Below are 63,222 nucleotides of genomic sequence, written 5' to 3' on the forward strand. Positions count from 1 at the left end.
AGGAAAATAAGCAGCAATTTGTATAGGCCAGCATTATAGGAAATGCCTCTTAGTCTCCGTCATCGTCTTTTTCTTCTTCTACAAAATACACCATCAAATTCTATCAGCCAATACAATACAATTGATATTTAATGACACCAAGGACTCAATCTATAAAAAGGTTCGTGGATGTGTTAATACCTAAAGTATGCATGTGCACATATCAAGATGCATCCACCAACACTGGTTGATACATCTCCATATGTACCAATACGATAAACGTTCGATATGCTCCATAAAAAACCCCTTTTGATTCAGAAACTTAATATAAAAGGAAAACTCATTAACAAGAGTCTACTATCTTCACTTAATCATGGTTTTTTTTCTTTCACGCTCTTGGGTTAAAAAATGAATCAAGGACTGCTACAATACCATCCTTTCCAAGTTTCCATCATCCATTTCTCTTCATGGTTATATGATGATTATATATTGCTTATCTATGTACGTATTTCTTTTTCTTTTTTTGTACCTTGACTATTTTCATGTGTATCTGCAGTGTTGGATATGCATCACCAATAGGGTACTCCTCTTAAAATCACCAAAGATATGATACATGACAGTTGATACTTTAAACCTTGAATTTAATATTACAAATATGTCCTGGAAAGACTGTTTAGTACCTCAGATGCAGTGGCAGTCCGATGGAAAATTCTTGCAATCCCACACTGAATAAGCGGTGACCTTCCTAAGGTTGTTAAAACTGAAGAAATCAAAGACATGACTTTACATCTTGCATGAATCTTTCTCACAAACTCCACCAAACTCTGTACAGCTCCACACAGTCCAATTGAATCTGCAATTTCAGAACCAGCATTCAAACACAACATAATGAGCTTCTATCACACAAAGGATGGGTTACCTGCTAATCAAATGAAAGATATAGTAAGAGTGTGATCATTAACTATAGCAAACAGCCAGTCTCAGACCCATCAGAATTACTCTTCAACACCCTAAGGACCGTTAACTGAATAATTTAACAGCAGACCTACGGGGAAAACACAAAGAAAAACAATTCGACTAAATGAAGGGAATTCATGAACATTGACAAGGGGGAAGTCAAAAACCACCACTATAACACATTAACCATGTAGCCTACACAAGTGGCCCACCCGTTTGACTCAATCCCTTCTGAATATGTAAGGGCGCACAATAAGCTGAAACCCACTTTGGATCGTTGAACTGGTCTTTGGGCCCAATTATTTCTGACCATCTGTGTTTCCTTTGAAAACTCATCAACTGCTTTCATTTTTCTTTTCTTCTATGTCTTTTTATCTTCTTCTTTCAGTGGGGGGTGGGGGATTGGTTAAGTTAACGAGGATTATCACTCACCAGCGATGAAATGCTAGTAACCAATCTATTTCCTAAAACCAAGATAAAATCTCCATTCAGTCTCCATCTGTATAATAATGTACTTTAACATCTTTGAGCATGAAATAGTAGGCTTTCTAATAGAACTTGACATCCTTTCCCCTTACTTGCTATGAAACAAACTCCATAATTGCAAACTTCGCAGCCAATAATAAAGTTCAAGAAGCACAAAAGACACAGACTCGCCAAATAAAGGAGCACAAAGACAAGAGATGAAAGAAAATACACACAATCACCCTCTGCTCTCAATGGAATTTCATATCGGGTGGGAACATCTGAGTAAGAAGATACCAACGAAGGACAACACCTAGTCCTTTTATGACGTCAGTCAGTTGTACATTAAAAAAAAACAGAGCCCTAAGGAAATCAATACATTCTTTCTATGGATTTTTTTCCTATGTAATGCAAAACGGAGACAACCATTCAAAGAGAAGGCAACAATAAGAATAAATAAATACCTCTGATTCAAGATTACTATGCAAGAAACAGGCAAAGCAAAAATAAAAGGCTTTATTACACACGGGGAAAGTACAGATATGGGGTGGATAGGTTTCTTCTACCTGATTACTCAATACATTAAACCACAATACATCCAATCCCCATCCCCATATCAGAAATCAATTTACACCTCACCAACCATAACTTTTCCAAGTTCTTGGCCTTCGCTATAGCCAGATCAAGCCAGACCAAAGAGCTCAATTGATAACCAAATTAGACAGTGCAACATGAGTGAAGCACTCAGATCTTTATAAATCAATAGGATGCATAGTCGATTTACAAACAAAAGAGAGAACGATGAGTGAATTGATGGTAATTGGAGGACGTAAAGTAAGACGAAATATGCGAAACGGAAGGATAACAATCAAGGATTGTGGTGAGCAACTCAGCTTCAAAGTCTTCCTACGTCGAGCCTCGGAAACATAAAAAGATTTGCAAACCAAAGAAAATTATTTCCTGTCAAGACTCGTCAAGGAAGTCGAGGATAGAGAAGACTTTAGTGAGAGGATCAAAAGGATTGAAGTCGAGACATCCCAAATCTTATTGACGATTATTGAAGTTCTGATTTGTTTGCAGAGATTGCTATTGTTATTAGCGAGTTCATCAGAACAGCAACAGATTTGAGGGCTTTGGTAGAAAAGACGAAAGAAGATAAACGATGGGAGCGAATTGGCTGGGGAGAGGGAGCGTCCAACGGTTTTATTGAATGAAGTGTAACGGTCAGATTTTTAAAACTTCAAAATTGAATGAAGAATAACGATCATTTTTTCCGAAAAAGAAAATCAAATCAAGCTCGACCTTTCGACTTCCAGACATGCACTCCTCCATCAACTAGTCTCCATACATGCACTCCTCCATCATTTGACATGCATTTGTTTTCACACATCATTGTATAACCACCATGTATCATAAATCAAACAATTAGGCCTCCTATTCAACAAAAAAAAGACGTAATGCAACGTTAAGAGAAGTACCGATCAAGGTGTCAAAACCGTGCAATCTTCAGCTTGGTGTCAACATGATTATGTTCATTGTGCAATACCATGTAAATGTATGTGCATCATATATCAAATAATCAATTGAAGCACAACAGAAGTAGATCTACATATAGACAAAGATGCAATGCAATAAAAATGTTTTATCAATGTTTTCTCTTAAGCACAGTCACAACTCAAACCATCACCTAGCATTACAACCAACATTAAAGGATAGAAACATATATTCGAAGATTTTATGCTTATTTAAGCACCACTAAAAAGAGAAAACCTTTCATTTAGAGTGGTTATATAATTTTACCCTTATAGGATACTTATCAACTAGGTTAGGAAGGGGAGGGAAACAAAAAGAACCACACTCATCCTTTATAGTATATACCAATCTTTTCTTCTTTCATTTGGAAGTGGGCTGAAGTACCAAATTACTAAAGTACATAGAATAGCAATAACATTGAGCAATTTAAGAACATTATGTGTGAACATCAAACATAATTATTTGAAAATCAAAATTTACTTAGAACATTCTGGTGAAATTAACAAGGTGATTATCATATATACCAACCATTCATTCTCAGCCTAAGGGGAAATAACAACCATTCTATATGCTTTACCCGGGACGATCTGCTTGAAGTTGCAATAGTTATCTCGTATGGACATAGAATCCTCCAACTAACAATAAACAAATCAGCCAATGTTTTGAGAATTTCGAGGGCGATTAAAGCGATCACATAAACTCAAATTCTTGAAAGAGATATAAGACATTCCATACGGTAATATGATAAAATAACTACCGAGACTTTGATTGAGACACGATAGTCATCAAATCTAGAGTTGCCACTATGATTACGGCTTCAGGTATCGAGAATGGTAGACAAATCGGACTTTTAAGGATCCAAACCAGACTATGAGACAAAAGCAGTTAGTAACAGATCTAAATAATAGCAATATAATACCAATCGGCACTCGAGCCGAAACAGAAGACCGGATACATAGATTTCAAATATTAGACTAATGGGACACTCAAGGAATCAATGTGAAAATCAAATTGTGAACAAAGGAATAGATTTAGGGTTAGAAATCGAATTGAAAACCATGTTAAAAATTTGAATTTTATTTTCCAAAAATCTTACTAGAAAATTCCTTGAAATTGATGTCAAGTTGAAGAGTATCCGTGTCTCAAATTCTTGTACCCATTTGGAGATTGACCCATTATGACATTATTGTTGCAACTTTGAATGGGACTTTTCCCAAGGATTATGATGGTAGAGTAGGGCTTGGACTCATCAAGCCTATTTTGGGGGTGCAGAGGCAAAACCAAGGCGTACAATACAAAATGACCTCTTCTAGGAGTATTAACATACTCATGTGGCTTGTTGTATAAGAAAGTGAAACAAGAGGTTTGGGGGTTTTTTGAGTTGGACTTTTCTGGGTAAATGTTCTTTCATGACCATTGGTCTCCTTGAGAGATATTTGATGCCCCTTTCTTCCCAACTTCAGCATCACTCGGGAGATACCACATCCTAATTGTGTATAAACTACATTAAATCTGCAATTGAACTTCTCTCTGTTTCACTTTTCATTCATTTGTGTTTCTTTGGTGTTTGTGTACACATTTCCAAATACTGATTTGAAAACAAATCTTGAAGATGATAAACAGAAGTTAAAGCTGTAGTTTCAGAATATGATACTCAATCAGAAGTACAATATGATAAGAAAAGAAAATGAAGGAATGCAAATAAATACTCAATCAGAAGTACAATATGATAAGAAAATAAAATGAAGAAATGCAAATAAAATACTAATCTAAACCTGTGCAGAATCAACAAAGAATAAGAACCAGGAATAAGGAGATGAAGTGGGCAGTAAGTAGAATGAACCCTAGACTAGGGCTAAACAACTCCTGGATGAGATCTCCCAGTAAAAACAAACCAAAAATCATCTTAAAAGTTAATAGAGAAGTCAACATTCTCAGATGAAGGTCAAACTATTTGTCAATTACAAACAAGTACTAGGAATACCCATTAGAAGATAGTAATGAGTTTACTGTCTGATTTAATGTAATCAATCAAAATCAGGAACTCAAATTAAAGTCAAGTTCTTGAGCTCTTAGGAGGTCAAATCAATTCCCTAGAGATATAATTCAAATAATTTGGAAAACTTAGTTCTGTGATTATAGTCTGAAAACAGGGATTTTTAATGTAACTCCAGAAATAAAACTATGAATGGGGAGATGCCCTAGTCGAAGGATCCTCTTGACTAGTTCCCTTAAATGCTTCAAACATCACCCCTACCAATGAAGAACACTGGCGTATCCCTAGATTCACAGGGATCAACTATCGACCAGTACACGAGGACCTTGAATGACCAACCAAGTTCAAGTAGGTCAATAGAGTATGGGGACCACTTAGGAAACAAAGTTGAAGAAACAGCAATACTTTTGCGCCCACAGCTCTTTGCAGCAACAACAGAAAAACCTTTTATTCTGTTTCAACACCGAAGTTAGATGGTTACATGCATCAAAATATAAAGATCAAAATCTCAAATCATACCACAGGGCCCGAAAGTGTATTGAACTCGAACTCTAACATAGACTAAAACAAGACCAAATGTTAAATGACAACAATAACCCCTAATAACTATATATGTCCATTGAAGTCAGTCCAACGACTCCAACCTTGCAAATGCATCACCAATAAACAGAAGCAACATTTCTTAAATTGTTCACAAAAGTACACCTTCAGTTTTAACTTGAGGCTGAAGAAGAAAGACGTACAAGCAATACTTATTGAAGATGGTTCAACATATCTGTAAAGCAGTTAAATTCTACTAGAAATACATACCAAATGATGCACATATCAAATATGTATTTGGATAGGTTCATCATCATCCACAGAAGTCGGACAGACATAATTCAGCAACATATATATAAAAGAATTAAAAAATAACCTACCTATCCAACAAGTATCAAATTAAGATGAAAAATAAGTGTACTCCACTAAGAAAGAGATCAGTTATGACTGAATTAACCTTATTTCTTGAAAGGATGGCAAGTGAATGCAGACAATCCAAAGCAGCCAGGACTTGTACCACAGCATGAAAATCAGGATAATATTCTACGAAGCCCATTAAGAAACTATCACATTCAGCCGGACAAGCACACGCAAGTACCTTTTTGGCGAGTGATAAACTGATCTAAAGCTGTCAAAACTTTAGGAGGGTGATAAAAAAAAAACTGTCTTTTTGGTACTATTGACCTCAATCCAACTTAATGGAACCTTTACATTGTAAGGCAACTGCAGCCAAAGCTGAATCAGGTTAAGTGGTTAACCTCCAACTAAACAACAAAAAGATGAATAAATTATCCAGAAATTTTAAGTTTACTACATAACCAGTACTCACTGAACCCATGAGCCTTGCAAATTTACATGAAGAGCCCGAAATGAGCGAGATTAAACAATGCCATCAACGAGGTAGTAATTTTAGGCATAAAAGAAAATATTATCCAAAACACGTTAAAGATGAAAAAGGTAGAATGTATATAACTAACAAACAAAAAGGCAGAAAAAGAACAAACATCAACTAAATCCTTTATCCAATCTGAAATTTGAGGCTAATCTCCCTAGCATATTGGTCCAATTACCCTACTACCAAGAAAATCCCCAAGTACCATTTCAAAATAAGACCTTGCAAAAAGAAAACAGTTTCAGGATTTTATAGATATTATCTAGGACCATTCACAACAGAGTGGAGTGTCCCCATTATGAAGTGAGTTGAGTCGTAGATTTATTCAGGTTTGTATCTTTCCTTATTATCTTGTAATTACGTGTAAGGTTATAATCTGAGGATCACCCCAGCCCTGAGACCGACATAGGCCAATTTTCAACCATATCACAGTCAAAAGTTTTCCGTGAGGCCCATTTTTGGCTTTTGAACCCAAACCATGCATTGGTTTCACAAACACTCAAAATAGTACTTGCATATTTTACATGAGTCTGATACTATGAATTATTGGGCAAATTACATATAAACCCCCTGATTTTGAATCAATTACATCCACTACCCTGGGAAAAAATCAATTACAAATGCCCCCTACTGTTAAGTATTGTGGTTAAATGATGATGTCATCGGTTAGCAAATATATTAAATGTCCATTTATCCTTCTTTCTTTTGGTGCCCTTTAAAGGGAAAATGACATATAGACCCCCTGGATTTTGAATCAATTACATCTACTACCCATGGAAGAAAACCAATTACAAATGCCCCTTGCTGTTAAGTGTTAGGGTTAAATGATGATGTATTACACTAAACTAAAGGAAGTGGTATAAGAACCCCTAGAACATAGTAAACTGAGAAAACTGTAACTTGATTTTCAATAATAAAATACCTTTCCATAAAATAAAAAAATAAAAAATGTTCCTATTTGCTATTTATGAACTTTTTCAATTTTTAGAAGAAAGAAGGGTAAAATGGGTATTTAATGTATTTGTTAACCGATGGCATCATCATTTAACCCCAACACTTAATAGTAGGGGGCATTTGTATTTGATTTTTTTCTGGGGTAGTAGATGTAATTGATTTGAAATCCAGGGGTCTTTATGTGATTTGCCCTATATTATTCTTGGAAATGGTACCAAACCAGAATTGACATATCTTATATATGAAAATATCAATTAAATGTTATTCCATTTACTAAAGATATTATTCATAAATAAGAAAATACATTTAAATCCAATAAAAACAATTAGATGGAAATATACAGAACAGCAAAGTACGTACTGAAATAAAGCCAAGGCAAGCAGAGTAGAATTGAGTGGTTAAAATAAAGTCTATGTACTGATTAAAATAAACCTTCTCAGCAAATCTGAATACAAAACCTGCACCACTCTCCCACTGCAGTCCTCTTCTTCAATGTAGAGTTTCTGAAGTTGTTTTCCAGCATCTAAAGTAGCATGCATGACTGAAACAAACTGTCGCATTTTGGCACAAGTAACGTTTGTGAACCTTCCTGCAAAATGTAGAAATCACACTTGTCATCAACTGCTCCCCATCTCGGGCAATATTTTCACTCTCCCCAAGTCCAATCCTCTTCTGATAATTTAACTCCCTCACAAGTATGCAACCTCATGACCACCCCATCTACTCTTGCTATAACCTGACCTATTTCTCTTTGGTCTGCAGCTAGAAATGCCTCCTCCAATCATATCTCACCCCTTGGTGAATCGTGATCTGGTTTTGAGTTTGGAATGATGTGAAAGATGGGTGTTTGGTTGTTGAAAAGATCAGGTAAGAAACAAGACATGTACATAAGACATAGGAAAGCATGGAGTAGATTTAATGAGAGATCAGATAAGTATAATAAATAGGCACACACTTCTCAAAACTTCTCTATCTGAAAAAGACACCAAAGAACTAGGAAAGCAAGGAGTAGAACTAATGAGAGATTAGATAAATGCATGGTAGATTTTTGGGTACATGCACACTTAATTTTTTAGGGACGTGTAAAAACCAACTAATTGTAGGCACAATGTAAGTAGAGGTTAAAAAAGAAATAAACAAAGAAAACTTAATTGCTAAATAAAAATGGATGATAAGTAAAAGAAAATCAGAATATATCACGACCAACAAACATTAGTCAACAAAACAATTTCTTAAAAAAATTAAAGAAGGGCCAAAGGAAAGGAAAACTGAATAGTAGGAGAATATTTCCTTCCCTACGTGTGACCCTGACAAAAAAAGATGCTATTAATGTCCATAGTAGAAATCTCTCATTCTAGGTTTGAACAGAATATAGAATCAACTTACATAATGATAATCAACAGATTCAAAACAGAATACACTGAGCAAAAAGCTAAAAGGGAACAATTCTCTTTTTTCCAAAATCTAGAAGAGTGTCTAAAGCACGACAGCCAAGTATCCAATCATGAACTCAAATTTGTAGAAAAAGGGATAACAGGAAAATGGTTACATCCCTTCTGTGTGACACTAGCTAAAAAAGATGCTATTAATGTCCATAGCAGAAATCTCTCATTCTATGTTTGAACAGGATATAGAATCAACTTGCATAACAATAATCAGAAGATTCAAAACAGAATACACCAAGCAAAAAGTTAAAAGGGAATCTCTTTTTTTAAATCTAGAACAATGTCTAAATCACAACAGCCACCAATGAACTCAAATTTGTAGTAAAACCAAACAATAAGTATCTAGGGATCCAATAACCAACTGAAGAGGAAACAAATTCAATAGTTTTAAAAATTTAATATCTAACATCGCAAAGAATCCAAACCCTTCAACATATTAAATATAAAGAGTTCCCCTTCCCTCCTCCCCCCCCCCCCCCCCCCACCCCCCAAAAAAAAAACCAACATCAACAACTATACATAACCGTCAACCAGGTGTCATAAGAGAATCTCTACACTCATCACAATGTGCACACCATGATTCATATACGAAAAATTAGGTCTCAAAATGTCTCATATCCGACGAAGAATATTTTCTTGCACAAAACATAATGTTGCTGACAAGTGATAAGTTCATGTCAGAAAATTACACCAATAAAATTTGACTAAAACATAAAATATAGCCAAGAGAGCATATAACCAAAGAGAGAGATATCCTTTGACTAAAACCTTTAACAGGAAACCCATCTTAAACAAATTAAAACCCAGATGACAGCAGACAAATAAGGGTACCATCAAATTATATTCAGAAAATATAACACTCATGAAATTTAAAGGAATCTAAAATAGAGCCCACTAAGAGAGCATAAAACCAGAAAGAGACCGATATCCTTCAACCAAGTTCTTTAACCATGAACCAACATGAAAAAATCGAAACCTTAGTGACAAGTGACAACATATATATAAGGAATGACAAATCGTATTAAAAAATATAACACTTAAAATTCAACGGAATCTGAATATAGTCTTCTTAGAAAACAGAGAGAGAGAGAGAGAGAGAGTTTGGGAGAAATCCTCTTACCAACACCTTCAACTGGAAAACACCTCTGAACAAATTGAGACCCTGATGAAAAAGCACAGATTAAGGCAACATCAAATTATATTTAAAATTATAACTCTTATATTCAAAAGAATCAATGATAATATACTGTGAAAGCAAAAAACCAAAGAACAAGTAATATTTTATAACTAAGACTTCTAAATAAAAAACCAAAGAACAAGTAATATTTTATAACTAAGACTTCTAATAAAAAAAAATCTATTTTGAACACATCCAAACCTTAGCAGGAATTGACAAAAAAGGCAACATCAATTATATTAATTAAATTATCTGAAAACATAGTCGACTTAGAAAGGGGGGGGGGAAATCAGAGAGAGAGATAGAGTTTTACCCGCTAACAACTGAGAATAAATAAATGAATTTTCAATTTTATCTTGTCTACAACAAGAGATAATTGTGTCAACTTCGTAACATCAATTTTATACCCACTAAACAAGTGAGAATAAATAAAAATGCAACTGCTACAACAGACAAGTTTAACAATGATTCAAACCAAATACACCCCACAGAATTTCAAGGAAACCACCATTCTTCAATTTCTATGACAACTTACAATGCATCTTGTATGTGTTCCATGATCCCAGACCCAACCTTAAAGCTGAAAAAGACTTTACTAACCGTGGTAAACCTACTCTTTTATATCTCAAAACCATAACTCGTCTTACCCTTCCAATATCATCTTATTTTTACACTCATTGGAGTGTAGACTGAACTAACCAAACATTAGGTCTAATATCAGAAAAAGGAATATATTAATGAATAGGAGCACCAGCAAAACAAAATCATAGGATGGGTAAGAAGAACCACCTTGTATAAAAAGCAATGTATCCACTCAAAACCATGCAGCATACATCCACTCAAAACCATGTTCTAGGATAAAAAGCCATCACGAAGAGGAATAAGAAGCAACTTCAATATACACACTGATTCAAAGAGCACCAAACCTGATCAAAATAAAAAGAATAAAAGATAAGAAAAACAGCTCAAAACTAGTTTAATGATCATCACTCTGTATCAGTGCATCAGAGAATGCAACCCAAGCACAGAAATCATGCATCATTTCATAACAGATCATGAACAGAAGAGTGTACATCCCTATATCTCTAAGAAAGGGATGTACATCCCTATATCTCTAAGAAAGGGATGTACATCCCACCCATGAAATCTTAATCAAAGCATCACCATTTTTCCCGGTCAATGGAAAGGGAAAGACAGTAAATGGTTCAACACCAACTTTAACATCCCTATATCGCTAAGTAAACGTAATTCAACTCCAAAATCAATTTAAAAAATGAGGAACAAAGAGAAGTTTGATGTCTTCAATACCTCAACTAGTCTCCATACCATGCACTCCTCAATCCTCTGACATGCATGTGTTTCAAGGATGTGGTTCTATGCACATCATCATTGTATAACCTCCGTGTATCATAAATCAAATAATTAGGCCTCCTGTCCAACAAACAAATGACATAAAAAGTACCGACCAAGGTGTCAAAACCGTGCAATCTTCAGCTTGGTATTGAAAGTTGTGTTCCTTTGTGCAATACCATGTAAACGATGTTCATCATATATCAAAGAATAATGCTTCTTACGCTAAAAAGACTGACATCTTGCATTGTGAAGGCAAAGTAACCGACCAAAGCACCAAAGAAGTAGATCCAAATATAGACCAAGATGCAATGCAATAAAATATTTGATCAATGTTCAAAGATTGTATGCTTATTCAAGCACCACTAAAACGAGAAACTTTACATTTAGAGTGGTTATATAATTTTACCTACCAACTTGGTCAAAATAAGGGAGGGGGGGGGGAGGGGACTAAAGAAACAAAAAGATTCACACCCATTATTTCTAGTATATACCCATCATTTCTTCTTTCATTTGGAGGGGGCTGAGTAGCAAATCACAGAATAATATACAATAACACACAATTTAAGAACATTATTTTGAACATCAAAAGTCAAAACTTAAATATTTGAAAATAAAGAATTTACGAGTAAATTGTGAGCAATGATCCATATATCCAATCTTAAGGTGTCCTAATCAGTAAAAGAAACTTCACAAAGTGTGATAGGTCTGAACTTTTATTAACTCGAGGCCTAGATAAGTGTTAGGAATAACCTCAAATGCGCAGCAGAATCAAGCATAAAAGAGAGACAAGAGACAACGATTTTACTTGGTTCAGTCAAGTGACACACATCCAAGGATGAGTCCAGAGGACTAAGATAACATGCACATCTAAATCAATGTAAAGTTGGGTACAAGGAGACTCTCAAATAACATAGACAACCTCTCTACAAAAGGAACTTTTAGGAGATCAACCAACAAGACATGGTGTCACAACCGAATACCAAAGGAACGATCTCACCTGGAACATGCACAGCAGCTGCACATCCATGCACAGCATGAAAGTAACACCGAAAGCTAGAACACCATCGAATCACAATGGAAACCAACCACAAAGCCTCAAACAAGAGAGCAAGAGAACTAGAGAGGAATTGCAGCTCAAAGAGAAAGAAACCCAATGTTGAACATATGAAACCCTAAACCTAAAAAAGGGGTTTAAATATACAACAATAGAAAGTACTGAAAAGCCCCTCTAAATGAACACAAACTACAATTAAACACTTGAACAGAGAATGACCAATATGCCCCTGCTAAAAAAAGAGATATTCCAACACTAAGCCAATACAGTAACTTTCATTTTTGGATGAAAAATACAGTAACTTTTATTTGTCTAGTCTATTAGAAAAGCTTGTGGACATTCTGGTGAAACTAAGAAGGTGATTATCATCTATAACAACCATTTCATTCTCAGCAAAAGGGGAAATACCGTCCATTTTATATGCTTATCTGGGACAGTCAGCATGAAGTTGATAGTTATCTGTATCTACATAGAACCTCCAACTAACAATAAACAAATCAGCCAATGTTTCAAGAATTCAATAAATAGATTGAAGCAGTCACATAGAGTCAAATTCTTGAAAGAGATTTAAGACAATCCATACGGTTATATGATAAAATAGCAACTAAAAGTTTGACTTAGCTCTAATAGTCAGATCTAGAGTTGCCACTATGATTCTGGCCTTCAGGTTTTCAGAGCAGTCACAAAATCAAACTTCTAAGGATCCAAACCAGCAATCAACAGACGAACAGATTAGTAACAGTCTAAAATAATAGCAATATAATACCAATCTGGTACCTGAACTGAAAGAAAAGATCAAGCTTCATAGATTTCAAATATTAGACTAATGGGACTCTCAAGGAATCAATGTGAAAAGTAGATTGTGAACAAATGAATAGATTGATAGGTTAGAAATCAGAATAGAAAACCTTTTTATTAAAATTTAAAAATTTCAAAAAATCTTACTAGAAAAGATTCCTTGAAATTGGTGCAAAGTTGAAGACTTTCTGGTATTTGTGCCTCGAATTCTTGTACGCGTTTCGGAGATTGACCGATTATGACATTTTTGTCACAACCGGAATGGGACTTTTCCCAAGGACTGTGATGGTAGAGTGGGCTTGCACCTATCAAGCCTACTTTGGAGGTGCAGAGGCAAAACGAAGGCATACAATACATATTGACCTATCTTGTAGGAGTATAACATACTTCATTGGCTTGGGGGTTTTTGAGTTGAGACTTTTCCTGGTAAATGTTCTTCCATGACTATTGGTCTTTTTGTAAGATCTCTGATGTCCCTCTCTTTCCAACTTCAGCATCACTTGGGAGAAAGCATACCTTAATTGTGTATAAACTACATTAAATCTGCATGTGATCTTTGCTCTGTTTAATTTTTTTTCTTCTTCCTTTGTTCTATGTGTTTGTTCACAATTCCAAATAGTGATTTGAAAACAAATCCTGAAGATTATATAAACAGAACTTAAAGTTGCAGTTTCAGAATAAAACACTCAATCAGAAGTACAATATTAGAAGAAAAGAAATTGAAGGAATGCACATAAGCAGGATATTCCAAAATACTATTCTAAAGCCTCACAGAATCAAAGAAGAAAAAGAACCAGGAATAAGGAGACGTGGCGGGCAGTAGGTATGTTGAGCTTGGGCTAAACGCCTCCTGGAAAACATACCCCAGTAAAAACAAACCAATAAATCATCTTAAAAGTCAACGGGAGAAGCCAACATTTTCTCAAGGTCAACCTATTGTCAATCACAAACAAGTAGCGGGGATATACCCATTAGAAGATAGTAATGAGTTAACTTATTGAATGTAATCAATTAAAATCAGGAACTCATATTGAAGTCGAGTTCTTGAGCTCTTAGGTCTAATCAAATTCCCATATTATAAATCAAACTCAAAGATATAATTGAGAAAAATATGGAAAACTTAGTTCTGTGACTGTAGCCTGAAAAATCTGGAGATTTTTAATGTAACTTATTGAATGTAATCAATCAAAATCAGGAACTCAAATTGAAGTCGAGTTCTTGAGCTCTTAGGTCTAATCAAATTCCCAGATTATAAATCAAACCTAGAGATATAATTGAGAAAATCTGGAAAACTTAGTTCTGTGACTGTAGCCTGAAAAAACTGGAGATTTTTAATGCATAACTCCAGAAATAAAACTCAGAACAGGGAGACAGCCTGGTCGAAGGATCCTCTTGACTGGTTCCCTCAAATGCTTCAAACATCACTCCTACCAGTGAAGGAAATTTGTGTATACCTAGATTCACAGGGATCAACTATCGGCCAGCTAGTACACGAGGACCTTGCATGAACCAGCCAAGTTCAACTAGGTCAATGGAATATGGGGATCGGGGACCAATTAAGGAAACAAAAGTTGAAGAAAGGGCAATACTTGTGGGCCCAAAACAGAAAAACCTTTTATTCATTTCCAAAACTGAAGTTAGATGGTTACATGCATCGAAATATAAAGACTAAGATCCTAGCTCATAACCTGGAACAGAAAGTGCACTGAACTCGAACTCCAGCACAGACTAAAACAAGACCAAATGTTAAATGACAACAATAACCCCTAATAACTATAAAGCCCCTATTGAGGTCAGTCCTACCTTGCAAATGCATCATCAATGAATAGAAGCAACGTTTCTTAAATGTGTTCATGAAAGTAAACCTTCAATTTTAACTAGAGGCTGAAGAAGAAAGAAGTATAGCATATCTGAAATGAAGTTAAAATCTACTAGAAATACATACCAGATGGTGCCAGATCGAATATGCATTTAGACAGGTTCATCATCGTCCACGAAGGTTGGACAAACATGATTCTGCACATATACTTAAAAGAATGAAATTATAACCGGACCATCTAACAAGTAACAAATGACGTGAAAAAATAAGTGTACGCCACTAAGAAAGATATAAGTTACGACAGAATTAACCTAATTTCTCGAAAGGCTGTCAACTGAATGCAGACAATCCAAAGCAGCTAAGGCTTGTACAACAGCTCGAAATTCAGAATAATATTTTAGATTAGTCCACTAAGAAAATCTCCCATGCAGCCCATAGATGCCATACCAACACCACTCTTTGGCGAGTTATTACTGACCTAAAGTCAAAACTTCAGGAGGGTGATAATGAACCATCATTTTGGTACTATTGACCTCAATCCATTTAATGAAACCCTTACATTCAAAGGCAACTGCAGCCAAAGCTGAATCAATTTAACCTCCAACTAAACACCAACATGATGAATAAATTATCCAGAAATTTCAAGTTTACTACATAAGCAGTACTCACTGAAATCATGAGCCTTGCAAACTTACATGAACGGCCTGAAATGATTACCGATTGAAACAATGCCATCAACTAGTTGAAATTTTAGCTACAAAAAGATAATATTATCCTAAATAAATTGAAAACGAAAAACAAAAAAGGTAGAGTGCATATAGTTAACAAGCGAAAAGGAAGACCTTCTGTTGAACAAATCACCTACTAACTTTGATGAAAACATTAGGGGGGAAAATAACTAAAAAATTGCCCAAGAATTCTACCTTAGTAGGAGTCCTCACCTACTAAAACTGTTTCATGAAAACCAGGCATTAAATGAACGAACATCAACGAAAACCTGAATCCAATCTGAAAGAAGAAAGGCTGATATCTCCCCAAGCATATTAGTCTGATTACCATAAGACTAAGAAAATCCCCCAGTACCATTTACAAATATTAAATTAACAAGCGAAAAGGAAGACCTTCTGTTGAACAAATCACCTACTAACTTTGATGAAAACATTAGGGGGGAAAAATAACTAAAAAATTGCCCAAGAATTCTACCTTAGTAGGAGTCCTCACCTACTAAAACTGTTTCATGAAAACCAGGCATTAAAAGAACGAACATCAACGAAAACCTGAATCCAATCTGAAAGAAGAAAGGCTGATATCTCCCCAGCATATTAGTCTGATTACCATAAGACTAAGAAAATCCCCCAGTACCATTTACAAATAAGACCTTACAAAAGATAAGAGAAGAAAAGAAAACAGTCTCAGGTTCTTATAGATATTATCAAGGACCATTCACAACAGAGAGGAGTGTCCCCATTGTGATGTGAGTTGAGTCATAGAGTTAAGTTAGTTTGTATCTTTTCTTATTATATTATAATTAAGTGTTAGTAAGGTTCTAACCTCAGCTTCACCCCAGCCCCCGAGACCCAGATAGGCCGGGTTTCAACTTTCAACCATATATCTCAGTCAAAACCAGGAACTTTCTTGAGGCCAACTTGAAACTTATTTCCATGTCTCAAAAGGTTTTCGTGCTGCCCATTTTTGACATTGTGAACCCAAACCAAGTTCAAAAAGTACATCCATGTTTAACCCAAATTTTGATACTATATATTGTTCTTGGAAATTGTACAAAACCAGAATTGATGAAAATATCATTTAAATGTTATTCCATTTACTTTTCACAAAATAAGCAAATAAATTAAATCCAATGAAAACAGACAGATAGAAGTACTGAGAATGGCAAAGTATGTACTGAACTAAAGCAAACGCAAGCAGACTAGAATTGATTGGTTAAAAGAAGGTTATGGAGGACAGTAAAATTAAAAAAAGTCTGGGTACTGATCCATGACAACTGACTAATGCAAGCAGACTAGAATTGATTGGTTAAAAAGAAGGTTATGGAGGACAGTAAAATTAAAAAAAGTCTGGTACTGATCCATGACAACTGACTCCATAATATTTCTTTTCAACGTTTCAATGTCATGATATTACCTCTACTAATTCATCCAAAAAGAAAAGAAATTACCTCTATTAGATGTGTGGATTGTGATACAGACATGAATTCCAAATTGTGATTCCCAAGCTGTTTCCGGTAAAGATCAATTAATAAACCAAATTTTCTTTCAGACCTGTGCAATTGTTGGGTATCTCAAAAATAAGCACACAAAACGAGTTAAGAAGTCACAAAGTTAAAGCAGAAAGACAAGTCTGCACTCGCCTCTGGGTTTTGTCCTTTAGAAACATTAAATAAGTCCTCCAAATCCCCTTGGTCAGCTACAGCTTTGAATGACCAATAACATTGGATGATGAGACTCTGTCAAAATCATCTCAGCAGAGCTGAATACACAACCTGCTGCTCCACTCTCCCACTGCAGTCCTCTTCTTCAATATTGAGTTGCTGAAATTGTTTCCCAGCATCTGAAGTAGCATGCATCACTGAAACAAACTGTAGCATTTTGGCACAGTAAACATCAGCGCACAGGGACAAGATGACAAACTGATAGTATTGAGCTACATAGCAGCAGCTTAGACAAAAGCAAGGTTCAAAAGTGCGGGAAACATGTGCGGGGACTTCATGAAATGAATGAAGTGAGAGAGAAGAGAGAGGAAGAGAGAAATGATATAAAATTGGATTTTATACACAGAAAAACAAGATGAACTGGCAAAGTACATTTGGTGTACATCCAAAGCAGTTTTGATAGTACTCAATTGACCAGAAAATAATTCAATGCATTTGAATTGCCTAGTTTTGATCATAAAACAGATATTTTAGGACAAAATAAGTATAAGCAGGCTTATTATTTCTGAGTGAACACAAACCATCAAAAAGGCAAAGTTTCATTCATTTATTCTAAGATGAAGTATGCAGTGGTACCTAGGAAGCATCTTAAATAGGTAAGCTATTTAGATGCCTACATAACACATAAGAAAAATAAGCTGCAGTTTGTATAGGCCAACATTATAAGAAATGCCCCTTAGTCTTCATCATCGCCTTCCTCTTCTCTTCTACAAAATACACCATCAAATTCTATCAGCCAATACAATACAATTGATATCTAATGACACCAAGGACTCAATCTATAAAAAGGTTTGTGGATGTGTTAATACCTATAGTATGCATGTGTACATACTACATATCAAGATGCATCCGCCAACACTGGTTGATACATCTCCATACGTACCAATACGTTAAACGTTCGATATGTTCCATAAAAACCCCTTTTGATTTAGAACTTAATAAATTCGCTTACAAGAGTCTAATATCTAGCACTTAATCATGGTTTTTTTTTCTTCACGCTTTTGGGTTAAAAAATGAATCAAGGACTGCTACAATACCATCCTTTCCAAGTTTCCATCATCCATTGCTCTTCATGGTTATATAATGATTATATATTGCTTATCTATGTATGTATTTCTTTTTCTTTTTTTTGTACCTTGACCATTTTCATGCGTATCTGCAGTGTTTGATATGCATTACCAATAGGATACTCCTCTTAAAATCACCAAAGATATGATACATGATGGTTGATACTTTAAACCTTGAATTTAATATTACAATATGTCCTGGAAAGACTGTTTAGTACCTCAGATGCAGTGGCAGTCCGATGGAAAATTCGTGAAATCCCACACTGAATAAGAGGTGAAGAAATCAAAGCTCCACCAAACTCTGTACATCGTGCAGTCACACATGGATCTTACATCGTGCAGTCACACATGGATCTTTCTCATAAGCTCCACCAAACTCTGTACAGCTCCACACAGTCCAATTGAATCTGCAATTTCAGAAACAGCATTCAAATGCAACATAATGAGCTTCTATCACACAAAGGATGGGTTACCTGCTAGTCAAACAAAAGATATAGTAAGAGTGATCATTAACTATAGCAAACAGCTAGTCTGAGACCCATCAGAATTACTCTTCAACACCCTAAGGACCGTTAACTGAATAATTTAACAGCAGAGACTTAGGGGGAAAACACAAAAAAAACAATTCAACTAAATGAAGGGAATTCATGAACATTGACAAGGGGGTAGTCAAAAACCACCACTATAACTCATTAAACATGTAGCCTACACAACTGACCCACCCGTTTGACTCAATCCCTTCTGAATATGTAAGGGCGCCAATAAGCTGAAACCCACTTTGGTCGTTGAATTGGTCTTTAGACCCAATTATTTCTGACCATCTGTGTTTCCTTGTCAACGTATACTAGTACCTTTGAAAACTCATAAACTGCTTTCTTTTCTTTTCTTCTATCTCTTTTTCTTGTTTTCTTTCAGTGGGGGGTGGGGGATTGGTTTAGTTAACGAGGATTATCAACCACCAGCGATGAAATGCTAGTAACCAATCTATTTCCTAAAACCAAGATAAAATCTCCATTCAGTCTCCATCTGTATAATATTGTACTTTAACATCTTTGAGCATGAAATAGTAAGCTTTCTGATAGAACTTGACATCCTTTCCCCTTACTTCCTATGAAACAAACTCCATAATTGCAAACTTCTCAGCCAATAAGTTCAAGAAGCACAAAAGACAAAGACTCCGCCAAATAAAGGAGCACAAAGACAAGGGATAAAAGAAAATACACACAATCACCTGCTGCTCTCTATGGAATTTCATATCTGGTGGGAACATCTGAGTAAGAAGATCCCAACAAAGGACAACATCTAGTCCTCTTATGACTTCGGTCAGTTGTACATTGAAAAAAAAAAAACAGAGCCCTAAGGAAATCAATACATTCTTTTTATGGATTTTTTTCCTATGTAATGCAAAACGGAGACAACCATTCAAAGAGAAGGCAACAATAAGAATAAATAAATAACTCTGATTCAAGATTAATATGCAAGAAACGAAGCAAAGCAAAAATAAAAGGCTTTATTACACAGGTAAAGTACAGATAATGGTGTAGATAGGTTCTTTCTACCTGCTTACTCAATACAATATATCCAATCCCCATCTCCATATTAGAAATCAATTTACACCTCACCAACCATAACTTTTCCAAGTTCCTGGCCTTCGCAATAGCCGGATCAAGCTAGACCAAAGACGAATTGATAACCACATTAGACGGTCCAACATGAGTGAAGCACTCAGATCTCGGAACGATGAGTGAATTGATGTTAATAGGAGGACGTAAAGTAAGACGAATATGCGAAACTGAAGGATAACGATCAAGGATTGTGGTGAGCAACTCAGCTTCAAAGTCTTCCTGTGTCGAGCCTCGGACACATAAAAAGATTTGCAAACCAAAGAAAATTATTTCCTGTCAAGACTCGTCAAGGAAGTCGAGGATAGAGAAGACTTCAGTGAGAGGATCAAAAGGATTGAAGTCGAGACATCCAAATCTTGTTGACGATTATTGAAGTTCCGATTTGTCTGCAGAGATTGCTGTTGTTGTTAGCGAGTTCTTCCGACCAGCAGCAGATTTGAGGGCTTTGGTAGAAAAGACCGAAGAGAAACGATGGGAGCGAATTGGCTGGGGAGAGGTAACGGTCGGATTTTAAAAGTTTAAAGTTGAATGAAGAATAACGGTCGTTTTTTTTTGAATAAGAAAGTCAAATCAAGTTCAACCTTTCGACCTCCAGAGTCTGGAGATGACATTGTGGGCTTCACTTCAGTGACTCAACTTGAAATGTAAAAATTAGTGGGCTGGGCTGACTGAAGACGTTATCAACTTGTAACTTATCAAGTCGTGGGTCTCTCACCCTCTTGTCATGGGCCTAGATTGCACCTTTCCAGTGAAAGTCCATAGTCGCCCCATTTTATTATAAGTCCATGCCATAGAAGGTTCACATGAAGCAGGTCCAGTGGGCCTAACCCCTCCACATGGTTTAGTGGATCTGGGCCCTAAGATCCAGCATGAAGATTGGGCTGCGCTAGCATTATTAAGAAAGGTGGGCATGGGGAAATTACTATCCCAGCCCAAAGTGGCTCAATTGAGGGCCGACTTTCCTCTCAAACCCAAATCAATCGTTGGAAGTCAAACCGGGTTCATTTAAACCATGAGGCCGGAATTGATATCTATGCATTTAGAGCAATAATGGTGGGTTGGACCGGTAAAACTTCTGTCGTTTTAGTGGGGTGGCCAGTGGGTGGGGCCGGGGGATTAGGGTTGGAATGGTTGGACCAGTAATTGACAATTGTAGAAAGGACAGATGGGCCGGAATATTGAGTATATAGAGATGTCGGTGGGATACATACATAGCCCATCAACATCGCACATATCCAACATGTGAAGAATATCCAAAATGAAATGGACCAAATGGTTGACCCACCGGTCCACTATGGAAATGGGTCCTTGTCTTGCAAACTTGCATTGTGCTAGTAGGCGTGTAGTCTTCCACTACTCAACTCAAATATTTCAAATTGGCCTCTTAGATACCCTATGCCCTCTAACACCCAAAAAAAAAAGGAAAAACCAAGAAACCCTATGCCCTCTAACACCCAAAAAAAAAGGAAAAACCAAGAAACCCTATGCCCTATGGCCTATTTTGAACAAATTATGTATACTTTTTAGCCAAATTATATTTGCTATGGTTGAACAACCAACTATGTGGAGTGATGATGGAACAAATCTCACCATATCTTTAGTGTTCAATTCATTTGTGCTTATCAAATGTAGTGGATGGTGCTAGGGCGTGGAATTCGACAAGGAGACCCTCTTTTAGCGGCCCTCATCATCTTGTTGCCTGGATTCGTCGAGTGAGATTAGCTATGTGTAGAGGATTCATCTAGTGTTTCGCAACGTGTTGTTTTTGTGGCTTCATCCCTTTGATAGTATCTTGTTGGGTGAGGCATCGACCATTTTTAACAGTGTGTAGAATGCATATGATAGTCGCTTCAATTTAGCCCCTCTGCACTCTGTGGCTTTTGAATCTTCTTCTAGTCAAGTGTATAGCTTGACCTCTTCAATAAATTTTTTTATCACCAAAAATAAATAGTGGATGACGTGAGTCGACTTAAATGGTATTAAAAATTTAGTTACATTCTATTTATTTTAAACTAAAATTGAGTCAATCAATTTTATGCTTGACCAACTATCACAAGTGTTATATGGAAGACTAAGCTATATGGAGAAAATACATCTTTAAATAGTAAGGAAAAACATCACCCATTTGTTTGTTATCCTTCTTATGTACATGCTGTATTTAGATACAATTAGAAATAAAAAAAATATCGCCCTGTCGGCCTAGTGCAGTGAAAAAGAAAGAATGATGGTGTAAACATATATATACTTATTAAAGTGCACGACCAAGTGATTTTTCTATTCCATTTCATCATTATGAGCCTACTGTTAATGATGCAAGGTCTTAAGTTTAGATGTAACCATCCATTTAGGGATAAGAATGGCATGCAAGTTGTAAAACTTATTATCATAATAGTTAAGGTTGTTATCTAAATTTCATGATTCCCATCGAGAAGTTTGTGTATTAGAAATACAATTAAAAAAAATCTAGATTTTTTGCCAAATTTTTTTCATAAATAGTTTTTATTAGAAAAAATGGTTGAGTAATTTCGTATTAGAGAATCTCAAATATATAAGTATACATCCCATGCTGTTAGTTAACTATGAACAATAAAAGAAAGATACAAAACATAGAAATGCAACACATGGAAATGTTTATATGGAAATGTTTCAATAGATAAATCAATCAAACTAAATTAGAATATTGATGAAATGGAAGGATGAGATGGTATGAAAAGAATTCAAATTAGAGGAGAAAATAATATAGAAATAATTTAAATTAGAGACAGTTAGGGAAATGATGAAAAATCATCATTATCACGCGTAATACTCCCCCTCAAATTGGAGAGTGAATGTCAAGAACTCCCAATTTGCCTCTATGACTAAGAAATAAATTCTTTCCAAAGGTACGTGGTGGTGAAAATATCAGCAACTTAGGAAGTACGTACTAGTGGTGGAAGTGGATTTAATAAGATCATGTCGAACCTGATTGCAGACCACATGACAATCAATCTTGATGTGTTTAGTGTGCTCGTAAAATACTGGATTCACAGTAATATGAAAAGCAGCTTGAGTGTCACAAAATAAAGGTATTGGTCGAGGGATCATGACACCAAGATCTTTGAGTAATGTAACTAACTACTTGAGTTTAAAAGTAGTGATGGTAATAGTACGATATTCAGCCTCAGTAGATGGGTGGGACACAATGACTTGTTTCTTAGATTTCTAAAATAAAGTGTTGGAACTAAGGAATATACAATATCTAGCGGTAGATCACTGAGTCAAATAACAACTTATCCAATTTAAGTCACAATAAATACGAAGAGATAACTCACTGTCAGCAGATAAAACAATCTCAAATATATAAACAGCATACATCTCATACTATTAGGTAACTACGAACAACAAAAGAAACATACAAAATATGAAAATACAAATATAAAAAATTTATATGGAAATATTTCAATAGTGATACCAATCAAGTTAAAGTAGATACTAATGAAATTGAAGGATGAAAATGATATGTAAAAAATTCAAATAAAAAGAAATTAATTTATTTTAAAAACAGTTAACAAAATGATGAAAAATCATCTTTATCATGCTAATAATTTATTTTTAGTAAAATTATATTTCATAAATAGTTTCAAGATGCTGTCGGCTACTCTCCTCATTCCACATAATGATGATAACATCAGTTGCTTCATTTTCTAGGGGAGCTTGGTGGATGAAGGGTCATCATCTGTGCTTAGCAAACCATTTCATGATTTCCTAAAAATTTGAGATTAGGGTTTAGAGCTTCTCCCAGTTATCTAGTGGGTTTTAATTCCATAGACCTTCTTTTTCTTTTAAAATAAAATAAATTATGGGTGGAAAAAACAGTTAGATCGACTTGATCAAGTTCAATAAAAATGTTTTTCTAAATCATCATTCAATTATAGATTTATTTTTTTTTTGGGTAAACATTCAATTATAGATTAGATCTTAACAATCTTTATCTTTAAATATCATTTCCAGTTTTTCGAAGAATTTAATAGGGATCATATATAACTTTTGGTTTGTAATAAATGAAAACGCAAACAAAGACATCAACCTGCAAAAAGTTTTTGCTTTTGTTTTTTTGTTCTTCTTTCTTTTTGAAAGATAAGTTTATAATTTTTGCATTCTTGTGTGTAAGTAGAAGACAATATAATAAGCGATGAGTTTAAGATTGATCAATTGATAAATTTTCTCATATGGTCATTTTAGATTGTTCTTCAGCTTCCAATGGTTACCACTTACCATTACCATGGCTAAGCTTACTATTTTGGATGAGTGCCTTTCGAAACTAACAATAAAACCATCAAACCTGTTACGACATTTTAGGGGGTTAGCGTCTCCTTTCCTTGAATCAATCATCATTTACCAGACTCTAAAATGAAATTATGTCTTTTGAAGTGCCATAGAATCTTATTAAGGACAAGCTATCAAGATAGGAGTCTAAAGAGATTTATATTCTTTTACCATTTCTTTAACTTTTGTGGATTATATCTATCATTTCATTACGAGAGATGTATTTTAAGTGGCATAATTATGTCCATTGGAAAACTTGGTGGATAGTAATATGCAAGAGTGATTTCAATTATTCTTTTTTGATCCTTTACCGACTTAAACCTTCACTTACGGAGCTATCCTTGCGTGACTTCACTTTCACTTTCTCTCTGAGATACCCAAGCGCCTTTACTGGAATTGGAAGGTCGGTTGAATGAACTAAAAGAGCCGGTGACCATGGTGGGAGATCTCGCGAGATCTCGCGAGATATCTCGCCTTTTTAGAAAGGCGAGACGAGATCTCTGGCGAGATCTGCGAGATTGCAGATCTAGCTCGAGATCTCGCCAACAGGAGGATTTTGGCTGCTTTAGGGGCTTTAAAAAGGCCCTGTCTCACTCGAGAGAGGCATCTCTCGCCTCTCTCGAGCCTCTCTCTCTCCTCTATCTCGCTGGAAGCCCATTTTGGCCGGAAAACTTCATTTTTTGCCGGAATTTGGCCGGAATTTGTTGGGGATTCAACATAGCAACATCATCAACTCATCTACAACAACAAATTGAAGCATATTTGTAGTGATTCAAGCATATTTCAAGGGATCTTCAAGAAATGTAAGATTTTCCCCCAAATTTGATTTTTTTCAAATACAAGGTTCTACAATGATTGTATGAGTGTGATATAAATATATGTTGATGTTCAAGCTTAGATCTACACTTTCATGGAAAAATTTTTAATTTTCTGTTATTAATTTTTTTTTTTGAATTTTCGTATTTAAAAAATATATTATCTAAAAAATTAAAATTAAAGATTATAAATAAATACTTATGATATGAATGTGATTATTATTTATGTTAAACTACATTTAGAGGGCTACAATCTCATGTATTAATATTTTGATTATCATGCTTGCTGTATTTTTTTTATTTAAATAATTAAATAAAATAATTATGAAAAATAATATTTTATTAAAAAATTATCTGTTTTTTTTTTTAAATGATGCTTATATTATGTAGTTTATTTTAAAAATACAAACATGTCTTATTGAGCATTGTATATATGTTATCTTAGAACAAAGTGTGTGTTTTGTTGTTTTATAAATTATTTTTACATAAAATAATTATAAAAAATAATATGTTATTAAAAATTTATCTGTTTTTTTTTTTTAAAATGATGCTCATATTATGTAGTTTATTTTAAAAATACTAACATGTTTGTTTAAGCAGTGTATATATGTTATCTTAGAACAAAGTGTGTGTTTTATTGTTTTATAAATTGTTTTTACATGTTTTTATGTATCTAAAAATTATTTTAATGATTATTTGGGAATATTCATGATTCATGTATGTATTTCAGACTTTCAGTCTTTGTACATTTGAATCTTAAATGGCAACTAGTGGGGTTGGTAGTGGGACTCGGGCGGGACATTGCTTGGCAACATGGGGATCCATGCCGACAAGAAGAAATCCCGATGCAAGTATTGCCTCAAGACTTTGAATTCTGGTGGTTCAACCAGATTAAAGCAACATTTGGCTGGTGGTTATAAAAATGTTGCCAAGTGTCCCAGGGTTCCTTATGAAGTCCAAAAAACAATTGCAGCAACTTTAAGGGGAGGGAAACAAAAAAAAGGAAGAAATGGCACAAAAGCAAAGGGAATTTGAGGATATAGTGCTATCTAGACCTACTCTTGATGTTGATGAGGAATCAAGCGATGATGAAGAGAGGAGGAGGGTTATGGGTGTTGAGTCACGAGCTGAATGGAGACAGATGAAGGCTGCAATGGAAGCTAGCGAGACTGGTCCTTACATGCCGATAGTGTGAGGCAATATGAACAAACAAGGGGAGCAGGTGGTTCCGGGTCAGGGGCATCCATGCCACTTAAAAATTGTTTTCAGGGAACTGAGACTAAGAGGACCGAAAGGAGGAGGAGGAAGACTACACATTATGATTCCACATTTGACCAAGACCCCTCCCTCTTCAACCAACAAGACATCTATCAAAGAAGCATTCCCTATATGTTTGCTGGAGGTAGAGAAGGCAGTAGGGAGGAGGAAGCTAAGTTATCAATCAGCAAATTCATGCTCTATAACAACATTGCACCCAATGTAGCCAAAACACCATACTATCGAGGGGATGATCAATGCGATGTTAGCTAGGGCGGTGTAGGGGTTAAAGGCCCAACGACTTGGGAAGTAATGAATAAATATTTACCCAAGGTAAAGCGGGGAGGTGGATGAATACATTGAATCATTAAAAGAACAATGGAGTACATATGGTGTTACTGTGATGGCTGATGGATGGACTGGTCCTACTAGACAGTCCATCATTAATTTCATGGTGAGCTGCAATGGAAAGACATCCTTCCTCAAGTCAGTGGATGCCTCAGATAAGATCAAAGATGCTGACTACCTTTACAAGCTTCTTAGGGAGGTGGTACTCGAGGTAGGGCCAAAGAATGTTGTCCAAATTGTCACAGATAATGGTGCAAACTTCAAAAAAGCTGGTGAAATGTTGATGAGGAAGAAGAGCAGCAGGATCCACCTCTTTTGGACACCATGTGCTGCTCATTCAATTGATCTTATGTTGAAGGACTTGGGGAAAAGAAAGTCAATCAGTACTGTGGTTGAGAGGGCTAGAAGGGTAAGTAATTTTATTTATAACCATGGTTATGTGCTGAAGATGATGAGGAACCACTGTAAGGGTGATCTAGTCAGACCTGGATTGACTAGATTCGCCACCAACTATGTAGCTCTGAAAAGCTTCCAGAAGAAAGTGGTGGGTCTTCGGCACATGTTTGCAAGTGAGGAGTGGTTTGGTTGGCGTGGATCTAGCCATCCTGATGCAGTAGTAGCCCAACAAACCATTGCTGATGATTCCTTTTGGAGGCAGCTGAATAGGACACTGGGCATTATAGAGCCTATTGTGTTTGTTTTAAGGATGGTGGATTCGGAGAAGAAGCCCACAATGCCCCACATATATGCTGCCCTCCAGCAAATGAAAGAGTTGGTTAGAGCTGCTGCCCCTAGCACCTTCAAATCCTACGAGAGGATCATCGATAATAGATGGGAGATGCACTTGATGCATCCTTTGCACTTGGCTGGTGAGTCACTTTTAAGTCTTTAAGTTTTTGTTGTATACTTTAATTTAAATTCTTTATTTCTTATAACTTATAACTTATAATTTATAAACAAGTAAGTTAGTAAACAACCAAATCACTAAGTCATTAACCAAATTTTTTATTTCCACAATGCAAGCTTACTACCTCAACCCAAAGTACCATTACAAGAATGATCTGGGGCTTGATGTAAAGTTGATGACTGCGGTGCAAGAGGTGGTGGAAAAGCTTGTGTCAAATCCCATCATGCAAGGGACAATTAATGGAGAAGTGAGAACTTATTCAATTGTTTCTTCAACTTCTTGCATTAGTGCATTAGCCATTAAGCATATACATAATAGTATAATACAATAATTGAAGAATTGGTGTACGAGATCGGGGAGTTCAGGGGATGCCTCTCGGGAGTTTTGGAAAGCCTTCTGCAGTTGCAACTAGGAAAAAAACTGATCCTGGTAAATAGTTCACTACTCTATAAGTCATTAAGTCTATAAGTCTATAGACTATAAGTCTATAACTTTATAAATGATAACTGATAAGTTATATAAATATAAAGATTTGCTTGCCTAATGCATTCTTATTTTTGGTTATGCAGCTAACTGGTGGTTTCTATATGGAATTAGTGCGCCAAATCTCAGGGACATAGCAATTAAAGTACTCTCACAGACTTGCTCATCCTCTGGTTGCGAGAGGAACTGGAGCACCTTCTCGCTCATCCATAGTAAGGTACGGAGCAGTTGGGGAGTAAGAGGCTCGAGAACTTGGTGTATGTGCATTACAACATGAGATTGAGAGTAGGGCACATACAAGATAATATAGATGACGACAATCGTGAACCGATTGAGTTGACTGATATATTCCACGAGCCCCCCGCAGAAGATGAGGAAGATGATGTCATATATCAGTGGGTTAGGGATCGAGGTGGGCCAATGCTGGATGGGCCAGAAGGGCAGCCTGATCCTACCATTGCTGCTGCTGTGGGCCCAGATGCTGTGGCTGAGCACCTATCTTCTGATGAGGGTCAGGCTGCTGTAGCGGCATCAGAAGGATCAGCTGTACCATTTGTGGAGCCACCTGGTCGACTTCAAACAACTGAGGTGACAACTAGTAGTGGGGATTCAGATGATGATGCCGATGATACCACTCATACCAGACGGCCAAGTGGCCCAAATCGGACATCGAGTTCGAGTCATGGAGGCGATCAAGCTGGTCGTGTTTCGGTGGAAGTCGGGCGTCAACAAAGGGAGTCACCTGACTCACCTCCACCAGGTCCAAGTCATCCGACACATGTGAGCCACAGTTCCCCTATCTCTCGGACTTATAGTAGGAGTCGGAAGAGCAGATCAAAGCAAGGGCAGGGGCAACCGAATGATGATGCGAGCATGCATGATCTTGAATTGAACATGGGAAGCATGAGCCTAGATCAGAGTGATTCACAACAGCAAAGCCTGTCATCGGGGTACCAATACGGAGATCACAGCACCGGGTCAGATTACAGTGGGTATTCTTCTTATGGAGGTCATACTATTCCTCAAGACCCTTCACCTGGAGAGTATGCATATGGGAGTGAAGGTGGGTTGTTAAATGAGTGGTTTAGAAACCCGTACCCAAATACTTAACAACTATATGAACAACAACAACAACAATGGCTCTTTCACCCACCCACGATTGACGGTTATCCCAGACTGCTATTCCTCTAGTATTCTGACATGCAAACATATAATGATCATATAAACCGATATGTGACATACTTCAGGTGATCAATTGACTTGGGAGTCATATGTGGCCACCGTTCGGGAATCAATTGATGCGGAATGTTGAGTGATACTCTTAGTCTTGTAACTTGTAAGTTGTAAGTTGTAATCTTCTTAATTCTTATGGAGTTATGGTTGTAAAATTTTGAAGACATTTAAGTGTTTAACAGTTAATTACTTTGAATCTTTGATAGTTTGAAATTTGAACTTTGATCACTTGTTGACTAGATTCTTGAATACTTGATGTGTAATGTTATTATATATTTGTATTTGATACTTGATGGTTGATAAATGATAACTCATTAACTTGAAGTCTTGAATTACTTGATATCTTTACATAATTACATTACATGTTGTCTCTAACTCTCTAAGACTCTAACTCTATATCTATAATCTCTATTCTCTAAGACTCTAACTTTGCATTACACAGAATTTCGGTTTTACACATAGGGTCGACGTAGGAGACATAGTTAGGGTTATTTTCTCACAAATCTAAGGCCACCAATGTGTTCAAAATGCCTTAAATAGGCTAAATACCAAGTTTCAGCCCAACCAGAGCCCTAAAACTCACCGAGATGGCTACCGAGACTACCGCCAATTTTCTGGCATATCTCGACCGAGATCTCGCCATCTCGGTCGAGATCTCGGTATTTCTGAGTGGCGAGATCTCGCTCGAGAGCGAGATCTCCCACCATGCCGGTGACAACCCTAAAATTGTCACAGGATAAACAATGAGTAAAGACGTTTTTAGAGTATTTTAGGGGGTTAGTGTCTCCTTTCCTTGAATCAATCATCCTTTACCAGATTCTAAATTGAAATGATGTCTTTATAAGTGCCATAGAATCTTGATAAGGACAAGCTATTAGGTTGGGAATCTAGATGAGATTCATGTTTTTTTACTATTGGTTTTTTTCTTTTGAGGGTTTTCTATAATTTCATTATGACAGATGTATTTTAAGTGGCAGCGATCATGTACATTGGAGAACTTGTTAGATAATGATATGCAAGAGTGACTTCAATCAGATTTAAAAGAACTGGTGATCACAAAGCTTGAAATGTTCAAAACAATGAGTAAAAACATACAAAGAGCATGACTGATCCCACATAATAATATAAGATATTAATGTGGTGTGGTCAGTGTTACTTTTCTTTTCTTGTCTTTCCATGGCTTCATTTAATTTAGTTGGGATATGAATGATTAAATATTATTGGTGATATCACATCAAGAGCATTACTCCCCATCATCTTAACTTGGGGAGCTTAATCGAGCTTTTAATTGGCTCATAAGTTTGATTAATATTAGAGAGTTCCAGAAATCCCAAATCATTTCCAGTTTCATGGAGCGATGAGTTTATGAGGCTCAAATTAATCCCAACCTCCACTATACCCACCTGCCACCTGTCCTATTTCATCCCTGAGAACCTCAAGAACAGTAAAATAGTCTTATGGATGGAGAGAGAGAGGTGGCTTTGAGGTGGTCATTGCTTTCTACTTTTGGGTTGTCCCTGTAGATTGTGGTTGAAGAGTCAGCAAGCATTTCTTCCTTTTTCTTTCTTTTCTGGGAAGTCCCAGAAGAACTGCCTACCATGAAAGAACTCAAGAAGGATATCCACTGGGGAGATCGATCTACTCAAAATGCAAAGACCTTGTAAATTAATACCTGATTCACCCTCCAACTCTTGCATGTTAACATTCTCAATTGCTTATAAATTAAAGGATATTTTTGTCATTTAACAATTATAGACATGCAGTGCTGTCTCAATTCTCCTGGTGTCTCTCCCTTCCCTGCCCCACTTTCCTCCCTTATAAAATCTCATCTTATATCCATTCCATTTACATCAGCTTTTGAGAGCTTTTCTTCTTCTACAACTGCTGCTCTTACTTCGTTTTCTTTTTCTCAGGCTTCTTTTCTTTCTAGTTGAAATCATGATTTCCAGAAGTCGAACACTTCCAAGTAGATTGCACCATGGCGTGGTAAGATAGTTCAAGTCTTTCTTTACACTTCCTCGTTTGTATTGCTACTTGTTCTGATTCATTCTTTTACAATAGTTGGAAGAAGGCCGAGACAGAAGGCAATACCTGCAGATAGAAACTCTACCAAAATCCAAGCCTAGCGGAGAAGACACCGAAGCCATGATCGTCCCTCAGCCTCCTTATTCCAAATGCTTCGATGATGATGGGCGCCCGAAGCGAACTGGTAATACTCAAAATCATCCTCTAAACATGGAATACCAAATCTCCTGTTAGGTACCTGCAACTACCAGCTTAAGCTGGCAAAATCTAGCACTCATGCACTAAATTGAGCCCCATTAGATTCATAGCTTGTTGATCAAGCTCATTAACCTATCTCATACTGGTTAGCTGAACCTTGCACCATACACCAAATTGAACCCCAATAGGCACATTACACATATCTGAACAGTTTGCTTCAGTTGATGGCAAACACAAGTGGGACCTGCAACTCCCAGAAAGATATCTACGTAAGGGTGTTTTTATCTTAGATGTATGATGAATGATGATGACCCTTTGGTTTGTTTGTTTGTGGTGGTGCTGGTTGATGGGTGCAGGCACTGTATGGACTGCGACATCACATATAATCACAGCTGTGATTGGATCAGGTGTCTTATCCTTAGCTTGGGCGGTGGCGCAGCTTGGTTGGGTGGCCGGACCTATTGTGATGGTGCTCTTCGCTATGGTCACTCTCTTTACTTCCAACCTTCTATCTCAGTGTTACAGGTGTGGAGATCCATCTACGGGAAAAAGAAATTACACTTATATGGATGCTGTCAAAGCCAACTTAGGTAAACTTTTCAACCCAGACTTAGAAACTTACTTTTTTCAGAAGAACTTGTTTGTTTTAATTTTAAAAATTCTTTACTACAGGGGGAAGAAGAGTGGCAATTTGTGGAACAATTCAATATTTGAATCTGTTTGGGGTTGCTATAGGTTATACAATTGCTGCCTCAATAAGCATGATGTGAGTTATAATTAAAGATAATTAGTTTTTATATTTCACCTTAAATGCTATCAAATTTTTTTCCATATTTCAATCACAGGGCAATTAAAAAGACAAGCTGTATTCACAAGAGTAAAGGGGAAGATCCATGTAAAATGTCAACCAACTGGTACATGGTTGGATTTGGAATCATAGAGGTTTTCCTTTCTCAAATCCCAGATTTTGATCAACTTTGGTGGCTCTCTATAGTTGCTGCTGTCATGTCTTTCACCTACTCTTCAATCGGCCTTGGTCTTGGCATTACCAAAGCTGCTGGTGCTTAGCTACTACCCCTACCTATACACTAACTGCCATGCATGAATTAATATGTATTCCACCAGAGATTAATTATATATGAATGAAACCCAATTTGCAGAGAATGGGAACTTCAGAGGGAGCTTAACTGGTGTTAGCATAGGAGCTGATATAACACCCATGAAAAAGATGTGGCGAAGTGTTCAAGCTCTTGGAGCTGTTGCCTTTGCTTATTCTTTCTCTGTTATTCTCATTGAGATTCAGGTAAGTACCCATTAATGGAGAATCAATTGGAACCAAACCCAGATCCATAACGCTTATTAAGGAACTCTCCAAATGAAAACATCACAGTTTTACTAAATTTCATATTTTGATCTCAGGATACACTAAAAGCTCCCCCAGCAGAACATAAAACCATGAGAAAAGCTACATCTCTGGGTATTGCTGTCACCACTATATTCTACATGCTCTGTGGATGCATGGGCTATGCAGCATTTGGAGATCAGGCACCAGGAAATCTTCTTACAGGCTTTGGATACTTCAGTGCTTATTGGATTCTTGATATTGCCAATGTTGCAATTGTGGTTCATCTGATTGGGGCATACCAGGTGATTACCTATAGTCCCTATAAGCCTTCAATCTGTCGAACACAGCAAATCACACCACTAAACATTAATTTTGCAGGTTTTTTGTCAACCTCTGTTTGCATTTGTGGAGAAATGGAGTGCAAAGAAATGGCCAAGTAGTGATTTCGTGGGAAATGAATATACCATAGCCATTCCTTTCTGTGGTATCAACTACCAGCTTAACCTGTTCAGATTAGTATGGAGGACAATCTTTGTGACATTGACAACAGTCATTTCCATGCTTCTACCATTCTTCAATGATGTTGTGGGAATACTTGGAGCTCTTGGGTTCTGGCCATTGACAGTTTACTTCCCAATTGAGATGTTTATTGCAGAGAAGAAGATTGGAAGATGGACAAGTAAATGGCTTGGACTCCAGATACTCAATGTTTCTTGTCTCTCTATCACTGTAGTTGCTGCATGTGGTTCTGTTGTAGGAGTTCTTACTGATCTGAAAACATATAAACCGTTTTGGGTCTAATTGATTATTGATGTACATCGATTAGTTTTACACATATGGCTAAGCAATGGTATTTCTGTAGTTACTACTGCTGATACCCATATGGAGACTGTAATGGTGGTCTTCCCCACCAGTTCTCTTTTCCTTGTCCATCTAAAAACAATGTAACCATTGTGGCAACCTTCAAAAGTTGGTAATGTTGTTATTATTTCTCATCTGAAAATTGTGGTTGGGGAACAAGGCGGTAGATTTTAGTTCTTTTTGGGTAATCATAAATATGATCCATGGTACTATTAAGAGAACAGAATTTTCTGTTTTTTGGTAAAATATTAAGAGAAAAGAATAATAACTGAAAATTGCATCCATTCTACCTGTTCGAAACAAGTTTTTTGTAGAGAACTTCCAAAACAGAAAAACACTTCAAAATCTCTTCTTTTCTTATTCGCTTTTTTGAGGTATGTCATAATGCCTACTTAAGTTTGGCCTTAAATTCTTGGTTGCCTTCTTAAGTGGGAATTGGGAAATATATTAAACTCTCTCTTTTTGACTTTTTTCAAAATATCAAGTTACCCACTATTTACTTTGAATTTGAAAAGACTATTTTTCCCATGAGGTAACGGAATATATAAATTTTGACTTCTACTAGACTTCATTTAATTAGTTTTTTTAAATTTTCAAAAGCTCTCCTATGAGAATCAACAAAAGTTAGAAACGTTGACAACAATGTTTTGGCAATAAATACTAAACAACGATATACTATGTTCACATATCACCCGCCAAACTCTGCTGCCGAAACCCTAATCTCTGGTTCTTCAAGTCATACTTCACATAAAAATTTCCCCAGAATAATCGCTAGACCACCCAATATTTTGGGTCCTACGATATTATTTGTTAACAAAGTCATACACAGAGCATCTGTTTCCCCAAAAAGCAAGTAATAATTCTCCAACGTCAGAGCTACCTTTGCTCCTCCCTTGAAGTGGAAAATCAGTTTCGGTAATGTTACATACTTTGCTTGCGAAATATCAAAACAAGGTTGCAACCTAGTGAGCAACTCCGTGTTGAGATCTATCTTATAGTTCTTCACTTGGTTCTTCTTATATCAAACCAGTTTTGAGACTTTCGAATCGGTGTGAATCGTATGAACTATGGTCAATCCGGTTCGGCTTAATCCTCTGTTGAGCCTCTTGGCTCTCTTCAGAATTTAGTTTTTGGACTGGCCCCTTACCTCTCCTCAGAATCCCGATTTCCGACTAGTCTGTTGGCTTCGAACTAATATTTCGGCACTCCTCAGAAAGGGGTTACTGGACAAGCCACTTGGAGGCATATATTTTCCTGACACATCACTCATGCATTTCCTGGCACCATTCGTCGGCAAGACCGTACTCAGATAAGAAGCTCTCTTTATATAGTTTACGCATGCTGAGACATTAAATTCAACATTTAATGTGTTGTACTTATGCACTTAATGAACTGCGCTTATCGAAGGATAAGTCAACATGCCAAAATCATTTGAGAATTGCTTCCAACCGTTTTGTCAATGGATCAGAGCTAAATGTGTCACATCTGAAGTCAAATTATGACAAAAATATTTTCAAGTCCTTAAGGAGTGTCTGAATCCAATTGCTTAGCGCACAAGCAAGCCACCTTCGTCTTGGTTCTCCCATTGTGAGTCGGATCAAGCCATCCAACAGCTATCAACCATCTTCTCTATGATATATTCTTCTGGTATAAGAAGATGCGTTCATCAAGTAAGTCAAACTAAGCCAAGTTAAACCTACATTAACTCTAGCACTTATCCGAGAGAACTTCACCTCTTTGGGCATTCACTCCCCTCTACGAGAATTTGTGTCATCTAGAATCTGACTTTACCATCGGAGGTAGCTTCCCTTTGAAAGAAGCGGCCGCTCTCACGAATTTTCTTTGATCCACAGGTCCCAGGTTCGATAGGCTTCTTGGTTGAACTGGAGCTGGCAGATTTTGGAGCAACAGTTCCCAAACTCTGTTCCAACCAAATCGAACACTCTTTTCTCCATGAGTGTGAATGTTGACCCTAAATCTTTAATTGTTATGCCATTACCTGTAGCTACTAGTGAGAGATAGTTGTAAGGAATCTTCACTTTTTTACCTCGGACAGTGATTCGTCTCAGCCCGATGTAATAGTAGATTAAAAATGCAGGTCTTTTGATAGCATTCTATAGGATAATGTAAGGAGGGCAAATCTGTGAGCAATTTTTCAAATTGGATTTACAACCACTTCATTAGAACGCCAAAACTATGAAACCAACCACATCTTGGATTTTCCCAGCCTAAAATCTTCATTGAAGATGATAATTTGGAGATGAAAGTAAAGATTTTTTAGGTGTACTAATTTATGAAAGAACATCTCTTGCTTGCATAACGGTGAGCACAATAAAACCAGACCAAATCACTACTCGGTGTCCATGACGAAAGGGATGATTTGAGGTGTAACACAAAGTATGCAATTCCAATTCCATTTTGATCACGTAAGGGCTCAAAATGAATCTCTTCAATAATTATAAAAATAAAAAAAAGGAATCTACGTGGATAATATCATCGAAACTTTTCTGTAAATTTAAAAAAAAAATTAAATAAAAATCAAAACTTATATTTGGGAAATATATTTTCCTTCATTTCCTAAGTAAAATGGTCAACTTAATTTTAAAATTAAGAATGGAGAAGTTAATATTTTGAAAAAAAGTCAAAAAATGTACACTTTTATATGTTTTTTTTTTTTTTTTTTGGCGGGGCAAACAGGGGGGGGCCCCCCCCCAAAAAAAAAACCACACAAAAAAAAAAAAAAAAAAACCCCGGGGGAACAAACACAATTTATCATAGGCCCAATGGTATAATATTCATGGGCCACACATGGGCTAGCCCAACTTAGAAATAACACTAATGGGCTACACTTAGCCCACATTCTAGAAGGGAGGGAGATTCTAGATGAATCTACATCCATAAAGTATCTTGTCTCTAGAAATATCCCTAGAAATATCTAGACCCACTAGAATATTCCTAACCATTAGATTCTAGACACTTGTACAAATCACAACCATTCATTGTATCCTACCTCACCTATAAATAGGGGAGGGACTCATTTGTACAAAGCATCAAACAAGTGAGCAATACAAGTTCTCTCAAGGTTCTCTTTGAGCTCTAAGCTTTCTTCTACTCTCTCTAGCTGGGTTTTAGGCTGACTTAGTGCAAGAAAGTGCTAAGTGCCGGCACGGTTGGCTTAGTCAATAACTAAGGCCGTGACATTTGTGGTATCAGAGCTTCGGTTGGGTGTGTCAAGCGTGTGGGAAAACACGATGACAAGCGAGTCCGAGACGTTCAATGGTGCACAAGAGGAGCTAAACCGTGGGAGGGAGACCCACACCACCAAGGATAGGCGCAAGGGCAAGGAGAAGTCTGTTGAAGTTAGTGCAACTATGGAGCCACGTCTAACGCGGGTGGAGTTGGCGATGGCCGAGGCAAGGGAACGCCTTGACGTTGGGGAGCAAAGGACCGATGAGCTCGATGGCCGGATGGACGAGCTCAAGGAGTTCCTATTGGGTGCTCTCAACACCATGGAGCACAAACAACAACAACAGCTTGATGCTCTTCAAACCCAAGTGGTGGAAAGGATCGCCGCGGTGGAAGCTCGTGTGCATGAGTTGAGTAGAGAGGTAGCAACGTGCAGGAGAACCACGATTGGAGGGAATGTGTGGCGTGAGGCACCAAGGGTGGAAGTGCCAAAGCCTAAGGCATTCGAGGGAACAAGAGATGCTCGGGAGGTTGACAACTTCCTATGGCACATGGAGCGGTATTTCGAGGCTACGTCGATGGAGGACGAGTCTACCAAGATCAAGACCGTGCAACTCTACCTCACCGAAACCGCAGCTCTATGGTGGAGACGAAGGTACAACGACATGCAAAGAGGTACGTGCACCATAGACACATGGGAAGACTTTAAGAAAGAGCTTAAGAAACAATTTTATCCGGAGAATGCTGCATTCTTGGCCCGAAAGAACATCAAGAGGCTAAAGCACACGGGGTCGATTCGAGACTACGTGAAGGAGTTCTCAACACTCATGTTGGAGGTCCCGAGTATGACCGAAGAGGAACTTCTCTTCGACTTCATGGATGGGCTCCAAAATTGGGCCTCGCAAGAGCTACAACGTCGAGGTGTACAAGATCTTGCTACGGCTATAGCGGCGGCGGAGTCCTTAATAGAGTTTCGAAGGGACGAGTCTAAGGCCAAGAAGAGCAATAATGGCAAAGGTGGGGGAGAGAAGGGGTCAAAGACCGACCACACAAGGGAAGGCACAAACAAGTTCTCTTCGAACAAGGAGGGTGGCAAGCAAGAAAAGAAGAAGAAATTCCAGCCCAAAGACAAGTGCTTCCTTTGTGATGGACCACATTGGGCTAGGGATTGCCCAAAACGGAAGGCCCTAAGTGCACTCCTTGAAGACACGGGTGAAGAGGAGGTGCACATGGGATCATTGCAGCGGCTTGGTGCTATCAAGGCCAAGGAAGACAAAGCCCCTACATCAACAAAGGGGTTGATGTACGTAGATGTGCGTATCAACGGCAAAATGGCAAGGGCCATGGTTGATACGGGGGCAACACACAACTTTGTCTCAACGGAGGAGGCAAAGCGTTTGGGGCTCAAAACGAGCAAGGAAAGAGGGAGCCTTAAAGCAGTCAACTCGAAGGCACGCCCTATTGAGGGAGTTGCCAAGGGAGTCGAGATGACGATTGGAGCATGGAAAGGCTCCGTGGATTTGTCAGTTGTGACAATGGATGACTTCGAATTGGTGCTTGGCATGGAATTCATGAGACGGGTTAAGGCCGTACCCATGCCATTCATAAGCAAGGTGTGCATCATGGAGGAAGGAGCACCATGTATGGTCCCGACGGTACAAGGGACTAAGGAGGGGCCGAAACTTCTTTCGGCCATGCAGCTGGAGAAGGGAGTCAAAAAGGGGCAGGTCACATATTTGACGGCACTCTTAGAAGACAAGGAGGATGTCTCCAAGACGGCATTACCGAAGGAGATCCAGAGAACTCTAGAGGAGTTCAAGGACGTGATGCCCCCGGAGCTACCCAAAAGACTACCACCAATGAGGGAGGTGGATCATGCAATTGAGTTGGAGCCGGGTGCCAAACCACCAGCAATGGCACCATATAGGATGTCCCCGCCGGAGTTGGAGGAACTAAGGAAGCAACTCAAGGAGCTATTGGATGCAGGCTACATCCGACCGTCGAAGGCACCATATGGCGCACCAGTGTTGTTCCAACGAAAGCATGACGGGTCGTTAAGGCTATGCATCGACTACAGGGCACTCAACAAGGTAACTATCAAAAACAAATATCCCATTCCTTTGATTGATGATCTCTTTGATAGGCTTGGCGGTGCAAGATACTTCACCAAGCTAGACTTGCGGTCCGGGTATTACCAAGTCCGCATCGCGGAGGGTGACGAACCGAAGACTACTTGCGTGACGCGATATGGGGCATACGAGTTCTTAGTAATGCCCTTTGGCCTCACCAATGCACCAGCCACATTTTGCACTCTCATGAACAAGATATTTCACCCTTACCTTGACAAGTTCGTGGTCGTGTACTTGGATGACATCGTCATCTATAGTAACACATTGGAGGAACATGCACAACATCTAAGGTTGGTTCTTCAAACCCTAAAGGAGAACCAACTATATGTGAAGAAAGAGAAGTGCGAATTCGCACAAGAAGAGGTGATGTTCCTAGGTCATAAAGTAGGGGGCGGAATGTTGAGAATGGACGGGAGCAAGGTGAAAGCAATTCGGGAATGGGAGGCACCTACTAAGGTTGGTGAGTTGAGGTCTTTTCTAGGCCTTATAAACTACTACCGAAGGTTCATTGCAGGATACTCCAAGAGGGCAGCTCCACTCACAGATCTACTAAAGAAGAACAAGGCGTGGGAGTGGTCCGACGCTTGTCAAGACGCCTTTGATGATTTAAAGAAGGCGGTAATGGAAGAACCGGTGCTTGCATTGCCGGACTATGGCAAACCGTTCGAGGTACATACGGATGCGTCCGACTTTGCAATTGGAGGGGTGTTAATGCAAGAAAGACACCCTATTGCATATGAGAGTCGCAAGCTCAACGAGACTGAGCGGCGCTATACGGTGCACGAGAAGGAGATGACCGCTGTGGTGCATTGTCTAAGGACATGGCGACACTATTTGTTGGGATCGAGGTTCGTGGTAAAGACGGATAATGTGGCTACGAGTTACTTCCAAACCCAAAAGAAGTTGAGTCCGAAGCAAGCTAGGTGGCAAGATTTCCTAGCGGAATTTGACTTCACCTTTGAGTATAAACCCGGGAAAGCAAACGAGGTGGCCGACGCACTAAGTCGAAAGGCGGAGTTGGCATCTCTTAGCCAACCGGAAGGAGAATTGTTGAGCCTTATCAAGGGAGGATACGAGCATGACCCAATGGCTAAGGGCTTGCTCACTCTAGCCAAGGAAGGCAAAACAAGGCGGTTTTGGGAAGAGGATGGTGTTCTCTATGCCAAGAAGAAGAGGATCTTTGTTCCTAAGTGGAACAACCTGAGGAAGAACCTTATTCGTGAATGCCACGACACCAAGTGGGCTGGTCATCCAGGGCAAAGACGCACTCGTGCATTGTTGGAAGCAGACTTACTATTGGCCTCAGATGAGGGATGATGTTGAGGCTTATGTAAGGACTTGTCTTGTGTGCCAACAAGACAAGGTGGAACAACATCCACCACGGGGTTTGTTGGAACCATTGCCTACACCAAGTCGTGCTTGGGAGAGTGTCTCTATGGACTTCATCAGCGCTCTTCCTAAGTCCGAAGGATGTGGGTCAATCATGGTGGTGGTAGATCGGCTATCCAAATATGGCACGTTTGTGGCAGCACCCAGGGATTGCACAACGGAAGAAGCAGCTAGGCTATTCCTAAAGAATGTGGTCAAGTATTGGGGGGTGCCACAATCAATCATCAGCGATCGTGATCCTCGCTTCACGGGGAGGTTTTGGGCGGAATTGTTCAAGTTGTTGGGCACATCATTGCGATACTCGACAAGTTTCCATCCCCAAACGGATGGACAGACTGAACGTGTCAACAACTTACTGGAGTTATACTTGAGGCACTTTGTGAGTGCCAACCAGCGAGATTGGGCCAAGTTGCTTGATGTGGCTCAGTTTTCATACAATCTCCAAAGAAGCGAGGCCACCAACCAAAGCCCATTTGAGATTGCCACGGGGCAACAACCGTTAACACCACACACTATAGTGACGGGTTATACGGGAAAGAGCCCCTCAGCTTACAAGTTCGCCAAGGAGTGGCGAGAAAGGTTGGATGTGGCTAAGTCCTACTTAGACAAAGCCACGAAGAAGATGAAGAAGTGGGCCGACATAGATAGACGACCTGCAAACTTCGCAATAGGGGACATGGTCATGGTGAAGTTACTACCCCAACAATTCAAGTCCTTGCGAAAGGTGCACAAAGGACTGGTCCGTCGGTATGAAGGGCCGTTCAAAATCGTGAAGAAAGTGGGTAAGGTTTCCTACCAACTAGACCTCCCACCAAAGCTCAAGATCCATCCTGTCTTCCATGCAAGTATGTTGAAGCCTTACCAAGGAGATGCGGAGGATCCTAGTCGTGGGACTTCTACAAGGGCACCTACAAGCATAACAACATCCTATGACAAGGAGGCGGAACATATAATGGCGGATCGAGTAATGCGCAAACGTGGGGTGCCTCCGAGTCGAGAGTATTTGGTGAAGTGGAAGGGATTGCCTGAGAGCGAAGCAAGTTGGGAACCAGAAAACGCATTGTGGCAGTTCCAAGAACATATAAGGAGGTTCCACGATGAAAACACGACGAGGACGTCGACGGAATAGGTGGGGGAGAATGACACAGCCCAATTTATCATAGGCCCAATGGTATAATATTCATGGGCCACACATGGGCTAGCCCAACTTAGAAATAACACTAATGGGCTACACTTAGCCCACATTCTAGAAGGGAGGGAGATTCTAGATGAATCTACATCCATAAAGTATCTTGTCTCTAGAAATATCCCTAGAAATATCTAGACCCACTAGAATATTCCTAACCATTAGATTCTAGACACTTGTACAAATCACAACCATTCATTGTATCCTACCTCACCTATAAATAGGGGAGGGACTCATTTGTACAAAGCATCAAACAAGTGAGCAATACAAGTTCTCTCAAGGTTCTCTTTGAGCTCTAAGCTTTCTTCTACTCTCTCTAGCTGGGTTTTAGGCTGACTTAGTGCAAGAAAGTGCTAAGTGCCGGCACGGTTGGCTTAGTCAATAACTAAGGCCGTGACACAAGGCCCAAAAAGCCCCCCCGCCGGGGGGGGGGAGGGGGGGGGCCCCCAAGGGCGGCCCCCCCCCAACACCAAATAAGAAAAGGGCGAACAACAAAAAAAACTCACCCTGCACCCTCACCATAAAAAAAAAAAAAGTCCTGTCCGGGCCGCATCTAAAACCAATATTTTATTTTTTTTTTTTTTTCTTGCTGTGCCTTCCCCCTTCTCCTATGCTCTTTTTTTTTTTTTTTTTTTTTTTTTTTTTTTTTTTTTTTTTTTATTTTTAGTTTGTATTTACATATAAAACTTTTTTTCTCTTTCTCCTCTCTCTCTCCCTTTTCCTTCTTTATTATTTTAATTATATTTTTTTTATTTTTTTTTTTTTTTTTTTTTTTTTTTTTTTTTTTTTTTTTTTTTTTTAAACCGGTAGCATCATTGCCAAAATAGGAATAAAGGCGGGAGATAAGTGGTTTATCTCTTTGCCTGTGTGAGATATTTTGCTATTGTGTGATCACACCAGATGTACTGTAGTTGTAAATTCTTCAATTGGACTCCATATCATTGTTCAAGTGGTCTCTAGTAATTGCTTCAAAAGTTGTCCTGTTGGTGCTCTCCTTGTTTGAAATTCCTGGATGATTCCATGCCAAAAGAGTCATACGCTCCATCTATCTCCATTTAGTTCATCAGATACACCTGCACAAATAAGTATGGGTGAGTTTCCAAAATCATTAGATAAGTAAAGACACTTGAAACAGGTAGGTGTATTCCACGAGGTTATCATACAACAAATAACAAATAGCAGCTACGACCACACCTTTCATCAGCGTTACTTGGAACTTTTAGCTGCCTTTGCCTCAGCGGCCGCTGCCTTAGCAGCAGATTTTGCGAGGGTGGAGGCCTTAATGGCGCTCTTTGGATTGAGTGCCTTGCGTATCTTGAAGACAGCCCAAGCAGTACCTACAGCATGTCCAGCAGCATCCAGCCCTTCACTAGTTGCCTCCGCAGCTTTCTCTCCATACCTGCCACCCAAGTGAATCAGCGACGCATGCTATTTCTCAACAGAAAGGTAACAATTCATGAACTTGAACCCCCAGTGCAATATTCGGTCAGTATATTTCCAAAAAAGCCAAATAAAGATACCCAGAAAAGAAAAAAAGAAAAAAAAAAAAAAAAAAGAAGGAAAGTTCGTTTCAGCTTTTACAGTAAGGAATTGTCAAATTCCTTGCCAACTGAAAGTTTTCAGCAAGGCTAGAGTTGCACAGAAGCATAGTTTCTAATATACCTTTGTGAAACAAGCCCAGTTGTCACAACCGAGGACGTAGACATCACATTCTTTCCAGCTACTTCAACAGCATCACATACCTTGTCTGCAAGGACACAAATGAGCAGTTAACCATCAGCTGATGTAAGAAGCAGTTGAGTATCCGACTAAGGAACCATTAAGAGAATTTGCTTTAGGATAAGGTGAAATGTGGATCAAGAGGATATTCCATGCAACCAAACATGAGGTGCAATGGATGCAGGTGATCATTTACAAAGTTCACATGAAATTAGTATGGGCTGCAAGAACTACAATGATTGGTGCAATACTGCAATGCAATGCTGACAGGCCAATTTCTCATTCATTCATGGCTCTTCTTAGCTTCATGAATCCTCTTAATGAACACTAACATAAGCCTAGATGTAACAACCTGGAAAGCATCAGTAATAACACTAAACTATAAAGCAAAGAACAACCCTGTATCCTAGAGGGTCTAAACATTCATTAGCCTGGTCCAGATGGAAAAGCTTTAGTCCAATCACAACCCAGGAATGAGTCTCCCTGCAAGGCCACCCATGAGAAGGGATAGATGCATCAAAGTTGCAGGAGTAGAGAAAGAGAAGGAGATAACCTAGGCCATGTCTCATTAGGTTCCAGCCAACCCGAGGGAACAATCCGTGAGTTATAACCTGCCTAACTTGAACTATATCTGCTTTTTAACAAATACCACCCAAATACACCTGATTGTTTTATTATCCACAACTGCAACACGCTTCCATCAGAAACAAAATCATTTACAATAGGAATCACCAGTAACTCCAGCTTCCATCCCTAAAGGCTAAACCATACAAACAAACCGTAGAATTAACATATCTAACGACTAGGATGCCATACATGTAAGACATCATAAACCATCCTACATCTCGTACGACTTAACTGTCTAATATCACAGAAACATATACATGATCATCCAAAGGGAACCCCACGTGAAACAATCAAACTCATACGCTAGAGAATAATTATTGTATCTTATTGAATAGATTCTATTTCTTTGAATTATATAGCACGGATGATAAAACAAGTCTATATTTAAGGAAGGATCAAAGGAAATTTGGAACATCAGATGCACCTGGAAAGGTCAAATTGGCTATTATAGTGATTCCTGACATGTTCATTTGCACAAATGTTCATCTACTTGGGAAACCATTGCCAAGAATCTTCTTGTCGTAAGTGCCACAACACATACTAGAAAAATTACTTGTTCTCCATTATAACATTGGTAAGTTCTAGTCATCATTTGCACAAACCAGTATCCACTTCAGAAAATGCCAAGAATCATTTTGTAGCAAGTGCCACATCGGTTTTCAAATCTTGAAACACATACTTGAAAATCTACTTCTTCTCTATTACAACATTATTAAATTCAACTAAATAAAGGAATATATTTTAACAAAATCAGCAACGGAGTGAATTAACACAATTCACATTTTCATTAACATCACAATGTGAGGTATAGGACTCATAGAGTTTTGCCATGAACATGAGCACAGTAACTAAATACAATGAGACTACATTAGAACAGCAGAATTAATAGATCAACAGAAAATAGCAAGCCAATAAATACACACAAAATGTGGGCATAAATGAAAATATGATTACCAAGTTAACACAGACAGAGATTTATGTGCAACGATACTAATTAAGCCTCAAAAATTCCACCATTAGTTACTAAACAAAAGTAGAGGGCAATGATGGGAAGAATAACATACTAAATCCATCAAGGGAAGCAAGAATGATTTCCCCAGGCAAAAGATTGAAAAATTTCTTGCCCGCCTTTGAATTTACGAGAGAGCTAGCAAAGAAACCAGAAACCTTCAACACCCCTGAGAGAACTCCAGTTGCCACTTTCTCTGACATCTTGGTCAGCCTCTTAACCCTGCAGTGATCATGATTACAAACTTAATTCTAATTCATAAGACGAGAGAAGGGGAAAACAAAAAGAAGATACGAGAAACCAATTAAGAAGTCTGAAACTACGAAACATGAAAGTAACACACTAAAATCCAAACCTTTTGATCCTCTTCAGAGTATCAGGACTGATCTCCCCTTTGGAACCAGGTCCCATCCTTTTCTTTAGAACTTCATTTCCCCATTTCAATCTATCCACCGTAACATCACCGCACCATAGAATCCCCCTGATTACCTGCCCAGAACCCGCGGCAATCCCCTTGGCGAGAATCCCACTGTAATCCTCCACATTGGGAGCCAGTGTCGTCCAGTAAGCCGCAGATCTCTCCTCCATCATATCCTTTTTCTTCTCCGAATTCAAATCGGACGGAGCAATCTCTTTTGCCATTGATCCATCCAAAACTTCCGAATGAGCTTTCGCCGACACCTTCTGCACGGAGAAAGCACTGTAACGTTCCAAAATCCCATCCAGTTCCTTAAGCAAGCGTTCCTGCCCCTTGGACGCAATTGTCAGACCATAATTTAACATACTATCTGATTCATCATTCCCAGGGTGTTCATCCTCTCCATCTGATCCATCTCCCGTCGGAACACGAAGGGAGAAGAAGTAATGAGATTCGTCAAGCTTAACAGAAGCCTCGTCCTTGGCAAGAGGCCACTGGATCTGATCATCAATACGAGCAAGAACAGCCACAACGTTCTCGCCCTGCCGAAGGCGAATAATAGTCAAGTCACCATGAGCGAGTTCCACACTGTTTTGCTTGTCGATGAGATGAACAATCGCGCCGGGAACCTTGATTAGAACCTCTTCCTTCGATTCGACCGGGGCGGAAGGGGATTGAGAATTAGGGTTTTTATCAGCTTCATCGTTGTCTGGAAAAAGATTTTCGACGAGGTCTCTCATGTCTAACGAGGGATAGAGAGAAGAAGTAGAAGTAGAAGAAGAAAGTTTCGGGTCCGGCACCGACGAACCTACCGCCGGATACATAGAAGAAGGAGATTTAGAATTCGATGATAGGAAGGGATTTGTAGCATCTGGATTTGATTCGATGACTTGGGGATACAAAGATTGGGGCTTCTTCGAAGCCATTTTTGTCTTCCGCAATTCCTGCTAAGAAGTGTTTACAAAGAAGGGAGAAGCGAGCGAAGAGGGCTAGATAAGGAAATGAAGAAACTTCAGATCGAAGGAAGACGAAGAGAGAGGGTCGGTTGGGAGATACAGTGACAGTTAGCTGTTACGTGGCTGGAGAAGAAAGATGCCGCGTAGATATCGCGGCCGTGGACGGTGAGCTCTGCAAGATCTTTCCCACACTTTCCCGGTAAAATCGAATTTTCCTGTCTTATATTTTTCTATCCGTTTCTCGCCAAACGAGAAACCGTGGGCCCGGACCCACCTCGCGGAACAGATAAGACATAATCTCCGTGGATTGGGCCGACATAAATGGTCGAAAAGGACCCTTCGACGACGCAATGGGGTGACGAAGAAAAGGATCAGTTTTTTTCCGTACGATTGGAATTTATTTGACGGTACGACCTATTCATATGGAGCTAATTTGAGATTAGCATCTATTATTATCTTTGTTTCGGCGTTAATTAATGTATCATCTACCTGAAAAAAACACGTTAATTAATGTATTGTGATTCGTCACCATGGTATCAAACTGTCAACCCTTTTTATTTTATTTTTTATTTTGGATAATTGTTAATTAATTTTACTTTGATTTTAACCGTCTTAATACGCGTGACTGAAGAAAGTTCATAATTAATGCCCCTCGTATTCTAATGAATCTATATATATTAAATCCTATATTTTATCAAGCAAACATTCATTGGATTCCATCTATTTTTAATCATGTTATTCCTTCTTCACTCCATCAAGAACCGTCCAACCTTTTGGTTGGAAAGTGGCAGAGGTCGCACCAACCCAAACTCAAACCGTAACCTGTTATAATTTGTTTTATAGTTTTACATTAAATATTGTCTGAATTATCATACTATCACTAGATAGTTGGTATAAACTATCAAAAAAATTGAACATAAATTCAAAGATCAAGTAGTCACTCTACTACTTGTAAAGGACAATTAGAAGGATTAAGTATGAATGCTCAATAATGTAGTAAGTTTGTTTAAATTAAATAAATATTTATCCAATTCAGAAACATTTATTTTGCATATCAACTAAATACCAACTCAAAAAAAGAGACGGATTTCATAAAAGAAAAAGAAAAAAATCAACATTCTCACAAAACAAGAACCCAATTTCAAGACAATCAATCACAACACAAGTTGGAATTAAATGGGTTTTTTGTTTGAAATTTTGTTTTAAAACTATCCGGTGGAACCTGAGGAATGAACTTGCAGTTTCCATGTTTCTACTTACTATTTGAGTTCTTGATTTCTATAAGGTAGGTGGGATTTCTACAACGTTGAATGACTTTTCATTTTTTAATTGAAATTGATCAATAGCCAAAATTTTATTGATTTTTTCCCATAAAATTTTGGCTATTGTTGCAAGATGCTCGACTATTTATTTTTATTCTTTTTCTTGCATACCATAAATTATTAGCCCAAATTGTAAGTCAACCCGATTATAGACTGAGCCAAAATTGTTAGTTAGCCCGAACCCAACCTGCACCAAACCGAAACCGGCTCGAAACTGTTATTCTACTAACGGCCCATGTTTAGGTTGAGTGTTTTTGAGTCTGAAACCGTTAAGCTAGCTTGAAACCACCCCAAACCGCACCGTTGACATCCCTACCATTTCTTACCTGAAATCCTTAAAATCTCTCTTAGCTCCTAGAATGATGTTTGGTATCTCACTCTTTTGAGAAAAATAGAATATTCTCTACTAAATGGCTGCCATTTACCTTTCTTGCAACATCATTCAATTGATTCTAACGAAATCTGATTCTAAAAAGTCTTTATTGTAAAGCCTTGATGAATGGAAAGAAGATGACCCAAGGTACGACTCTTAAGTATGATTCTCTTCTGCCTTAAAGAGCTCCAAATTTCTCCACTTCATACAAGGAATTTAACTGAGGATAATAATTATCCAAATCAATCACTTCACTTACAATATTTCAAATGCAACTTGATAATGAATTCTACGCTGATGTAGAAAGGAAACATGGATTCAAGTGGTTAACGGCTATTAGGAAAGAGAGTCGCTATCTCACACAAGTAGCTGGAGCAAGAAGTTTTGATTCTTTATTGGAAGCGGTTTTGTATGGCTTAGTGGATGGTTGGATGTTTAGTCTAGAAATAGGTATTCAAGCTATTGAAGTTTAGTCGGCCATCTTCATCTTCTCACCATTCTCATCTGAGGATTTCTCCCTCATGTGGAAACTGATCTGGAACTCTGCTACATTCCCTAAGATCAAATTTCTAATGTGGCGAATGTCCTCAAACGGTCTACATACCACCACCGCCCCTATTCTCAGACAAATTCCTATAAAAACAACCTGTTCTAGATGTGGTAATGCTTCTGAGTCAACGGACCATCAATTCTTTCAATGCCCTTATGCTAAAACTATATGGTTTGGCTCTCAACTTGCTCCAAGGATTAATAGTTTAGAAGATTCATATATAGCAGAATGGCTTTCAGCTTGGTGTGTTCTCCAAAGGAATGATAAAAGGCTTTGCATGAACTCTTTGGTCAAGCTTCTTTCATTCTTTGGTCTCTATGGCTGGCACGAAACAAGCTCATCTTTAATGGTATTGATTCGGCTCCTCATGAGGTGATTTCTAAAGCTTCTATAGCATGTTCATAATACTTCTCGGTTTGGAATCTGTTTGCTTTACCAAATCTCCCCCCCCTTCTCGTGATTGGCTCTCTCCGGAGGAGGGATGGATTAAAATCAATTTAGATGTTGCCTTTTCGGATTTTGCACTTAGTGGGGGCATTGGAGTTATTGGGAGATCAATAACCGTGAAATTTTTTTGGTGTTCTCGGATGAGGTGCTTGATGAGTTCAAGCTTATCTGGGAGCTTGAAGCCATTAAGGCTGGTCTTCAATCTGCCTTGGATCTTGGATACCATAGAATTATTGTTGAATTTGATTGCTTGGTTCTTTGTTAAATCTCTCCTTTGGGGGGAAGGCGATGCTCCTCCGGCAGCTGCTCCGGTGGTGGATGATATATTGGAGCTTGCCTCTTCCGCTTGTGTTCGATTCGAATTTATTCCGTGCTCTTCCAACATTGTTGCGGACTCCTTGGCCCTGCGTGGCATTTCTATTGGTTCCAGGCTTTTTTGGCCTATGAGCTCTGTCACATCCACCCAGCCGGTACCCCATTTGGAATACCCGGGATGTGATCCACAGTCCAAGGATCAATGATATGAGGTCCATGCCTCCCACATACACGGTAACATAATCATGAACAGTAATAATCAATGGTAAAAACAGTTAATACTAAGTATCATGAATACGATAAGATTAACTAAATCAGAGTGCGGAACTCCATAACCTTGAAGCATAAACATAATCATAAGGGTGAGAGAAGGTATGATAACCACTCTCTCAGAGCAGCGGAAAAGAAGTGTGATAACGTCAAATACATGTCCAAGTGTCAAAAGATAATCCCAAAGATAAGTTAGTTACAAGATCCAAGGTTCCACAAATACACCGGGGGAATGGGGCACTATGCTAGGGTTTCTTCTATGCGATGGTAGTCTCCTCAACAAGACGGATGAAGTAAACCCAACGCTGCCGCTCCCGCACAACTGTGGGGCTAACCCTGGTGCGGATAGTAATCCTCCTCGGCTCCAATATACGGATCCTCACCGACGCCACTACCCGGAGGGTAGTATGTGGAATCATAGTCCGCCTCATAGGAGGTGCCATCGTAATCTTCAGTACTTGGAATATAATCTAAAACATTTGCACAAAAGGAATGAGTTCGAAGAACTCAGCAAGGAAGTTATTCCATAATTAGAAATCATACACATTCAGAACATATAATAATGCAATGCGATATGGAACATATGATGTAATTATGAGTCTAACTCTATGAATGCTAGTCTCTAGGGTAGACATGCTTTAAGTCATAGCACCGTACTTCTCTGGGTCGTCAGTCACTCTCCCATTTCCATATCTTGGGAATGCCCGGGGAAGATCGGTAAAGTCATCAAAAAGCCGTGGTAAGGGGATCGGTCACCGCTCTCTCACATCACCATTTGGTCAAAATCTTGGCGTATGTCACAAGTAAAGCCTAGCCCAATGCAAGTCATCTACTCGGTCGATCAAGTCGATTCGGATACGTCCATTCCTCGCCCCCGGCGATCCTTTCCGGTATCCTTCACACTAGAGTCGGCGAAATCCCGGATTTCGGACTCATCAACCCTATTGGTCATCCACATATAGTAAACGGGAAGCTCTCACGTCCTCTCACGGATTGGTTACCGGTCTTGAGCGCCCGTGAGCCCAAGTCTATCCATATGCAACTTTACCAATAAATGGCCCCTTTCAGGTATCCGTAGCATGGTTTATGTCCCCTACCGGATTGGCTACCGGCCTAGAGCGCCCATCCAACCATACACTACCACGGGTCGTTCGGTCTTAATGCCCTTCCGATTCGGGTCTGACACGACAAGGATGAACCTAGCCACACAACTAGACAGTCCTATGTATGTCATCCAATAACTCGGGAGAGTGTCGATAGGCACCATCGGAGAACATCCCATACTATTCCCTCCGATGCCCAAGGACAGAAGTGTCAGTAGGACACCCCCCAATCCCAAGTCATACGTAAGCAATCACACATCCAATCTCATCATTGCTCATGCATCCAAAGCATTTCCATAATAGTAATCAAATCATGATATTGAAACGAATCATTATGAACATAAGCAAATCAAAATGGTAAAGTAACACAACAAGAGTATAAAGATTTAAATGCTACTGTTCTAACTCATATGTAACAGTCTTATAATGATTGAAAGGAAATTAAGGGATTTCATTCTTTAAATAAAGCACAATTCAATATTTGATGACTTATATGTTTATGGAGATAATCATCCTTACCTTGGGTGAATTGATGATGAATTGAGAATACCAAAAATAGTCCAATAGAATTGTTAAGGCCCTAAACAAACATCAATAATAAGTTAGAAAAGAAGTCGGGAGGATCGGATGTCATTTGGATCAAAATTGGCTAAGGTTGCTGTTAGCAACAACTTTGGTCGATGGTCTTGGTCGATGGATTCGACCAAAAGGATCGACCAAAATTGTCTTCGGGACAGAAATGTGGATTTTGGGGGTTTTCATCCGAAATGAGTCTTCCGGTGTTCGGATCAATCTGAAACTTGGAGGCATACTTAACAACAGTAGTAGGACACTATAAATCAAGAAATCAACCCAATCCAATGGTCTAAATAAAAAGCCCCAATTTGAGCTATCAAGTTCAAGTGATAAACATCATGGCATGAGTTGGAATTGATTGCATTGATGAGGAATAGCATATAATAGTTAGAGGAGCTAATAGAAATTCGATTGGAATTATATGGCAATGTTAAACATGAACATAATACACTCTATAGCTCATTTTGGTATCAAATGGCATGATGTTAATAGGTAAATCATGGAATACATATGCTAGGCATGAGATAGAAGCATAGCATCAATGAATAGCTAAGGAAATCATGAATTGAACATGAGTAGACACTTTGAGTGGTGGTTGCAAGGTTGCAGCACCATTCCCAATGTCTCATCAGCAAGGTGACAATAGAAAAGAGTAGAAAATGGTAGGGTAGAGAGTGGAATGAGGAGTCATACCTTAGTGTGGAAGATGAAGACAAGAATCAATGATAAACTAAGTGTCTTTGATGAGGTACCCTTCACACTAACCAAGGAGCTGCTTTGGGAAGCTCTCCCCACATTCCCAGGTGAGAAAATGATTGCAAAAGGGCTCAAGGCTCGAGGTTATATTAAACAGAAAATGAATATTCCATGGAATCATTAACTTGGCAGACTGGGATATTTTGGTCTGGAGACTTGGAATATTCCTTTTCTATTTAATATAACCTCGAGCCTTGAGCCCTTTTGCAATCATTTTATCAATATTAACTCTATTTCATAGAGTTATCACTCTCTCACATCACCATTTGGTCAAGTCTTGGCGCATGTCACGGTGAAAGCCTAGCCCAATTCAAGTCATCTACTCGGTCGGTCAAGTCGGATTCGGATACGTCCATTCCTCGCCCCCGGCGATCCTTTCGGTATCCTTCACACTAGAGTCAGCGAAATCCTGGATTTCGGACTCATCAACCCTATTGGTCATCCACATATAGTAAACGGGAAGCTCTCACGACCTCTCACGGATTGGTTACCGGTCTTGAGTGCCCGTGAGCCCAAGTCTATCCATATGCAACTTTACCAATAAATGACCCCTTTCAGGTATCCGTAGCATGGTTTATGTCCCCTACCGGATTGGCTACCGGCCTAGAGCGCCCATCCAACCATACACTACCACGGGTTGTTCGGTCTCAATGCCCTTCCGATTCGGGTCTGACACGACAAGGATAAACCTAGCCACACAACTAGACAGTCCTATGTATGTCATCCAATAACTCGGGAGAGTGTCGATAGGCACCATCGGAGAACATCCCATACTATTCCCTCCGATGCCCAAGGACAGAAGTGTCAGTAGGACACCCCCCAATCCCAAGTCATACGTAAGCAATCACATATCCAATCTCATCATTTCTCATGCATCCAATGCATATCCATAATAGTAATCAAATCATGATATTGAAACAAATCATTATAAACATAAGCAAATCAAATTGATAAAGTAACATAACAAGAGTATAAAGATTTAAATGCTACTGTTCTAACACATATGTAACAGTCTCATAATGATTGAAAGAAAATCAAGAGATTTCATTCTTTAAATAAAACACAATTCAATATTTGATGACTTATATGTTTATGTAGATAACCATCCTTACCTTAGGTTGAGTTGATGATGAATTGAGAATACCAAGAATTAGTCCAAAAGAATTGTTAAGACCCTAAACAAACATCAATAATAAGTTAGAGAAGAAGTCGGGAAGATCGGACGTCAAACGGATCAAAACGGAGCAAGGTTGCTGTCAGCAACAAGTTTGGTCGATGGTCTTGGTCGATGGTATCGACCAAAAGGATCGACCAAAATTGTCTTCGGGATAGAAAAGTGGATTTTGGGGATTTTGGTCCGAAATGGGTCTTCCGAGGTTCGGATCGATTCGAAACTTGGAGGAATGATTAATAACAATGTAAGAACACTACCTAGCAAGTATTATCACAATCCAATGGTCCAAATGAAAACCCCCCAAATTGAGGTCCTATGTTCTAAAGACAAGAATCCTAGCATTCATGAGAAATTGATGTAATTGAAAGGGAAGCTAGAGAATTAGTTGGGGAATATGTTAGGAACATGGTTACAATCATTTGCAAGCCAGAGATTAGACTAATCATACTCCACATCTCAGTTTAGTATAAGAAATCAAGTTGTTAAGCAAGGAATCATGGTAATGTATATGTAAGGACCAAGATGCAAGTGAAGCATAGCAAGAATGAAGGAAAAGCAAGTATAAATGGGAAGAGACGTTCATGGCAAGGTGTTTGCAAGGTTGCAGCACCTTGGCCATGGTCTCACCAGTAAAAAGAAGAAGGGAAGTGAATAGAATAGAGAGCAAGAGAGAGAATCATACCTTAGAAGATGGTAGTTGGAGAAGAGAGACAAGGATTCTTGTAGAAGGTCATCACCCAAGCTAAGGAGGAGCCTAAGAGGAGCCTTCCCACGTTCTCGGGTGTTGAAATGAGTGAAATATCGTTCTAGGTTCGAGGTTTCACTTAAATAGATGAAGGAATATCCAAAAAGCATCTTTTTCTCGATTAAGGTAACTTTGGTCGTTGGTTTTGGTTGATGGCATCGACCAAAAGGATCGACCAAAACAGTAATGAGGTTTCAGCAAAAAATCCAGAAATAGTTCAGCAACTTCGAACAGGGATTCGGAGGGATATACAAGGTCAAATTGAGTGAGGTTTTCTCCTACAAGTCAATCAAGAAGTATAGTTTCCAGAAATACCTTTGGATCAAGCATGGGAGATCATTAGGTCCACCAACTAAGCTCACCTTCTTCGATGCGCAAGCAGGATTTTCCAGACATAGTTCAGCAACTTCGGACGAGGGATTTGGAGGGCTATATGGGGTCAAATGGAGTGGGGTTTTCTCCTACAAGTCCATCAAGAAGTCTAGTTTCAGGAAATATAATCGGATTGGGCACAGGAGTTCATTTGGTATTTCAACTAATTCACCCCTCTTCGGTGCGCAGATTCAAAACTAACACTGACAATGCTCTCAAGTGAGGGGCATCATCGTCAATGTCCAAGGGCTTGGGCTCCGACGCCAAATCAACAATCAAAAGGGTCCACAAGTCTCATTTCCCCCCACTTCGGGTTTTCGGACCTACAAACATAACAGGTCCCGGGCCGGGTCAAGGTTAGGATAAGGCCAGACATTATAGATCTACCCTAAGGGAAAGGTCTGACATGGCTTCCTAAGGTTTTCAAAGATAATAATATTGAAATCAAGGTCCAACTTTAAGGTCTAACATTGAATAAGTCTTTCTTTATCCCAAAATAAATAGGGTGGTCGGGCTAGGTTTGGGCTGGATGTTACATTCTCCCACCCTTAAAATAATTTCGTCCTCGAAATTGGGAGAGTACTAGGCTTCTAAAGAGATGGAGGAGATTGCTTTTATCTTGACCTTTCTTCTCCCAAAATCTTCGGAAAACAAATAACAATAAGTCTTTTGTAAGAAACAAGGAATAAATCTAACATGCTTTGAAATCAAATCAAAAGTATGATCATGGTTTCATGGAGACTTCACAAGGATCATGGCGAAGATCAATATGAAGATCATAAAACCATAAGAATGACAGGAGATTGTAGAAGAGATGGTTGCAAGAATGCGGCATCTTCTTCTAAGTCTCAATCATAAAGAATAAAACATAGTAAGAGTAGATCAATACAACACAAGAGGGATTACTAACCTTTGATTGAGGAACAGGAGATGAAAAGTTTAAAGTCTTGAAACAATTAAAGGGAATAACAAATCATGAAGATCACACTTGATTTTTCTTCGAAATCATCATGTGGAGAGTTCACAAGGTTATAGGGTGTATGGAGGTCTACTCTACAACAGCAGGGGTAGAAGGATCATTATATAGTGCATGGAGATCCTCTATACAATAGCATGTATAGAAAAATCAATAATGGGAATGACTTAAGATCACTCTCTCATCAAAGGGAATAGAAGGCACAAGAAGAAATCGTAGGGAAAATAGATCAGCTTCGGGGTAAACTTCTACCAAATGAAACTAGGCAACTCATACGATAGAGAATAAATTGAACAATGTATATGGTAGGTATCGATTTGGCACAGTAGCAAGGTTAGGATTAGGCGGAATTTCACATTCTCCCCCCCTTAAAATAATTTCGTCCTCGAAATTGAAAGCATACCTGGACTTCCAATACGATGAGGAAACTTCTTCAAGGGTGTGATTGTTCCACCAAATCTTTACCAAGGGAAAGGAAAGTACAACGAGAAATAGGTCTAATAGGTAAAGAAGCATGGACTCTTGGCTGACTTCTTAAATGACAGATAGGAACTCAAAACAAAAGCAGACGTTAAGAAAGCAAGAGATGCATAGGTGACAAATCAAACGAAGATATGAACAAAGGTTACGAATAATGAACTTGAAGAAAAGTTTTCTAGGCTTCTCAAAAGGTTCAAGGGTTTCAAAGGTCTTCCATAAACATCACACTTCCAACAAGTCAACCACACTTAAATTAGCTGCACAGGTCACTAAAATCCAAACAATGCATAAAAATCAATTTTTCTCAAAACTGGCCAAAGCAGCAAATTTTCACTTTCTTGGTCGATGGCATCGACCAAAAGGATCGACCAAAAAAATCTGCGCGAAAAATCAGATTTAAGGGGCCCACTTCTCTTTTCATTTTCATTTCTCACATTACCAATTCGAGTTTAGCTCTGGGGAAAACGACTTCCTAGGGTTTCAAAGGGTTTTCCAAGCTTGATTCAAGGCTCCAAAAACACTTGCAACCCTCTCTTGATCATCAACACAAGTAGGTTCTTTTTTTCTTTCTTTCTTTCTTTCTTCTTCTTCTTCTTCTTCTTCTTCTTCTTCTTCTTCTTTTTTTTTTTTTTTTTTTTTTTGTCTCTTTTCTTGAAAACTTCATTTACCATTGATGTGTTTTTCATTAAAACAAAATAATGCTTGTTGCTAATGGTTAGACTCATGCATGTAAGTGATTAGAAACATGTTTCCATAAATTTTCAAGTAAGACTAAGCTTCAAACACAAGATTGCATTCATTTTGGTTACCAAAACACTATTCATTTCACAAAAACCCAACTTTACAAAAACTTGTCTCATTTTCAAACCAAATTGAATTTTAGCATGAAATAAATTCTAAAATACTGATTCACTATAGGGGAGGTGTTCCCACTCTCCATTCGGCCAAATTCCAATTTTTTTAAAAATCACAAATGCAAGCTAAGAGAGGGATTTTCTCTCTCCTACTTGCTGAATTTTCAATTTGAATATGCCAAAAAGATGAATTTTTCACCAAACAAAGTATTCTCGCATGTTTGTACAGGTCTTATGCACATGTTAGAATAATCAAATCAAAATTTTACCAAAAACAAAATTTTATGAAAATTTACGAAAATGCCCTTCATTTAACAATCACACACTTCGGGACTAATTCAAATGAATTCCTTTCTTTGTTTCAACAGATTCACCATGCCTAGAGGAGGGCGACGGGTGGATAGGGGTAGAGGACTTGTTCCCCGGTCAGAGGTTACGGACGAGGAGTATTCACTACCCCTACGGCTGAGTTTCTATACGAGCATTATTTCCATGATATACCAATCGAGCACGGACGATTGGTGGATGTGGATGATTTAGAGGTATTTCGCATCCGAGAGAGATTAGAGGCTATGGATTGGCTTCACTTATACACTACGGCACAGCCGGTCTACCCGAGATCTTGTCGGATACTTCTATAGTAACGACTTACCGTATAGAGGATGATCCGCGGGATGGTTCCGGGATTGTCATGGATTCTATGGTTGGGGGCAAGGAAATCGGTTTCACTACTAGGACATTGGCTCGCATCTTAGATGTCCTAATTGTATGAGATTCTCGTTGGTGGATTCCCGCTGGTACAAACATCATTGATGCGCTTGCGACGCAAGCTAGGTCGGAGGATGAGGGTGATATTGTCAAGGACGATGACATAGAGGATGAGGATGCCGATGGCAGGTGATGATGGAGATGAGCATGGTGACAATGATGATCATGATGGGGCTCCAGTTCGGGATGAGGATGTTATTGATAATGGGGAGACGAAAATCATAGAGATGAGGATCGAGGTCAGGATGAGATTTCGAGACACGAGGAGATTCTTACACCACGCTTCCGTGAGATTGGAGATCCAACACATATGACTTATGAGGCTCCGGGTGTGGCTTCTCATTAGTCATTGATTTACTCTATACTTGAGAGGATAAAAGCTCGACAGGAGAGGATACAGTCCTATATGTATACCTTGGGAGAGAAATTTGCACGACTGGAGAAGGAGTTCAGATCCAGGAGGGATCAGACAGATCACTGGATTCGATCACTTAGATAGATAGTGCTAGGAGTTTCCTTTTATGCTTTCTTAGATGTATTTCTTTTCAGACTTGTAAAAATTTCTTATGTGATTAATGAAATTAAGTTGGTTTCACTTATGTTATTGTACATTATGCATTTCTTTTATTGCATTAGAAATTGTAAATGTTTAATTATGACTTATGACTCATGACGACTACTCACTACAACACCCAACAAGACTCATACGACAACACACGACGACAATACGACTTAGACTCATAACAACACATAATGACAACACGGCTCACCACAAAGACTTACTCACAAGGGCGACTCTCGGCGACAAATTTTCAACTCAAGACTCAACACACATACTCAATAACTCAAAACTGACAACTTAACTCTAACCATGACTACAACTAAGTCATAAACTTTTAATTATTGTGTATTATTCCACCAAGATGTATTATGCTTCATTTATTCAAGTTTCTAATCCAAGTTTTCTATTATTCCATTATAAGAAAGTTTGAGTCACTTCTGAATCTATGACTCAAGGATGCTTTATTACTGTGTTCCATGATTATGATTGTCCGAAAACTTGGGTTTATTATTCAAGGGAATGAGGCGACATCCCATCCCTAACACACAAATATAAAACTGAACTGCTACAAACAAGTCCCGATCTTGGTCTACTCGTCTTTATCAACTGGTTCATCGCCACCAGTGTGATACAAGTCTTCAACTCGACCTCCAGAGGGTTGACTGCCACAGTCAACCAACAGAAAAGTCTAACAAAATATGTTGCAAAAAGGAGTGAGTTCGAAAGAACTCAGCAAGGTAGTCATTCCATAAAATATAAATATATGATACAAGCCATAACATGATGCAATATGATATGGAACACATGATGCAAGTATGGTTCTAACTCTATGAATGCTGGTCTCTAAGGTAGACATGCTTTAAGTCATAGCACCATACTTCTCTTGGTCGTCAATCACTCTCCCATTTCCATATCTTGGGAATGCCGGGGGAAGATCGGTAAAGTCATCAAAAAAAACCGTGGCAAGGGGAATCGGTCACCGCTCTCTCACATCACCATTTGGTCAGAAATCTTGGCGCATGTCACAGTAAAGCCTAGCCCAGTGCAAGTCATCTACTCAGTCGGTCATGTCAGATTCAGATACGTCCATTCCTCGCCCCCTGCGATCCTTTCCGGTATCCTTCACACTAGAGTCAGCGAAATCCCGGATTTCGGACTCATCAACCCTATCGGTCATCTACATATAGTAAACGGGAAGCTCTCACGTCCTCTCACGGGTTGGTTACCGGTCTTGAGCGCCCGTGAGCCCAAGTCTATCCATATACAACTCTACCAATAAATGGCCCCTTTCAGGTATCCGTAGCATGGTTTATGTCCCCTACCGGATTGGTTACCGGCCTAGAGCGCCCATCCAACCATACACTACCACGGGTTGTTCGGTCTCAATGCCCTTACGATTCGGGTCTGACACGACAAGGATAAACCTAGCCAACCAACTAGACAGTCCTATGTATGTCATCCAATAACCCAGGAGAGAGTCGATAGGCACCTTCGGAGAACATCCCATACTATTCCCTCTGGTGCCCAAGGACAGAAGTGTCAGTAGGACACCCCCCAATCCCAAGTCATACGTAAGCAATCACATATCCAATCTCATCATTTCTCATGCATCCAATGCATATCCATAATAGTAATCAAATCACGATATTGAAACGAATCACTATAAACATAAGCAAATCAAAAGGATAAAGTAACACAACAAGAGTATAAAGATTTTAAATGCTACTGTTCTAACACATATGTAACAGTCTCATAATGATTGAAAGAAAATCAAGAGATTTCATTCTTTAAATAAAACACAATTCAATATTTGATGACTTATATGTTTATGGAGATAACCATCCTTACCTTGGGTGAATTGATGATGAATTGAGAATACCAACTGTTGGAATTTATTAATTTGATTAATAAATTAAATGCCCAAGGGCAATATTGGAAACTCACTATTAGGGCGGTTACAAAATAGGGTTATATATTTTGGTAACCACCGCATTAGTGAGTAAGTGTGTGATTCATTCGTACGAGCGAATCTCGGAGAGAAACGGCTCCATCTCTCTCTCTCCCTCTCTCATAGAATCGCGAGGCCAAGGAAGCTTTTTTCCTTTCCTCGCTTTTGATCTTCATTCCATTAATCCACGGCATTTGGGTTGTGAATATCATTCCCTTTCCTAGTGATTGTGGAATCACCCCGGTAGAGCTTTGGTGGTTGAACGAGAACGTGGATTTAGACTTCCGCTGCGAATACTTCAAGTAAGGAAGCGAATCCGGGTAAGGAATCTTTCCCCGATCAATTAAACAATATTGATATATGGAGAATTACCAACATTGGCATCGAGCCATTGGTTCCCACGGTTCTTTGTTCCTCCCCATTGTTTATTTTAATTGTATGGATCCAATGGGAGGATCAAGGGTTTAATACGAAACCCATGGGAGAATTGATAGGGTTTTTGGAAACCCTTTATTTTGATTCAGATCCGAGTGGGAGGATCTTGTGAATTTCCCTAGTGAAGATTTGCATGAATTGATGATAAATTTTGTTAAGATTTAATGCTGGATTTTTTTTTTCATGTGATCGTGGATGTTTTTTTCTTTGGAAAAAAAAAATCGTTAAATGGGGAATTAACGTCTGTGTACCAGACGGATGCTGAGAAGGTGAGCCGTCTCGGAATCCGTTTGGTCACGAGAGGGAGCTAGACGGACTCTCGGATGGTGCGCCATCTCGGAATCTGTCCGGTCACGAAGCTGAGACGGACTTTCAGACGGTGCGCCGTCTCAGAATCCGTCTGGTCACAGAATGCCAGAAGGACTGTCCGTCTGGTGAGACGGCAGTCCGTCTGGTGAGATAGCAGTCTGTCTGGGCTGTCCGTTTGGTGAGACGGCAGTCCGTCTGGGCTGATGGACTCCAGACGGAGAGCCGTCTTAGAATCTGTCTCAGACGGATTGTCAGACGGTGATCCGTCTCAGAATCCGTCTGAGTTTTTTGTCCAATTTTGAATGTGTTTCTATTTATTGGACATCTATGGCTCACAATCTATGTGATGTTTGAGCATTAAGGGCCTAATGGGGCCTAGTGGGAGCTAATGAGGTAGAAGTGTTCTGTGTGAACCACCTCATAGCTTGAACATGATTGAATGTTTTATTTTAATAAAACTATTTTTTATTTATGGGTCTATCAATCATGTTTCTTGCACAGAATGAAGCTAGTGTATAAGTCTATGTGGGTTTGCATGAGAATTTGATTGAATGTTTTTTAACATCTCTTTTGGTTTAAGTGCTTATCCCATAGGTTGACTATGCTAGTGTGATTTGTTGTTGCATGAGTTGTGTTTTATGCTAGATTTATTGAACTCATTCTTGTATGTAATATCTCTAGAAAAAATGGCTGCTACCAAGAGCATTGTTGCTGACCTCACTAAAGGAGATAAGCTGAATGAGAGGAATTATGACCTCGGCACCGAAAGGTGCAATATCTCTGGAAGAGTAGGATATGCTAGAGACCATAAACCAGACCATGAACCCACCCGAGGAAGGTACCACCGCACCTGACATCGCGAGGGACCTTGATACATACAATGCTTGGAAGAGGAAAGACCGGGTAGCTAGGATTACAATCCTGAGCTCCATGAGGGATGACCTGATGCTTCGTTATGAGAAGCATAGGATGGCAAAGTCTTTGTGGGAGGCTGTGAAGTTCCAGTATGGAGGGACTTCCCACCACAAGAGGCCGCCAGCTCGGACTCACCTTTGACGGTTATAAGATGCGCCGGGGTCACACCATGAGACGGCATATAACCATCATGTCTAACATGATTAGTGAGTTGAGCGCATGTGGGCACCCGGGAAGAGGCGATGAGGAGCAAGTCTCCTCAGTCATCAGGTCATTGCCAAAGACTTGGGAGCATATAAAGATCTTCTTGACTCATGCTGATGAGGTCAAGACTTTCGATCAAGCTGCCAAGCACCTTGAGCTTGATGAGGATCGGATGTTGGCCGATGCCCCTCAAACTGATGTATTTGTTGCTGAAGCTAGCACTAGTAAGGGTGCAGGCTTCAAGCGCAAAAGAGAGAAAGCTCAACCTCAGCGGTCCAAGCAAAGTAACCGGGGTGGGAACAAAAACAAGAGTGGGCCCAAGCGTTCAAGGGGGACTAGTGCTTTGGCAAGAAGAAATCAGCTTTGATTTGCTTCAAGTGCCGAAAGCCTGGTCATTTTGCTCGTGATTCACCGAGCAAGAGGTATGTCTTGTGTGTTATACCTCATCTTGTTATGTAACAAGTTCTACTATGCTTGCTGAACTAAATCCTTTGTGGATTGTTGATTCAGGTGCGACAGAACACATAACAAGGGAACGCTTGAGCTTCGTGGAATACCGTCGTATTCCAAGAGGAAGCAAAAGAATAACGATGGGGAACAACTCAAGCGTGGAGGTTCATGGCATAGGCACATGCAAATTAGTTTTGCGAGGTGGCTGGACAGTTGTTACTCCATGATGTGTTGTATGCTCCGGACATTCGCGAAATCTTGTTTTGTTATTTATCTTTTAAGACATGGTTTTAGAGTTGTATTTGAAAACAATTCTTTGGTTTTGTATCCGGGTGATACGGTTTATGGTTATGGTTTTCTTGATAATGGTTTCATTGTATTGGATACAATTGATTATTCATTTAATTCTAGTAGTGCTTTTGTTTGCCAAAATCTGTGTGTATTGATTCTAATTTGTGGCATGCTAGACTAGGACATATTGGCTTAGATAGGATGAACAGGTTGGCAAAGAAGGTCTCTTAGGCCAAGGTTCACTATCTAATTTGCCAACAAGTGAGTCATGTCTAGCAGGAGAGGCTAACTAGGAAACCATTTAAAAGGCTTTGAACCTCTCTTCCTTAGAACTTATCCATTCGGATGTGTGTGGACCCATGAATGTGCATACTAGAAAAGGACAGTCTTATTTCATCACATTCATAGATGACTATTCAAGGTATGGTTCACATTTATCTAGGGTCTCATAAGTGAAGCTGCAGAATGTCTCAAGAAATTCATCAAAGCTTTGGTTGAGAATCGATTCAGATACAAGGGATTAAAACT

General features: G+C 38.8%; 4 protein-coding genes and 1 pseudogene across 4 annotated transcripts; 3 read left to right on the forward strand and 2 right to left on the reverse strand.

Moving 5' to 3' along the window:
* The first annotated feature begins 26,832 nt into the window (after positions 1-26,832).
* On the forward strand, positions 26,833-31,115 carry LOC148998658 (uncharacterized). Its single transcript, XM_089141797.1, has 3 exons — positions 26,833-27,697; positions 27,852-27,982; positions 30,975-31,115. The coding sequence occupies exons 1-3, from the start codon at positions 26,884-26,886 to the stop codon at positions 31,113-31,115; spliced, it is 1,086 nt and encodes a 361-aa protein (XP_088997923.1). The 5' UTR covers positions 26,833-26,883.
* A 190-nt stretch (positions 31,116-31,305) lies between these two features.
* LOC148998659 (amino acid permease 4-like) lies at positions 31,306-34,014 on the forward strand. The gene is made up of 8 exons (XM_089141796.1): positions 31,306-31,437; positions 31,513-31,660; positions 32,031-32,264; positions 32,347-32,440; positions 32,520-32,734; positions 32,835-32,977; positions 33,094-33,321; positions 33,398-34,014. The coding sequence occupies exons 1-8, from the start codon at positions 31,390-31,392 to the stop codon at positions 33,818-33,820; spliced, it is 1,533 nt and encodes a 510-aa protein (XP_088997922.1). The 5' UTR covers positions 31,306-31,389; the 3' UTR covers positions 33,821-34,014.
* Positions 34,015-34,561: 547 nt separating this feature from the next.
* Positions 34,562-36,092, reverse strand: LOC148998660 (putative aspartyl protease At4g16563; annotated as a pseudogene).
* Positions 36,093-37,131: 1,039 nt separating this feature from the next.
* Positions 37,132-40,512, forward strand: LOC148998661 (uncharacterized). The gene has a single exon (XM_089141799.1). It carries the CDS (start codon positions 37,132-37,134, stop codon positions 40,510-40,512), a length of 3,381 nt encoding a protein of 1,126 aa, XP_088997925.1.
* A 2,065-nt stretch (positions 40,513-42,577) lies between these two features.
* On the reverse strand, positions 42,578-46,680 carry LOC148998662 (protein EARLY-RESPONSIVE TO DEHYDRATION 7, chloroplastic-like). Its single transcript, XM_089141800.1, has 5 exons — positions 45,481-46,680; positions 45,181-45,347; positions 43,433-43,517; positions 42,965-43,169; positions 42,578-42,843 (listed from the first exon to the last, which is right to left on the reverse strand). The coding sequence occupies exons 1-4, from the start codon at positions 46,467-46,469 to the stop codon at positions 42,977-42,979; spliced, it is 1,434 nt and encodes a 477-aa protein (XP_088997926.1). The 5' UTR covers positions 46,470-46,680; the 3' UTR covers positions 42,578-42,843; positions 42,965-42,976.
* Positions 46,681-63,222: the final 16,542 nt, after the last annotated feature.

This window comes from Hakea prostrata, unplaced genomic scaffold, assembly GCF_041222555.1.
Source record: "Hakea prostrata isolate BN-2017 unplaced genomic scaffold, UWA_Hpros_2 contig_199, whole genome shotgun sequence".
In the NCBI taxonomy this organism is placed as follows: Eukaryota; Viridiplantae; Streptophyta; class Magnoliopsida; order Proteales; family Proteaceae; genus Hakea; species Hakea prostrata.

Coding starts and splice junctions, on each gene's coding strand:
- LOC148998658 (XM_089141797.1), top strand. CDS start 26,884: ATGGCTGATGGATGGACTGGTCCTACTAGACAGTCCATCATTAATTTC. Junction 27,698..27,851: donor GCATCCTTTGCACTTGGCTG/GTGAGTCACTTT, acceptor CCACAATGCAAG/CTTACTACCTCAACCCAAAG. Junction 27,983..30,974: donor AAGGGACAATTAATGGAGAA/GTGAGAACTTAT, acceptor TTGTCCCTGTAG/ATTGTGGTTGAAGAGTCAGC.
- LOC148998661 (XM_089141799.1), top strand. CDS start 37,132: ATGACAAGCGAGTCCGAGACGTTCAATGGTGCACAAGAGGAGCTAAAC.
- LOC148998659 (XM_089141796.1), top strand. CDS start 31,390: ATGATTTCCAGAAGTCGAACACTTCCAAGTAGATTGCACCATGGCGTG. Junction 32,265..32,346: donor TGCTGTCAAAGCCAACTTAG/GTAAACTTTTCA, acceptor TCTTTACTACAG/GGGGAAGAAGAGTGGCAATT. Junction 32,735..32,834: donor TGGCATTACCAAAGCTGCTG/GTGCTTAGCTAC, acceptor CCCAATTTGCAG/AGAATGGGAACTTCAGAGGG.
- LOC148998662 (XM_089141800.1), bottom strand. CDS start 46,469: ATGGCTTCGAAGAAGCCCCAATCTTTGTATCCCCAAGTCATCGAATCA. Junction 43,518..45,180: donor TGCTTCCCTTGATGGATTTA/GTATGTTATTCT, acceptor GTGTCCTTGCAG/ACAAGGTATGTGATGCTGTT. Junction 43,170..43,432: donor ACTGGGCTTGTTTCACAAAG/GTATATTAGAAA, acceptor CTTGGGTGGCAG/GTATGGAGAGAAAGCTGCGG.